General features: G+C 34.7%; 2 protein-coding genes and 1 long non-coding RNA gene across 4 annotated transcripts; 1 reads left to right on the top strand and 2 right to left on the bottom strand.

The window, feature by feature from the left end:
- Positions 1-46,503: 46,503 nt before the first annotated feature.
- LOC141484825 (uncharacterized) lies at positions 46,504-54,794 on the top strand. Its single transcript, XR_012466824.1, has 4 exons — positions 46,504-50,949; positions 51,170-51,275; positions 51,347-51,527; positions 51,583-54,794. It is a non-coding gene; the product is annotated as an uncharacterized lncRNA (long non-coding RNA).
- On the bottom strand, positions 52,844-54,864 carry LOC141484824 (uncharacterized). 2 transcript variants are annotated; one of them, XM_074180264.1, is made up of 3 exons: positions 54,459-54,864; positions 53,946-54,121; positions 52,844-53,882 (listed from the first exon to the last, which is right to left on the bottom strand). In XM_074180264.1, exons 2-3 carry the CDS (start codon positions 53,964-53,966, stop codon positions 53,223-53,225), a joined length of 681 nt encoding a protein of 226 aa, XP_074036365.1. In that variant the 5' UTR covers positions 53,967-54,121; positions 54,459-54,864; the 3' UTR covers positions 52,844-53,222. The 2 variants fall into 2 exon arrangements, with proteins under 2 accessions (XP_074036365.1, XP_074036366.1); XM_074180265.1 differs by lacking the exon at positions 54,459-54,864 and adding an exon at positions 54,290-54,381.
- A 4,622-nt stretch (positions 54,865-59,486) lies between these two features.
- On the bottom strand, positions 59,487-66,202 carry LOC141484823 (uncharacterized). Its single transcript, XM_074180263.1, has 10 exons — positions 65,944-66,202; positions 64,330-64,467; positions 63,671-63,805; positions 63,305-63,517; positions 61,398-62,894; positions 61,280-61,333; positions 60,590-60,685; positions 60,237-60,470; positions 59,831-60,048; positions 59,487-59,748 (listed from the first exon to the last, which is right to left on the bottom strand). The coding sequence occupies exons 1-9, from the start codon at positions 66,200-66,202 to the stop codon at positions 59,852-59,854; spliced, it is 2,823 nt and encodes a 940-aa protein (XP_074036364.1). The 3' UTR covers positions 59,487-59,748; positions 59,831-59,851.
- Positions 66,203-67,864: the final 1,662 nt, after the last annotated feature.

Genomic DNA, 67,864 nt, shown 5'->3' with positions numbered 1-67,864 from the left:
GAGGCTATGTGAGCGGTACATAGGAGATGAAGTACTTGTTCACAACCCACTTCATCCAAATCAGCATGCATATACTCCGGGAAGGTCTACTGATTCGGCCCTTCACCATGTGATTGACAGAATCGAGAGATCAATGGACAACAAAGAATCCACCCTGGGTATATTCATAGATATCGAGGGAGCGTTTGATAAAACAACCTTTCCAACAATTACCCAGCAACTACACTCCAGAAATGTACCCCTGGTAGTAGGAGAATGGATACTCCAGATGCTCTCTAGTAGAGCAATAAGTATTAATGTAGAAGACATCACAGTGTCACCCCTTCTCTGGAAATAATTCTGGATACCCTAATTAATCACCTCAACAAAAATGGATTCTACACAATTGCATACGCAGATGACATAGTTATCTTGCAGACCGGCAAATTTGTAAACACACTGTGCGATAGAGCGCAGGATGGGCTCAAATTAATAGAAACATGGTGTAAGGAACACTCACTATCGATCAATCCCAAGAAGACTGAGATGGTCCTTTTCACCAGGAAAAGAAGTTTAACAGGCTTAAAACCTCCCTAAATCTTCAAAAGCAAACTAAACTTCTCTGAAGAGGTGAAATACCTTGGTACTATCCTCGACAAGAAGCTAACATGGAACTCTCATCTACGGAGTAGAGCAAAAAGAGCAAAAAGAGCATACGTGGCTTATGAGGCAATGTCGGAGGACAGTGGGACGCGCATGGGGTCTTTCACCCTGTATGGTCGCCTGAATCTAAACTGCAATAATAAGACCTATGTTAACGTATGGAGCCATTGCATGAGGACCAAAAATTCTACAAGCAACGGCCATCCAAAAATTATATCAAATACAGCGACTGGCTTGTTTAAACATCACAGGAGCCATGAGAACAACACCAACCGCGGCAATGCATTGAAATTACGGGTCTGACCCCTCTGGACCCGTACGTCAAGGAGGTTGCTTTAATGGCCATGGTACGATTGCGCACGGCTGGTGTAAATCTCAAAGTAGGAATGGGTCAGTTGAGGCTGGGCCTATGGCTATGTCTTGAAAGACACGCCAGATGAAGCCATTGTATGGCGAAACACGTGTTGCGTTTTTGTAAAACAATTTAGTGAAAACCTCACAATAAAGTGTTTTTGGAATACGTCAACCACATTTTGATTACTATGCTTCTATTATTTTCTTGTTTAATCTGAATCAAACATCTCAATTACAAAAACTTCAAAATCGCGGTATGCGAATTGTTTTAAAAGTGAATAGATTCACTGAAATCGTAATCCTGTTACAAACTTTGCGGTGGCTACCAGTTTCTTTACGGTTGTATTACTTAACTATGACAGTTAGGTATATATACAATTCTGAATAACTTATCAACTTCATATTTTTCTGAATTTGTTACTCTAAATTTAGAAGTGCACAAATATGCCACAAGAATTCATACTAATTTGCATTTATGCAGAACAAATAGGAGAAGTGCCATGAATTCTTTATTTTTCAAAGGGATTGATGCATACAGTTATTAAAATCCATGCATAATGCTAGATAGAATAATACTTGGTATGGTTGATAAATACAATATTTGTATGTTGTTTTCTTCTATTTATTATTGTATTGAGCTGCACCTATATTACAATGTATTTTCAACAACATATGTCGGTATTTTACAAACTAGAAATTTTCCTTTTTTTATTTTCAATTTTGAACTGTATCTACATTTCATGTATGTTGTATGTTGTTTTCTTCTATTTATCATTGTATTGGAGCTGCACTTATATGGCAATGTATTTTTAATAGCATATGTCGTTATTTTTCAAACTAGATTTTTTTATCAATTTTGAACTATATCTACATTTTGTGTTTTTTATAATTATTTTCAATTTATATAATGTTAGTAATATATTTTATATAATATTGTATATTAGGGTTACCTATTTCAATAAATAATATAATATTCTTCTTCTTCTTCTTCTTCTGAGTTCCATAATATCATAAAATTCAATTCATTTGAAGGAAACACCACAACGACAGTTTTTTTTTTTTCGTTAATGAACAGAATATATCGAGATTTTCAAACACATATTCACGGTTGGTATTGGAATGTTTATCATTAGATAACACGAACTGAGAGAAGAGCAATTAAAGGAAGAGGTGGTTGTTACCTTAGATGTAATAACTACATTTCAAGAAAACCCGAGTAATTGCCGAGGAATAGTTTAGGAAAGCGGGGACAGTGATTGGACGTGCCATCGATGCAATGGTTCCATGAAATCATGTCTTTAGCTGATAATGGGTCTAATTAGTTGTATCTGAGATTGTCGCAATGGGCGCTGTTTTCCATATACACACGACGGCGTGTCTTCACGCACCAATTAAACGATATATTCCTGATTAGGTACGCCACCGAGAACCGATGAAGGACTTTGATATCGCCACTATAGCCGACACGGAATATTCTTCTGCTTCTTCTTCAAGGTATCGGCGACTGACGGACTAGGACGTGACGCTTTCGGATGAGTCGGATTCCCTTTGGTGGTCACATCTTACGGAGAAACAGCTAAAAACCAACTTTAATGTCCTGATACCATTCAGCTACGAAAATTCCGAAGGATCGAAATTTTTCAGCTCAATTCAGTGGAATTGACTATCCACTGAATTTATATTAGCTCCTCCGACTGATCATGTTCTAATAACGAATATAATTATCATCGTCCCTATTATCTTCAACTGTCCCTGTGAATTTAATAAAATATTCTGTACAGAGCGTTCCAACGAAAAGTTGACCCCCCCTGTAATTCCGAAACGGACGAAAATTTTGAAGAATACCTCAATTTTGATTTCTCAAGAGGCTAATTTTGATATGGAAATCATACCCGAAACATCACCCCCGTACGGTCAGCAACTACCCCCCAATTTTTTTCAATGGCATGGGGCGTCGAGTTATACATCATTTGAAAGGTTTTCTGACCCTATATCACTCCATATTGGTTCATTCTCTATTGAGAAATTAAATGTTGAAGGTTTTATTTAAAAAAAAAAACAGAAAATTCGCTATCGTTCATTTTATTGAGGAAATCATCAAAAGTAATATCAATGGCAATATAATCAACGAATAAAGTGTTCAAAATGACCTCCATCTGGTTCCATACAATAATACAGTCTACTTTCGAAAGCGTTCCTTACACTATTGAAGATGTCCGGAGTCAGAAATCGGCATTCCCGAACAATTCTCTGTGGCAAGTCATCTAGATTTCTAGAATTTATTTTATTAGTAGTATCAATCAATTAATATATGTTTTATTGTCGGAAGATTAGTATCTTATTGACAAAGTCAAGAAAATTAAATGAATATCGTAAAATATAAAAATACAAAATACAATTAATGACTTAAAATATAAAAAATTACAAACATAGCAATTTCACAAATAAAACATCAGTAAGAGAGATGAGTTTAGGTGAACATTGAAAAATCAAGTAGAATTTACAAGTTATCATGGTGGAATTCATAGATCGAATAATAAGCTTTTTTGATTAAAAAGTATTCAACTGTACTTCGGAACTTTTTGATATCTGTGCCATTTTTGAGAATGGTAGGAAGGTGATTATATATTTTAATACTTTCAGTGCAAAGTAAGCCATTCCAGCTCTAGTGAATTTAGTGAGCTGTTTATTTTTTATGTAGTGGTTATCCAAATCTAAATCGTCTAGTATACATTTGAAAGTAACTAGTTTTTTTTGTTTAGGTTGAAGCACAAGGAGTTCGCGTTACAACAGGCTTGAATTTGTTGAATATCTATTTTTATCAAATTTGATAGCTGATTAATTTCTTTATTATCTACTCCATATAATATTGATAACATCGGCAAATACAGTAAATTGTCCTGCGATGTTAATGGACATTAGGTCATTTAAGTATATTAAAAACAACATTGGTGCTAAAACAGACCCCTGAGGTACTCCATGTTTTATGTCACTGGGATCAAACTGTCCACTTGATGTTTTCACGACCTGTCGATGTCCTGTCAAAAATGAACCAAACCAGGTCAAATTTGTCCCTCTTATCCCATAATGGCTGAGCTTCCACAGCAGTGTCCTATGATCAACGCAATCGAAAGCTTTCGATTGAAATGGAAGACACTGTAAGTTTTTTCTGCACTGGTAGTTTTTGTTGAATCTAATTGTCGCGGCACTAAAAGTAGTAGTTGACCAGTGTCACTTCTTCACGAATTATTATTCAGTCATCCTTGTTTCCTGTGTTCCAACATGGTTTGTTCTACTGTTTGTTCTACTATTATCAAAATAATAATGTGCTAAAGCTACTGCAAGAATTTATAATACGAATCATCCAGACCACAACGTGAGCCATCAATACGTTAAACAGTTAATGGATAAGTTTCGAATTTCAGGTTCTGTTCACAACAGAAAACATGAAGTATCCCGTCCTGTCTGAAATGACGCAGTTGAAGTTGCAGTTTTAGGACATCTACAAATGGATAATCGACAATCTATCAGACAAGTAGTTAGAGCGTCTGGTGAATCAGCTACTAGTGGTTTTCCGATTTTGATGCCTACACATTCCATCCTTTCAAAATATAGCTAGTTCAGGAATCAAACGAAGATGATCCTGATCGTCGACTTCAGTTTTGTTAGGTGTTCAGAGAGAAATTGATCAGTAACCCAACCTATTATACAATACATGTTTTTCAGACGAAAGTTCTCCATGTTGAATGGTGAAGTGAATATACATAATTGTCATTACTTGAGCGATGTGAATCCTCATTTGGTGATGGAAACACATTCACAAACTCCACAAAAATTAAATGTCTGGGCCGGCATTCTTGGTAATCGTATTGTTGGACCATTTTTCATTGAAGGTAATCTCGAAGGAGACACATACTTAAATATATTACAAAACTGTGTAGACCATCGGGTGAGACAGTTTTTGGACGAACGTTTTCCAATGAGTTGGATTGGCAGAAAGGGTCCAATGGAGTGGCCAGCTAGATCACCTGAGCTCACTCCGATAGAGTTCTCTCCGTGGGGACATCTGAAATAGAAAGTGCACTCTATTACGCCTACAAATCTAGAAGATAGAGAATTGTTCGGAAATACCGATTGCTAACTCCGGACATATTGAATAATGACCGGAACGCTTTCGAGAGTAAACTGTATAATGTATTTGAACAATTTATCCGTTGATTGTGCTGCCATTGATATTACTTTTGTTGATTTCCTCAATAAAATGAGCGACAGCAAATTTACTGTTTTTTCTTAAATAAAACGTTCAATAACGAATGAACCAATATCGAAAAAAAACAAAAGTAATATAATGACAAAAGACCTTCTACCGCATTTCCATTTGCTAATCCATAAATAAAATGCATGTCAGCCATTTCAGCGTTAGTAAAATTATTCATGATGGAATCCTTGCTGACAACTTTGACTTTCTCTTCTCAATCTAGTTAGTGCTAAATAAACGACCTAACGAATCACCCTCTGAAGACATCAAAATATGAAAAGAAAATCTAAATTTAATTTATATGTAAAATGTATATACATGTATGAGTTACAATATAAAAATAACTATCAAAATTCCAATCGAAAAATGTATAATGAAGAGAGAAATGAAAATTTCTATGTTTTTAGAAATTAGAAATTTTCATTTCTCTTTTCATTATGATCTCCTACATTCATCAATTTATTGGAAAATGTATATATAAATTCTAGGGGTGGTAGAGAATTTAGTATTTATTGAAGCATATTTGAAGTTGATGATAACAGAGCTTATATATACAATATGGCTAGTGAAGGATGAAGAACGAATATAAAAGAATTTATGATATTATTATGCTTAAATAAATGTGTACATGTAAGAATAGCATCAGTATGTATTGAAAATGTGAGTATTTCATCATGGGAAATTATGGTGGAGAATCAATATAGTAGTTAATAAAATGATGGTTTTTCTATTTGATTTTTTTTTTTATTTTATTTATTTTATTTCTTCAGTTTTCAATTAGTGCACGAGTCTCATATCGATCATATTGTTTCGTGAAGAGTTTTATTCCTTTCTTAAATCTGAATTTCGAAGTCTCGTTTTTCAATTCATTAGGAATGCCTTTGGAGCTAGGACTCCAGTTTTGACCAATTGATTTGGATGCGAAGGGTATTGAGAAATTATCAATTTGCCTCGTTGAATAAGCATTAGAAGGTTTCTGGAGTTCATTTTTATTTAAGAACTGTATTGTAGTTATGCTAATAAAAAATAATTCTCTCAGATCAAACATATTAGACTCTTCATAAAGAGCGACACTTGAATATCTATTATTTCTGCCTAGAAACATTCTCAATAAACGTTTTTGTGCCACTTCAAGATGTTTGAGATGACTTTTAGAGACTTCTCCCCATCCTATAATCCCGTAGTTCAAATGAGATTCTACTAAACTCATATATATAATTTTAAGTTGTTTTTTATCGAATATTCCTGAAAGTTTTTTGACTCTGTACGAAATGCAACAGATATTCTACCTGTGAGTTCCATTTTGAATGTCTATCAATTATGATTCCAAGGTATTTAATTTCATCTGCTAAGAGTATAGTGAAGTTATCATCCAGTGGATTTTGATTGAAATGCGGAAGACCCGTTTTGTTGCTGCAAAAAGGTAGGTAAACGGTTCTTTTAGGTTTATCGAAAGCAGTCTATGATTCAACCATTTTATAGCGTGAGGAAAGTCATTTTCAATTTTTTTCTTCAGTTTTTGCCAGGTTTTGCCTTCGTATATAATGACAGTATCATCTGCGAAACTTATTATTTCACAATCTGCTTTTGTGAAGAAAAGATTGTTCATATATATTATGAAGAGAATTGGCTCCAACACCGTGCCTTGAGGTAATAGATTTTTCTTTACTGATGTGGTTTCGTACTCGTTCGAACTCGTTGTGTTCTGCCAGTCAAGTATGACGTCATTAGACTATGCGCTGTACCACGTACACCCACATCTTCCTAGACTTCTAGAAGAACTGAGTGATCGACAGTGTCGAAGGCTTTTGCCAAGTCTAGAAAAACTCCTATTGTTGGTTTTTTTTGTATCAATTGCACAGTAAATTTTTGTTGTTAATGCCCTAATAGCTTCTTGTGTCGATTTTCCTTCTCTAAAACCAAATTATGATGCTGATAGAATATTGTGTTTTTCAATAAATGAATGTAATCTTTTCTTTATTATTTTCTCAATTATTTTGCTGAAGTTAGATATTAGCGCAACAGGGCGATAATTAGACATTTCGGTTTTATTGCCAATTTTGTATATTGATATGACTGTAGATATCTCGAGTATAGAAGGAAATATGCCAGTATCAAATGAATTATTGATGATATGGACAAGAGGAGGAGTGATGTAGTCTGCAATAATTTTCAGTTTTTCTGCTTTGAAGCCATCGGGTCCCGGCGATTGTTTATTCTTTAGTGGCGAAATCATGTATTTGACTTCACCATCAGTTGGAAATATAAAAAGTGATGCATTATTGGTTATTTCATTTTCTTTATATCCATCAATTTTTTTGGTTAATTCTGGTCTGACATTGGTGTAATGATCATTAAAGTTATTTGCTATGTCCAATGAATTTTATTTTTGTAAAAGTCTATTTTTGTTTTTTTAATCAGTTTGTCTAGATGAAGAAAGGAGAAATGAAACTTTATATGTTTTTTATCACTTTACCATGAATAAAAGTGGTAAAAAACATAGAAAGTTCCATTTCCCTTTTCTTCATTATGATTTCCTACCACGTAGTAACGGCTACATTTATCAATTTATAGTTTGTCTAGACTTTTTTATATTCTGTGTACTCCAACTGAAGTACTTATGATGTACTGTTTGGAACCTTTGGTGTAGTAATGAATATTACTGGAGTTTTTTCCCAACACCAAATCATTATTTTCAACACATCGACACGTGTTTCGATCACCAAGTGATCATCTTCAAGAGGAAGATTAAACTGGAAACTTCGCGAAACTAAAGCTATTTATGCTATACAGATATATGGGTGGTATACCTGTATGGTTTATCTGTATGATATATCTGTATAGCATAAATAGTTTTAATTTCGCGAAGTTTCCAGTTTTATCTTCCTCTTGAAGGTGATCACTTGGTGACCGAAACACGTGTCGAGGTGTTAAAAATAACGATTTGGTGTTGATATTCTAACTAAAATGTTTGATTATTTGGATCTTTTTTTTAATTTGTGATACATTGTATTTTTTTTTTATTCATCGATTTTACTAGTGATTTCATTATCCAATTTTTACGCTTTCTCTCTTTTCCTTTGATTTTTATATATCTAGTAGACATTTCCACTGCATCCTGTACAAAACCAATGAACTTTTCGGTCGCCTCTTGAAGTTCTATTGCTTCGAAGACTTCTTCCCATTTTACTTTTTCCATATTTTATATTAATATTTTATCATCTACAATATTATCGTATTCTGAATGATCCACTGAGACGAATATAAATCTGGCCGTGAATAACAATGGGAATATTAGTAACTGAATAACAATGATATACAGGTGTTGGAGAACGTAGTTCATGGGTTCCAATAATTTTATTTACATCCTGAACGAAATCTTCGAAACACAAAAAAGTATTGTTCTATTGAACTGCTTTTACCACTGAACCAAAATTGATTTGTGGAAGTAATTTTATTTTCTGTCCGTCGCAGGTGCCAATTACAACCAGTAATTTTTTGTACGGTAATTTGTTCTCCAAGCAATTAACTGAAAGAGTTATTTCAAAACTCCTCCGTATCCGCAATGTAACGGCTGCTGTAAAATCACATCTGCACTATAATCTTGGAAATTTGTTTAAATATTTTGGTGTTTTACAGCACTTAGATGAGCGTAAAAAATTTGCCGAGAGCAAAGCTTTTAAAAACGATTTTGAAATCTCTTTTAAGTAGGTTACACTCATTTTACAACTTGCACATTTAAGCACCTGGCTTTCGCAATTATTAATACTTTATTTAGAGCGAGTTTGGTTTTTACCACTTATCACTGAGGTGGTCTCTATTGCTTTTAATTTCATATTTTCATTCAAACTAATTAGTATTATAGACAGTATGATAGTCATGAACATATTAAGTTTTGCTAATGTAAATTTATTCGCATCTGTGTTAGGTTGTTTCGAAAGTTTTATTCGTTCGAGAAAGTTATCGACTACATTTCATCGATTTCCTTACAATAGGATTCTGCAGTAATGGTTTGGCCCGGTTACATTGCCAAATACCTGGTTGATTTCTCGGGCTGTTTCGGCAGCGCTTTGGATCAATTTGAATTCGTAGAGAAAAATAGGCCGAAATCGCTTAACAACATCAAATAATAATGAAGTGCAAAGAGGCAACAAATTAAGATGTAGAAAAAATGAACAGCACCAATGTATAGAGACTATTATTATAATGTTCATACAGTCATTGTTCACTGTGGTTCTGGCGTTGAATCTGGTCATTATTATGCCTTGGTCAATGAAGAAACGGACTGGTTTAAGTTTGACGATAGTCGTATCACTAAGCGATGTCTTAATTTATTGGAGCCTCTGGAGACACTCTACATTTTCTTTTATGAAAGAGAAAACACTGACAGATCAAGATCTTCAGATAATGTGGTGCTGCAGGTTTTTCCGGGTTTTCCTGCAGCTGAAAAAGCAAATGCGCCACTGGAATCAATGAAGTCGCCCCGGAGCGCCAATTAATTTTTATTGTTGTTTCATAATTTCATGATTTGTATTACTTTTTTTTATGTAACCAATGTCTTCAAATATAAAGTAGAAAACTCTCTATCGATCAGTGTATACCACGGCACAGAGGACTAATATATACAGGGCTTTTCATGATGAGCGTTAATTAGCCGTTTCTGGCAAACTATTCAACGGATCAACCTGAAAATTCCACAGTGTGCATAAGTCAATATGACCTACATGCCTAAAATATTTTAGACAAAACGGCGTTGTCGCTTCTACTATAAAGTAGCGGCTTCTTTGATTTTTCAAATGGAACACCCCGTATATAATATCATATTATGATTCATTATCATTTTGTCAAAAAATTCATATACTATTTCCCTATACCTATCTATCACTGTTTAGAAGATATAAATTAATTTCGATATTTTTTTTACCAAACATGAACTTTTATAAATGCTGATGATCTTGAACTCTCTTGCACTAAAACGATCAAATTTGAAATGGAGTGGAGTGATACTATGAGGATCTTCACTCCATATTTTCATTTGCCTCATACAGGGTCGTCAAAAAATGCAGATACTTTGATCTCATGAAAAAATTAGTGAAACTGAATTTTTTCAAATGGAATACCCTGTATATTTCAACATTTTTGAGCTCTACATCCAATTTTAGATTAACTTTGTTCAGATAATACTATTTCTATTTTGAACCGTTTTCGAGATAAACTGTTTCAAACGGAAATTGACATGGTTTCCTTGTTCATCACTCATTTTTGTAAAACAGATTTCGTTTGATGTTTCTCAATTAGTCACAGATAATACAATGAAAAAATAATTATTAAAATACTTCTCAACCATCGAATGAAACTTCTCTTCAACAACTTATTAACGCTGAAACACGAACTGAAAATAATAATACCATAAATTAATGAGTTAATTCAATCGTCAATGTATTTCAGAATATGTTGAAACACATCTCCACCTCTACTTAAACAAACATGTAATCTCTTCAAAAGATTGTCATGTGTAGCGCTTCTGATCAAGTCTGGAGTCAAACTATTGAAAGCAGTTGTAACTCTGGATTTCATATCTTCCATTGTTATTATTGGAGTAGAGAAAACCATATTTTTAATGAAACCCCACACGAAATAATCTAATGGATTGCCATCTGGTGTTCTAGGAGGCCAACGAAAAGGTCCATTATTACCAATCCATCTGTCTTCGAAGATTTCGGTTAAAGCTTCGCTGACTGAATGAGAATTATGGAGTGGAGCACCATCCATTTGGTACCATACACGTTCTCTTCCTGGTCTATTATTTAAAATCTTTTGAATTCCATTCCTTAGTAAATCTTCATATTTTGATGCATTCAAATTATCATCATAAAACTCGATATAAAAAATTGACTCATTCTTTATGGCACAAAATACATTAAATTGCCATCTTTCTTGACAACCCCTTTGGCGGAAAACATGGGGATTTTCTGGTGCCCAATAATGACTGTGGTGTCTATTGAAAACTCCATTTTTTGTGAACTTGGCCTAATCTGTCCATATGATATTGTCAAGGAAATGTTCATCCTCTTGAGTCTTGACAAGTAACCATTCAAAGAATTCCACTCTACGAAGTAAATCAGTCTCTTTCAAATGTTGGACACAGTAGAACTTATAGGGATGCCATTTATGCTTATTAAGAATTCGACAAATTGTCGAATCTTAATCTCCCTTTCAGCCTCGTGCAGAGAAGCATTTGGAAATGCATGAAAGTATCCCAAAACTGTTATACCATTGTCATCATCATCCACTTTAGTCTTCTTACGAATGATTTTTGGACGGAAGTTTCCATTCAACCTACAGTTTTTTAGTAGTTGATTCATCACATTATTATTCGGCTTCAGAAGTTGTGGATATCTTTCATGAAATACTAGGCATGTTCTACTTGCAATTCTATTGCACTCACCATAAATTATTAATTAATTCAAGAAATCTTCATTACTGTAACCTAATCTTGACATTATTCTATTATAATTGGTATCTATCACAATCAGTCAAAATCACCAACGAAAGTCTGACGTTAAATAATTGGTTTATTCATTTTTCCAAATCACACTATTGAAAAATATTAATGTGTACTGTTGTACGTTAGAGACCAATACATCAATGTATACAAATTGTAACTTTTTCTAACGAATTGACTGATCTGAGACAGTTAAAAAACTGGATCAGAAAGAAATATCACTGAGTATCAAAAAAAAAGTTGAATATCCAAAATAAGTGATGAATTCAAAAAAACGAGCAGGAAAACCACGTCAATTTTCGTTTGAAACAGTTTATCTCGAAAACGGTTCAAAATAGAAATAGTATCATCTGAACAAAGTTGATCTGAAATTGGATGTAGAGCTCAAAATTGTTGAAATATACAGGATGTTCCATTTGAAAAAATTGAGTTCCACTCATTTTTTCATGAGATCAAAGTATCTGCATTTTTTGAAGACCCTGTATGAGGCAAATGAAAATATGACTCGGAGTGAAGATCCTCATAGTATCACTCCATTCCATTTCAAATTTGATCGTTTTAATGCAAGGGAGTTCAAGATTATCAGCATTTATAAAAGTTCATGTTTGGTAAAATAAATATCGAAATTAATTTATATCTTCTAAACGGTGATAGATAGGTATAGGAAAATAGTATATGAATTTTTTGACAAAGTGATAATGAATCATAATATGATATTATATACGGGGTGTTCCATTTGAAAAATCAAAGAAGCCGCTACTTTATAGTAGAAGCGACAACGCCGCTTCGTCTGAAATATTTTAGGCGTGTAGGTCATATTGATTTATGCATACTGTGAAATTTTCAGGTTGATCCGTTAAATAGTTTGTCAGAAACGGCTAATTAAGGCTCATCATGAAAAGCCCTGTATTCATAGTAAATAAAAATAGCGAGAAACCCATAGAAAACAAGATATTTGCAAAAAAAAAATAAAAAAATTGATTTTTGTGAACTTTGACGTTAGATTTCAATAGTAGCGTACACCCTACCATATGTTGGTCTTGAGACAACTTTTAGGATGTCAAAATATAAGTTTAAACTAATTTATAGCTGGTTATCTCAAATTCCAAGGTACTTACCTAATTTTCATTAAGTTGACTGGACCATTACACATTTCAAATTTGTAACATGCCACTTGTTCTTGCATTCAGTAACTATCTCTAGCTTTGCCTACCTTTTATTTTATCTGGGATGTTATCGTCTTAATGAGTTTTCGTTACTCTTAAGTTTTATAGACATTATTTCAGCAGAAACGTATACCGAAACCTTCTTGGGGGTGTGTCTACCTGTATGAGGTGAATAAAAGGATTATATCCAGCTGGACGTGTGCCACGGTTTCCACATGGTGTGTCTGTTATACAGCTCATTAAGTTCACCCTAATATGAATACTTTCAATCTCTGAGCTCTCGAGAATATTATCGCCATAAGGATATGTTCGGTGAGTAATTTCTTATAGAACATTTTGGCTTCCATACATTGGCATTCGGTTAAATATTAAATTGATGTTCAAATAATTCTTGTATGCTTCCTTTGTTGTCAAAGATATACTTTTCAGTTGATTCAGTCCTTTAATTTTGTGAAAATTAACTGATCAATTATTCGAATTTGAAGCAGCTTGTTTCAGAATGTGTTGTTTTCCAACTTTGGCGACGTTATTCAGGATACATTATCAATTTTCATTACCGATGTTATGTTCTGTAATGGATATGATAAACTCAAAACACAGAATACATTAAATAATAACTCAGTGATGGTTAAATAAACCCAGGATTGAGACTTACCCCTTTCTCGTTTTTTGCTGTTGGGTCCAACTGCTTCAGGGAAACTATTATGGCAAAGTAGGGATGGATCAAGGAGTTTTAGGAGAAGCAGTGTTGAAGAAAACTTATTTGAACAAAAGAACAATGCACACATTAGTCTATACAATAGAATCACCAGCGCGTATCTTATTTCTTTTCCGATCCAGCCGTTCCGAATATTTCTAATTTCAAAACTAAACTACTCAACCGAGTAGATTTATTCTATCAAAACCGAGAGCGGTGTTGCCGAAACTTAAATTAATTTTCCCTAAATATACATGCCAAAACAACCGACAATGTCAAATTCTTCGGATTAAATGGATCCTATTTTTTCGCTAGTCCAAAAATGGTATTTACAGTTTTCAAATCATTGAAAATCGAATTTTGACTGCTTGGATAAGATGTTATAGCAGAGTGCACATAGAAACGCCACTTGATCGAAGTTGTTCTGATGCGATTGGCTCTTTTAATTTCGTGGTGATTTTTTTCACAAATTATGTGTCTAATTGACTTCATCGATTTATTTCAAGGCAAACGGGAATCATTTTTGTATACTTATATAACATTTTCTTGAAGAACTCTTTCTGCTGTTTCACGGGGAAAATCAGTTCTTCTGCTGAATAAACGCAGACCCTGTATTTCAGTATCGCAGTATCCCATGCGATACTGAAATACAGGGTCTTCCATTAGGCGTTACCTATCTTTGAATTTAAATGAAACAAATTGTGTATTAGGTTAGGTTAGGTTAGGTCCAAAGTGAGTGGGTCTATTCAACCCTCCACCGCAACCCGCAAGGGTTTATTGTGGCTCATACCTATTCACACTCGGCCAAATAAACCCAGCTTCTCAACGAAGCCGATTAGTTTGTGAGTGGTCTTTCAGGTCAGATGGTAAGAGTACGGCTCTGTACGGCTCTGCCGTACTCTAAAGATCCCAGAGGTGCAGGCACAAGGTATATGCTCTGCTGTTTCATCGTTAATGAGGTAGTCCGATAGCTAAGGTGCACCTTGATACCCGCGACAACCTTCCCATATGAGGGTTTTTGCACGTCAGCTACACCAGACGATGCCTTAGATTCAACCGTGCAGGACTTTTTCGCCTCTGGTTTTGGTAAATCATCACTTGAGCGCAAACGTTTGCTAACCTGCTCATGGGGGGTTTGTTTCCCCACCTGAGATAGATTATGCGTACCTATACCGCTCAAGAATTTGGTGCAAGGCGGTTTTATAAAGTACCCCGCTCTTGAGGAGATGACTCGTCATTTCCTGGCTGCACCACCAAACCTGTTTTTCAAGGTTCTGTTCTTGGATCAGGAGTTGGGGAGTTGAGGAGCTCTCGCTCCTCAACTCCCCAACTCCATGTAAACTGTCCATTTTCAGCAAATTGCTTGAAAGCTTCAATTATGACTCTCTGTTTTACTGAATCAAGTCATCGATCATAAAATGCCAGCATGGTTTTTCCTCCAGAGGGCCATAAAAACAAATTTAGTAGTATATGCCGACTACATTTCAACTAATTTGGACAATCCAGCACAGGTGGTCTCACTGTATACTGATTTCAGTAAGGCATTTGATAAAGTCGACCATAACCTTCAGATATAATCCAACGCCCTTTGTGGTATTAGCCAGGAAAGTAGTTGTTTTTTTGATAGGTGTTAGATCATTAACCTTCAGTGTAGGTAATTTGAGACTTGCTTGAACGAATCGTTCTTTTAGATAATTTGCTTGACATTTGATCTAACTTGGCGTGCTTTTTTGATCTTGGCTCTCGCTACCACACGCTTCATGCCCAAAATTTCCGAAAAAGTTGCATGGTATAAGCCAACCGACATGCCATCATACTCGGCAACTTCTTTAATAGTCATTTGATGATTTTCCATAAGAATTTTCCTCACTTTCTCAACATTTATAACGGTTGTTATACTCGACCTTCTGTTAAAAGTTTTTGGGCACTTAATTCCATTTTTTATACAATTTCTAATATAAATTTTTTAATTCATTTTTTCGATAGCTGAAAATTGCTGAACACGCAGAACAATATTCAAATAAGCGAACGAATGTCATTACGGTGTCATCGATGACATGAGTAGATCAAGGTCATTCCATGACATAAAATCGTAATTTTATGAATGAATTGTGTGGTGGTACTGAAGAGCCCTGAGGCAAGTGTCTTACGACGAAACATCGGATGTTTACCGGTGAGAATGTCAGTGTTCCATTTAAGTGAAATTTTCACTCTTCCATTGAGTATATTGTGTAGCAATCCTGTGAATGATATCTGATTCATGACGAATAGGGTAAATGTGGGATAGATGCCTAAGTAAACGCGTAGCGACTTCTGCGAGTAGGATATTCAAAGTATTTTGTTTTAATACAAGCGTACCCCCTTCCTCCCACTAGTCGACGCCAAGCGTTTCACTTGGATGGACGTATCGAGAGTTTTGGCGCGAAACACTTTGTCGAAGGCGAAAAATTGACGAATTTATGTTACGTATAACCTTTACGTGCCCGGTTTTTTTAAATTTATAGGGTAAGTGATAATATTTTATTATTTGTGGTCTATGGATATATAAAATATATCAATTTTAATGTAACTTAGTTATGTTTTGATATTTTTTATTTGGTAAGCCTGAAAGCATCTATCCCTAAGACAAAGGATAGATGCCTCACTGTTTGTGAGTATAGATGCCCTTAGGGGCATCTATCCCATTAAATTTTTTAAAGTATTTATTTATTTTCTTTTTTTTAAAGCCATGCCACGCAAGTACGTACGCAAAGCAGGTACACAGCCCCGAGCCGTATGGACTGAAGATGCTCTTAAAGCTGCCTTTGAAGAGATGAGCCAAAAGCAATGTTCTGGGATTCCTTCCAGAACTTTAAGAAGACGATTTGAAAAACAAGATACGCAAAAAAACATTAGGTACTTACTTACTAAGTAATTTCTATAATTGTAAATTGAATATAGGTTATATTTAACATATAGTATGTAACGGGAATTAACGCGAATCATGCATTTCATTACCTTATTTTTGCTTGACATTTTTTTTTATTTTTAGGGAAACACCTAATTTTGGACTTGGACAATGAAAAGCGGCTCGTCACTCACATTCGAAAGTTAGAGGCAGCGAGGTTTCCAGTAACACGTGACATGTTACGAAGACTAGCTTTTTAATTTGATGAAAAACTTGGCGTTAAACATAATTTTGACCAAGAAAGTCGCAGAGCTGGACATCATTGGCTATGCTCTTTTATGGAACGACTCACAGAACTAAGCGTTCGACAAGCTGTACTCAATCGTGAAGAAGTAAACAAGATGTTTGAGCTTCTGCTCCATATTTTGACAGAACATGATTTGTTGGATAAACCAGAACGTATATTTAATATAGATGAGACTCGTGTCTAGTTAAATAATAACCCTGGAAAAGTCATTGCTACAAAAGGTGCAAAATCAGTTCACTGTGTAACGTCTCGAGAAAAGGGTGAGACGATGTCGGTAATAACTTGTTGTAATGCCGCTGGAAATTTCTTTTCTCCGGTTATTATAAAAGTAGTAATTAGAAAGCCAGAATTCCAAGATGGACTTCCTCCTGGATCAGATGTTTACATGAACAAAAAGTCTGCTTATGTTAACGCGGAGCTATTCCAGAAATGGCTGATGCATCATTTTGTTCCTCGAAAGCCTCAAGGTAAAGTCCTTTTGCTTCTTGATGGACATTCTTCTCACACAAATTCTGCAGATATGTTAGAGACTGCAGACAAGAATGATATAATTCTTTTTTGTCTGCCAAGTCACAGGCCTTACAGCCTTTGGACCGCAGCTTTTTCAAACCCTCCAAAACATTTTTCGCCGCAGGGACTCGAAACTGGATGCTTGCAACTAAAGACAAAAAAATAAATAGTGCAGTTGCTGGGTAAACTGATTGGTAATGCATGGATACGAGCGGCAACACCCTCTAATGCTGTTTCTGGGTTTGGAGCTTGCGGAATTTATCCGTTTAATCCTTCGGCTGTTCCAGACAGCTTCTTTGCGATTTCTGATTTGTCTTCAAATTCCCAACCCTATAATGATCAGGAAAATGATTCAACTGTTGGGCGTGACATATTACAATTGCCTGGTCCTTCATATAGTAATCAAGCTTTGCCTGCTTCCTCACGTACTAATGAACCTTTGCATGTTCTCTCATGTAATAATTAGCCTTCGGCATGTTTGGATGCCGAAATTCGTATGAGCCCAACATTGTCTCAAATGCGAAGTTCCACGCCACCAGGTCAAGTTATAAATAATGAGACTACTGTTAGCCTGACAAAGAATCAAGATTTACCAATTCGCCATCTTTGCTTGATCAAATGTCTAGCGCAGAATTACATATGGAGACGCCAAGCAAGTTTTTACAAGAATTTTCTCCCGTGCCTATAATTCCAGTACCTTTATACAAAAGAGGAAAGCAATCAGCTGCAATATTGACTACCAAGGAGAATATTATTTCTGAAAAAAGTAAAATTCAAGCTTCTCCTAATATCCCACGCAAAATCATCAAACCACCTAAACAATTGTCAAAAAAGAGGACTAGAACAGATTCAGAGGACAGAGGACAGTTTGATCTGTGCTTTGTATGATTCGTTAGAAGAAAAAGAAACTGATCCTATCAACAAAAAAACTAAAGGAAAAGCTACTCCAAACATACCATGCAAAAGTAGCAAAAAACTAGGCAAGTTACGGAAAAAAGGGATAAAGCAGCTTCAGATGATATATACAGAAGTTTGGATGATTCAGTCAAAGAAAATGAGCCTAATGTTGACCAAAGAGCTAAAATAAATAGAAATAAAGAAAGAGATCTGACTAAGCGGAGTAGCAGAACTCAGCGTCCTGTTAGCAAAGCTCAAAAACAAATTTATAAAGATTTCAACACAAGCAGTCTTGCATCAGATTCTTCTTCGGGTGCGTCAAATGAATGTGTGGAGTGTTTTGAAGATTTTGAGAAGACAAAGTCAAAGGTAGACTGGATACAGTGTGTCATGTGTCAAAAGTGGTTGCACGAAACCTGCACCATGTACGGAGATTATTGTAATCAATGTCAGCGTTTGAAATTGCCGCATGAAAAAAAATATTAATAAACAATAAGTATTTTTAGTAGCTCGAAGTGCTAAGAAACACGCTCAAAGATAAAAAATATTTTTAAAGTTTTAATACCTAAAACGATTGTACCATTGATTAAAATTAAGAAAATGTAGAATTATTATACTTAAAGAACACCATTTTAATTTAGTACTTACCAAAGATGATTGTGCCATTTAATTGAAATTGATTAAAGTTTTAAAAAATAAATTATACTTTCATTACTTCCTTAGGGCAACTATCCCCCAGGCCATATTCTCGTTGCGGCATCTAACCCACACATTAGGCATCTATCCTCATTCATGAGACTTTTTTTTTCTTTTATTACAAAACCATTAAAGGAGATAATATGAAATAATCTCATTTCTATAAATACACTAACCACTAACTATTTTTAAATAGTTAGTGGTTATCAGATTCATAGAGGTTGGGCATCTATCCCACATTTACCCTATTTGGAGTACAAACTGAGTAGAGAAATGTGTTTGTTTTATAATTCAGTGTTCATATAAAAGTATTCGTTTCGAAAGTATTTTGCTTTCGTGTGATTCAATGTTTATATAAACGTAACTGTTCAAGGAGGGTTTTTTCTTTCAGTTTGTGTTCTGTAAGTTACCTCTTTGCATGATCTACACATCTATGTATGGAGTTACTACTTTTGAAATTGATTGCTTCCTTCCTTTCTTTGGAAAATTCCCAAGATGGTGTAGTAGAAAGCCAAACATTTTTTTTCCAAAACATGTATCTATTGTGAATTCTCTACATTTTGAACTCATTCAGTAAAATTCATTCAATAACTTCTTGTTCTCTGAATTATCATCCAGTGATCAAAATGAGAGAATCCTAGAGAGGATCACGTTATTCTTCAACAAAATGTTATTTCGATGAGATCCATTAAAAACTAATTTGCATCGAAGAAAATTGGTGTTTTTTATCCAAAATCTAGTTTTTGTTCTATATTAATCCATATCGAACATCTGCGTACAACAGAAGTGACAAAAATATATCAAGTGGCTAACGAACATAACGTGTTGTTCGTGAAGCTCAACAGATGTTTCACCAACCAACTTTGCGGAAGGCTACCTTGTTTGCGGAAACCCAAAATTTCCGTTATATCATCGACAATTACCATATATTCATTTAATTTCTGTTAAAAAATATAGTTGGAATTGAGCGAACAATTTTAACGAGCCAACTCGGAAACTGTGATAAATCCTTTAAAGCTTTTTATTGACTGATATTCAACATTTTCGGGTACCAAATAAAGGAACCACCGACATTGATCAGTGATTTTGTATTCATCACGCCATATAAGGTAATCCAGACCTGAATAACTGAATTGAAGACAGACGCGTGCCGCTGCAGCCAACTGCTTTAGAAAGAGAAAGCAAAACTGCAACACATGATCGCAGGTTAGGGTATCACCTGCGATCATGTGTTGCACACCGCTCCGCCTCGGGCCAAGAGGGTTTTAACCTCTCAGTTTTTGACGTTCTTGATAATATAAAAGAAGAATCATGTGGCATTGTTGTCAGACGTTCTGAAATGACTAAGATAACCGGATTCGGTCCTGTAGCCGTGTCTAACCAGAGCCGGATTTAGGGGATATTAGGCTGGGCTACTGCCCCGGGGCCTCCACAAGAAGGATCCCCCACAAAAAGGGGTTTCTCCAATAGGGGAAGGTGAAAAGAAATATCCCAATTTTGGTAATATAAAAGAATTATTATGTGACATTGTTGTGGGACGCTCTGAAATGACTAAGATAACCGGATTCGGTCCTGTCTAACCAGAGCCGGATTTAGGGGAGATTAGGCGGGGCTGCAGCCCCGGGGTCTTTCACAAGAGAGGTGCTCCCACAGGAAAGTTGTTGAAAAAATATCCAAATTTCGATAATATAAAAGAATAATCATGTGGCATTGTTGTCAGATGCTCTGAAATGACCAAGATAACCAGATTCGGTCCTGTAGGCTGGCGAAACCGTATCTAACCAGAGCCGGATTTAGGGGAGATTAGGCGGGGCTACTGCCCAGGGCCTCCACAAAAAGGAGCCCCCACACGAAAGGGGATTCTCCAATAAGGGAAGGTGAAAAAAATATCCAAATTTTGATAATATAAAAGAAGAATCATGTGGCATTGTTGTCAGACTCTCTGAAATGACTAAGATATTCCAGAAATGGCTGATGCATCATTTTGTTCCTCGAAAGCCTCAAGGTAAAGTCATTTTGCTTCTAGATGGACATTCTTCTCACACAAATTCTGCAGATACGTTAGAGACTGCAGACAAGAATGATATAATTCTTTTTTGTCTGCCAAGTCACAGGCCTTACAGCCTTTGGACCGCAGCTTTTTCAAACCCTTCAAAACATTTTTCGCAGCAGAGACTCGAAACTGGATGCTTGCAAATAAAGACAAAAAAATAAATCGTGCAGTTGCTGGTAAACTGATTGGTAATGCATGGATACGAGCGGCAACACCCTCTAATGCTGTTTCTGGATTTAGAGCTTGCGGAATTTATCCAGATAACCGGATTCGGTCCTGTAGGCAGGCAAAACCGTGTCTAACCAGAGCCGGGTTTATTTTGATAATATAAAAGAATGATCTTGTGGCATTTTTATCAGACGCTCTGAAATGATTAAGATAACCGGATTCGGTCCTGTAGGCTGGCGAAAACGTGTCTAACCAGAGCCAGATTTAGGGGAGATTAGGCGGGGCTACTGCCCCGGGGCTTTCACAAGAGAGGTGCCCCTACAGGAAAGGGGTTTCCGCAATAAGAGAAGGTGAAAAAAAATATCCAAATTTTGAGTGGTCAGCTAGTTTTCAGCGAAATCGTCAACGACTTCTCGTCAAAAGAAGCTCGCGAAATCTACATACTTTGTTGTGTAGGGTTCACTGTAGGGTTCTTCCTAGAACTACTTAGTTTGAAAACATTTCTTTATTGGTTTTTATTTTGCATTATTAATTTTTGTTAGGAAATTAACTTTTCATCATCGAGCCGTCGTCCAAAATATCCACCTGCTTGGGTTTTTATGTTAATTCTTTTATTTTAATTTTCACTTATCATTTTTGAATTTTCTCATCGCATATCATCGAAATGCTCTCTTCTCTCGCAATGAAAGTTTGCTGTCGAAAAACAGGTGAATATTTAGAACGACACCACTTGGGTTAACACTCTTATGGAATAAGACAAGGAATTCGGGCCCAGGTGGTTGACCCTTCTTGACTATATTCATGACCCCGAACATTGTCAGTGATGATTTTTCAATAGTTACTTCGAACACATTTTTTAGCCGGGGTAATTCATTCTGTTCTGGGATTTCGGCCGGGAACTATTTCTTAATCTGGGGTTTCCACCAAGAACTAAACCCGCTCTATAGTCTCCTCGCTGATCGAAAAAAGACTTAGCGCTAGCTGTAATTTTCTGTTTCGTGTTATGTTTGTCGTTGTGTCGTTGATAAATGCTGTGTTTGTCTAAATAATATTTCACCTATCACCAGTTCCGATAGTAGAAATAATTTAATTTGTTGACATTAAATATTTGAAAGACTCGACAGAAAAAAATATTTTTTTCACATGTTTGAAAACTAATTAATATTATGGGCCTACACACCTTCGTTGCCCCAAGGTCTCCAGACTGTGTCTGGACTGAGTTTTTTTAAGAATAATCTGGAGACAACTATGATGGAGGGGTTGTCGAACAGCGCGAATACTATGGAAGTAGAGAAAGTCCCAAAGACAGGTTAGATTATTGAAGTACATAAAGTTACCGAGAGTAATCCACTGAAATATCTACAACAAAAGCGCAGACGAAAGCCCGACTAAGAGAAACGAAAAACTCCAACGTGAAACTGAAAGAGAACAGTGAAGGTCATTGGAGAAAAATTAGAGAGAAAGTTTCACGAGTGGAATATTCGAAATTGAAGAAAAATTCGAGGAAAAAATGGAAATATTTTTAAATATAGTGAAAACGAGTTATAGAAGTGGTCATAGACAAGATGAAAAATATATTGACGGCTTAGGCTCCAAAGAACAATTAGAGTGTACCCACGTAGCCTGACGACTAGTTCCTCTTTGATGTATTAAACAACAGTCATAACAACACCATCGCTAGTAGAAATCAATTTAACCTATCCTCAAATCATTCGTTTCTAACAAGGAAGCTAGGCTGTTAGCGACACGAGTGTAGAAAAAAAAAGTTTATGAAAATTGTTCAATTATTATCATGGATAGTGTTATTAATTTGCTATTTATTGAAGAGTATCTAGAGGTAGAAATTTGAAAACAAAATTTTCTTAGAGAGCTGAAAAATATGGAATCGAATGACGTATTCATATACTGTGTGTTCAATTCAAAAAAATATACCTTCGGTTGGTCACGTTCGGCTGAATCAGCAAGTATGCGAGAAAATAATTCTGAAAGATAGTATTTATCGATATGACTGCAAAAAAAATTTGCAGTTCGAAAAATTGTTCCCTCTAATAGCAATGGACCGAGGAAATCTTGTTGACTCACCCTGTATGTAACAAAATGTATCAGCATCATATTTCCACTTTCTAGACGACATTTTAACTTCCTCCAGGCTGTTGCAAAGCACATAAATGTTTTTCACCCCCGCACGGAAGCCATCTGATGACACTGTGTGAATGTAAAAACCCCATTTTCATTTGGCGGTATATTTGAAAGTAGGTATTAGATTTAATTGAAATTGAAACTTTCTATGTTTTACCACTTTTATTTGAAACTAACGTTACTGCAGTTTCGTCCTATAAACATTTTCAGTTTCAATTCTCTTGTCGTTGTTGTGCACAATTAACCGAAAAATCGTAAAATACACTTTAGGACAAGGAACGATTTTTTTTGTAGAGCCATCATCTATTTTGAAATCTCAAAACCGAGAAATTAAATTTCATCATTCGTTTTCCACGTTTACAGTTCGTTTTCGATCGTATCGAAATTCTTTCATGCGTATCCAAGCAATAACTTTGGCTTTCAACAACTGGCAACATGGCGATCGTAGGAAAACGCAAATCGAATTCTTGGCGAATCGGTATCTCGTGTAAGTTCCGTTAGGTCCTGCCTGTTAAGAAGTTGAACAACCCTTTGAAACACATCATTATCATTTTTTGCTTTTTTGAGGATGGTCCTTCCGGGGTTATTAGTTTTTTCAAATAGCTTTCCCTGATAGCTAACTGTAATTTTAATGGGACCGCAGACTAGGAGTTGCAGATGTTTATAATTAATACCTCTTCAGTCACATAAAAAACATAAAAGGGAAAGGGACAGTAAAACTTATCTTGCGTCTATCAGTGAGCATCGTGCATTAGCCTTGGAGCTGAGGGGAGCCGATTCCTAGATCTTGGCACGCGACACATATCATTCAAATAACGTTTTTAACTCTTCAAAAAATATGACTGATTTTTGTATTTATAATAATTTATGTTGATAGGCATATTCCTACAGAAAAGTGGGAAATTCACACAGGCAGATCCATATTACGTATTAATGGAGATACGAAATCATTTACTTATGATGCACTATTTGGAACCTATGGTGTAGTAATGAACATTACTAGAGTTTTTTCCTAACACCAAACCGTTATTCTTCCGTTATATCTTAAGGAAGAAGATTAAACTAAATATACTTACAATGTTATCCTCATTTATTCCATAGATACCTCTTCTAAAGCAAATTCAAATCCAAGATAGAGTGGATATAAACATTGACAGGTCCTACGCACGTGATATTGAAAATCACAAGAATTGGCCAGGGTCGTATTCAGAACCAACATCTTGTTGATCGCAAATGCTATATCATACTTAAGAAAACTTTTTTATAATAACGAGTGAAATGCGCAAGGTTTGTAGTTTAACGGGAATAATGCAGATAATATGTGTAATATACAAAGATTTTCATTGGATTTTTCACAGCGCACTCAAGTATTATATGAAAAGAGACGTATTTATTTCTTTATTGATAATTTTTATTTTATGTAAAATCAAAAGGAATATTAATCAAAATTATTCAACTGGATGCATTTGTCTCTTCATCAGTAGTGTCATCCTCACCAATCTGAATTATCAGTGGCTATTATGTTATCAAGCTTCCACATCTTCGTCCCGACTTCCGATATCACATGCCGAACACACTTCTCCCATTTCTCCGCTGTGACTCTTTTCAAAGCCTCATCAAAAAGTACTTTGAAATCTGCAAATTTGAACGTGGTGTTATGCTGAGCTACAAAATTCTTCACATCCGCCCATATTAACTGGATGGGATTGAGCTCGCAGTGGTATGGAGGCAGGCGAAGGACAATTTTGTTTTGGCCTGCTGCCATCTCATCGACTATATATTTTTGGTATTCAAGCTTGCGCTCCTTGACAATTTTTAGTAGCTGTACTCTTAGCATTGAGTCTTCAAAGCTAATATTCTTTGATCGCAGCCAATTTTGGATTTCAACCTTCTTTGAAGACGTTGTCGGAATCTTCTCTAACCGTCGCGAATGATAAGGTGCATTGTCCATTACAATCACAGCATTATCCTCCAGATGGGGTAGAACTTTGGAAAACCACTGTTCGAAAGATTCACCATTCATTTCTTCGTGATAATTTCCAGTTTTCTTCGACTCGAAACACCACAGCCCTTCAGCCACAAATCCATTCTCATTGCCGATGTGACAAATAATAAGCCGTTTTCTTTTACCTGAAATTATGAAGAGGTATGTGAGTAAATAAAACAAAGTAAAAAATTCAAAGTGAAATTGAGTTAAGTAACGACAGATGATCCTTAATGACTTTATTACCTGGATTGTGTAAGTATTTAGTAAGTGACATCCGCAATGCTTATGTTTATGAATTTCCATGGATTTCCAATAATTGATTTTCCAACCCTTGCCTTCATAGTGCAAAGTTTCCGTATTGTTCACATTCGGGTTGTAATTGCATTCCAAGGAATAGTTTGAAAACGCCAAGCTTCAAGGACCTTTCATGTTAAGCATACCGTTTTGAGAAATTCCGGCCACATTGTCCAACATAAACACTATCACACTCCGAACACTTAAGCTTATACACTCCAGATCTTATCCACTTCATGTTTGGCATAAAAAGGAAACTTCCGCAATAGTCTCTGTCCTTTTACCAAATGATGTAACTCTAATAATGGTTTCAACGCAGATATAATCCAGACATAATGAAAGCAAAGAACTTCACAATCAGGGAATTAGGGATGAACTGCCAATTCAAACGGGTCTAGAGCCTTCTGGTCGGTAGCTAAAGCTGTTAATCAGAACTTTACAAAATCCACAATTCCACCACTAACACGAGCTATAGAAAACACAAAACTACTGACTGAACAATTTGCGTCCCACTCCACGGTCGAGTTTCTGGGAAAGGCACCACCCACTATTCCCACAATAGAATCCACAATACCTGAAATTACTTTCCAACAGCGTCTAGTCAGGCGAATTTTGAAACAGCTCAATACCAACAAGGCATCTGGCCCTGATTAAGAGCCCACCATCGTACTTAAAAAGTGCGCAAATGAACTCACACAAGCATTTTGCAGACTTTTCAACCTGTCTTACAAGAAAGGGGTTTTCCCTCCTTGGAAGATTGCTCGTGTTCAACCTATTCACAAAAAGCAAGAAAAATCTTCCAGATAACTATAGACCAGTCGCTTTGCTCTCAGTGATATCAAAAATCATAGAGAAACTCGTAAACCACCATATCCTCAAATATTTGGAAGGCTTCAACATCTTAAGCGATCATCAATATTGCTTTCGGTAACAAAGATCAACAGGCGACCACCCATATTTTGGAATAACACAATCGAGAAACATGGAGAATCAAGAGCTGTTACACTTGATATTCCTAAGGCCTTTGACCGTGTGTGTCATGCTAGTTTGCTGGCCAAACTTCGATGCTATGGCTTGTTGGATCATTTCTGTGTACGGATACTTTCACCATCAACGCTGGTGTTCCCCAGGGATACGTATTGCCTCCAACCTTCTTTTTATTGATTATCAACGACTTATTGGAAAAAAACAAGAATCCAAAATATTGCGTTGCTGGCGACAGCACACTCGTCTCGTCATTCCATTTGGATTCCAAGACATCGGCTACGGAGGCACATCTTCACCGGTAGCAGGAGGTTGCATATCTTAATGAGGATCTAGAAGTGATTTCGAACTGGGGTGGAAGTAACCAGGTTCAATTCAATGCCACAAAAGATCAGACATCGGTTTTCTCCAAGAACATAAATGTCTCTGAACCGGATACGATAATGTCAGGTCAAACAATTCCGATTTCTGCTTCAATAAGTTTGTTGGAAGTTGATATAGACACCAATATGTCTTGGCACAATCATGCCAGTAAGCTTAACATGAAAGGTTCTTCAGGTTACGTTAAAATGATTGGACGTTTTCAAACCATTCCTTGGAATGCAACCACAAGTTCCCGAATCTAAACGATACGGAAATTTTGCACTATGCACGCAAGGGTTGGAAACTCAATTAATTGGAATCCTTGAAAATTCATAAACATAAGCATTGCGGATGTAACCTACTAAATGACCAAACTGACCTTGTCTGCTCGCTGGTTTTCAAATTAGCATATCCACATTGTTACAGTGTGAACAAAATACAGGTAAACAAATTTCAGGTGATAAAGTCATTGAGGACCGTCTGTTATTACCGACTGTGGTGGTATAGGGTGTGAATTGTTAAGTATTTCAGTTTATTGTGTTCGTTTGAAAATATCCCTATAGGACGAAACTGTAGTAACGTCAGTTACAAATAAAAGAGGTGATAACATTTTTCAGAAAATCATTTAAATTCTCAATTTTACTCATTAGAGTGCAAAAAAAAATAACATAAACCATTGGACTTATTGCTCTTGGGTGAATTATCTTGACATTGATGCCTCTCTTCAGCTTATTACTATATGATGCCGTTGAGCGATTTTTAGCCAAATTTGTGGACAGACCACTCAAAAAATGGAAGCAAACCGCGGATACGTGTTTCTGGCTATTGGCCTCATCAGCGCGGTGCAGCCAATTGCAAAGATGGACAACAACTGGTTACCAAAAATGAAAAACTTCACATATGCACGGTGTCACCAACAGGAGCTAACCGCACATTTGTGGTTTCAATTAAAAGACCTAGCATTCCCCGGCATCATATAACATCACCACGTAGGCAGCTACAGCTGCGTGACTTCCGGGTCCAGGATATAAATACAAAGGTAAAGATGTTATTGAGTGTGTATGATATAAATCAAAAGGGAAAATTTGTGGACAGAACACTCAAAAAATGGAGACAAACCGCGGACACGTGTTTCTGGCTATTGGCCTTATCAGCGCGGTGCAGCCAATTGCAAAGATGGACAACAACTGGTTACCAAAAATGAAAAACTTCACATATGCACGGTGTCACCAACAGGAGCTAACCGCACATTTGTGGTTTCAATTTGAAGACCTAGCATTCCCAGGCATCATCTAACATCACCAATTGGTGATCATATTTCAGTAGGTACGTGTGAATTTTACTAAGACTATCAATATCAGTTCGTTTATTCATTGAATGTTCTTCGTTATTAATATGTATCATTTCCAAAAATATTCTTTGAGTTGTATTGGTTTCACTATCTAAAATATTTGAATTTTCAAAATTCATTTTATAATCCTCCGAATTAACATGTTCTGTTATTGCACAAGAATTAACATTTCGTCTACAGTCGCTCTTATGTGAAGTGATACGACTACTTAGAGGTCTAGATGTTTGTCCTATATATGTTTCAGAGCAATCCATACAAGAAATTTTGTACACTAAATTGGATTTTGTTTATTTGAAATTGGAGCTTTTAGTTTACTGTATAATTTAGATATAGAAGTGACATTTGTTTTAGATATTTTGAGGTTATTATTTCGGAATACATTAATTAATTTTGGTGTCAATTTTTGAATATATGGGAGTGATTTATATATAAATGAAGGTATAACGTTGTTATGTTCAACTTCTTCATTATTATTTTGAAAGTTTGTTCTTTCACAAAATAAAATTCTGTTTACTAAAGATTTAGGATGAGAATTTTGGATCAGAATTTTACTGAAATTAGACAAACTTTGGTTTCGTAAATCGGGATGGGTAATTTTGATGATTCTGTTTTTTAATGATTTTATTAAATTGATTTTCATTTTATTTGAATGATAGGAATGGTAATTAATAAATCTATTACTTGATGTTGGTTTTCTGTACCGTTCAGTGATGATAACATTTTGTTCTGATCTCAATAACTTCATATCGAGGAAAGGAATAGAGTTGTTTATTTCCTCTTCAATAGTGAATTGGATATTGAGATCATATGAATTAAATACATTCAAAATTTCTTCTTTTCCATCTGCAGGTATGGTCAGAATCAAATCATCTACAAAACGTTTGATGAAAGGAATACGGAAAGATAATTTTTGAATACATTCATCAATAAGCTCATCTAAAACAAAACTCGATAAAATTGGTGAAATGGTGGAACCCATAGGTGTGCCAAATATTTGTTTATAAAATTTGTCTTCAAATATAAAATATGTTGAATCAAAAATAAAATATAAAATATTCATGAATGTAATTTTGTCTAATTCACAATGTTCTTCAATGTTAGACCAATTTTTGTTCAAAGTTTGTTTCACTACTGCACTTTGAGGAGTGCCAGAAGATGACAGTACTACCAACTGTCGAAAGCGCTCGCAGATAATTAATAGAAGATATAAAGCTTCAAATCCTTTTTGTATAATTTAATATTGAAATATATATATATATATATATATATATATATATATATATATATATATATATATATATAATTCTAAGTGAACCAAAGCGCTGCCGAAACAGCTCGAAAAATGAACCAGACAGTTGGCAAGGAAGAGCATTTGAGGACTCTGATGGAAAGTTACACATCACAAACCTTGCGTAGAATGGCGAAAGAACTGGGTGTCAGCTCATATGCGATTTTTTATAGTTTTAAAAATGTATTGGAAAGGTCAAAAAGCTTGTTAAGTGGGTTCCCCACGATTTGAAGGATCGACAGCAATTGTCACGTTTCTAAGTCTATTCTCCTTTGTTTTTGTGCAACCAATACGATCCTTTTTTGATTTGATAGTAACGTGTGATGAGAAGAGTAACCTCTACGAAAACAGGAGACGGCCCAAACGATCCAAACCATCATAACAGAGTCATATTGTGAGGAAATCGACAAAACGTACCGAAAATTGTATCAGCAGCAACCAGCCCTGGTTGCTCGACGACAACGCCCGTCCTCACGTTTCACGAATCACCGTCCGAAAATTCAATGAATCAAGTGTCGAAGTTCTGCCTCACCCATCATACTCCCCAGACCTCTTACCAACCGACTACTATCTTCTCAAGCACTTCGATTACTTTCTCACCGGTAGAACCTTTGCCAATCAGGACCAGTCATAAATGTCCTTCGTCTACTTCATCGAATCCCGAGCACAACATTTTTATGCTGGCGGAATTTTTCGACTTGTGTTACGTTGATAAAATGACTGAAATGGCGGTCATTTCTCTGAGATATTACAGTTCAAAGCAGACTCATAAAAACGGACGAAACTTTTGAAATAACCTAGCCATCTTTACTAGCCCAGAGTTCACTCACACAACAATGAGTCAAGTATTTGTATTTAGGCTTTTTCAGAAAGTGTGTCGATTTTTTCCCTAATTACATAATGTATGTTTGAAGGTGATTGACAATGTTTCATGATGGATTTCACTAGTTCGGACTTCCATTGTCTACTTTATAAAATGATTTGAAATCCCTGAAACAACTAAAAAAGAAGAATTGAAAATGAATAGCTGAAAATAACAATTATATTAACCAAAATAAACATGAAATGAAATAATAGTGAAATAAAATAGAAGTAAAAATAGAACAATTGAATAAATAAAAATAAAGAAATGAAAGAAGAAAATAAAAATAAAAAGTGGAGAGATTCCAAGTCACGTTAGTTAACGACGTTTCGATTGTTAGTATCTACAATCGTCTTCGGGTGATGACTGGACTGATTGCTCCCAAAGATGACTATTTACAGGTCATTCGAACGCTTTCACCTATCCCCTCTACCCTCACTCCGCTTCATCGGTTTTAGCGGAAGCTGGCTGTTTGGCGGGAGTTGGTCGTGTTCCGATTAATTAGAGGTTTCCATATGTTGCGTATCTCTAGATACGCATTGGCTAAATGCATTGTTGGACAACATATATGCGGCTTCTTCGAATTTTCTCCTAAACCAGTGTTCCTCCTTGTGGATAATTTCAGCTTAAGCCCACTTGATGTTAGGTTGATGAGTCCAAACATGCTCTGCTATTCCTGATTTGCTGGTTTCCCCTCGCTGTGTGTGTTTCTTGTGCTCGGCAATGCGAAGTTTCAATGGCCTCTTAGTTACACCGATGTATGATTCTCCGCACTCGCAGGGTATCCGGTAAATGCAATTCTTGGAATCGCAGTCCGCGTTTGGTGGCCTGGTTTTCGTGAGGCTGCTACGGATAGTGTTCCCAGATCTAAAGCAGGTTCTGATGTTATATTTGGACCCAATCCTCCTTTTCCTTTCCGACAATCCTCTGATGTAGGGAAGTACAAGTACTGGTTGTGGCGGCATGTCATCCTTGTGGAGCTCTTGCTGTCTTCTAGCTGAAGCCTGTTCCACCATCACCTTGGTGTAGCCATTCCGTTGAAGGTCATTTGAATAGAAGTCCGAACTAATGAAATGCACAACGAAACATTGTCAACCACCTTCAAACAAAAAGATTGGATTCTCACATCCGAGCAGGGGTTAGTAATTTTCAACAGTTCTTGTAGACTTAAAAATATCAAATGTAATTTGTTATTGTGGACATTATTTTTCGCTCCGTATCTTCTAAACAAAGGGCCTTATCAAAAATCATCAAATGACAAAATATCCTGAAAATAGTCCAAAGAATAGTCACTCAAATTTTTGCCGCATATTCAATAAACACCCTGTATACGATAATGTTAATTGATAGAGCAATTGAAATTCTTGAAGTGCGCCATACATAAATCTCATTAGATTCCACTGATATGTTATAAAATATCGATTGAATATATATCGGAAAATTGCAGCTAGTTATGAGTATAAAAACACGACTATTATCCCGAGATAGAGTAAAAACCGAGGGAGAATGCTTCATATGTCAATTCATGACTTACTTGATGTCGAAATGACATCAATATATTGAGAGATATGCTTCAAAAAACGACCACCAGTCGTGACGCTAACGACAATAAAATAATAAGCAATAAATGGTAGCGATTGCCGTGATAAGGCATGAATGAAAAAGTTGTCTGGAAATATGCTTGTAAAGCGCATACAAACGTTGAATATATATGGAGTATAATGCGTTGAATTTGTAAAACTAAACTGCAAGAAGGGCATCAAGCCTTGGGAAAACTCATACGTGGAATACGTTCTTCAGATTGTTTCCATTTTCTGATTTATTGATGATGAATTATGATGTACGTACTTCTTTGCATCAAATGATAGCAAGACCGGATCTACATCATAAGGTGGTTTGGTTTTTGCTGATTTTCAACAGGTTCATTTTTTAAATTGTTCTCATCGGTTATTTATTGTGATAATTGTTGACGAGATATTGTCCTTAATTCAAGGGCGGATTTATGGGGGAGTAGTAGGCGGTAATCAACCCCGTGAAATAAAAAGTAAAACTGGAACCTCTGGCGTAGCATTATAGTCCATTGAACAGTTACATTTAGGGTTGCGGTTTTCAGAGGCTCAATTTTATTTTTTGATATACAGGGTGTAACATAAGCACGTTAAAATATTCAAGTAACGTATTCCTGAGACAATTTTAAGAAAAAAATTCTATATGAACTTGTGTCCAAAAATGCTTCGTTTCGGAGATACGGAGTGTTGAAAATGAATTTTTTTGTTCGCTTTTTAAAAATAACTCTTGCAAAAAATAAGTTATTTGCACGAAATTCGATACCTGGGGTTTTTTGACGTGGGAAATCATAATTTTGTATTAATTTATTTTCATGCAACATCTAAAGGGCGCTGCGTCATTATTTATTTCAAATTGCCCTAACTGTTTTGACAGTAAACTGTTGGTACTTTTCATGAAAAAACATAATTCCCACACCTTTTCCAAGTAAAAAAGGTACACCTCCTCAACAAAGCTGGAGGTGATCGTTTTCGAGATATTTTAAATTTTCTATATCGATGCATATCACTTTATAGCCAAATTTGATTTCAATATTTTTTGTCACTCTCCGCTTGCAAATTAAGTTAAGTTTTAATCTTCCTCTTTGAAAATGATCACTTGGTGATCGAAACACGTGTCGAAATGTTAAAAATAACGATTTGGTGTTGGAAAACAACTCCAGCAATATTCATTACTACACCAAAGGTTCCAAACAGTGCATCATAAGTATGAAAGTTTGTTTATAAAAATAGAAGTTCGCTGTCACATTTTCAACTATTAATTGACAAATTCACAGTTCGAAGTTTATAAAGTGATTTTTTGGTACCATGCCCGACTTTACGAATGGTGAAATGACTGATATGGTTTTTGCATACGGTTTGACTGACGGAAATTCAAGCGAGGCCAGACGCATCTATCAGGAAAGGTATCCCCAACCCGTGACTCCTTGTGCAGCGACATTTGCGAATCTTTTTCGGCAACTTTCCGAATCTGGAAGCTTTGAAATAAAGTCTGCAGTAGGACGGCCACGGACTACATGAACTGTAGAATTAAAGGAGGCGGTTCTCGAAGAAATTAGTGAACATCCAGAGACAAGTACAAGAAAAATTAGTCAAACTTTAAATGTGAGTCACATGAGAGTTTACAGAGTTTTAAAGGAACAGCAGAACAGCGAAAATATTGAATTTGATGACAGAGTTTTATATTTCAACTTCAAGTATTCTCCACAGAAAGTATTATCTGGAGTTAATCCTGTTACTGAAAGTATGAAACAAAGTTAATTGAATTTTATCATATGATTAATGGTATTAATACCTCAGAAGCTTTTGTTGGATCAGTTCGAGAACAATCAATGCTGTCTATACTTGACCTCATTCAACCTTCCTCGCAGGTTTTGGAAGATTCAACAGATTACCCAAGCGAGCCTATAACGCTTGAATTTAGTAGCTATATTAGAAAGAGGTATGTATGTAGGAACCGTTTTTTTTTTATAATAAATTGCAGTTGTACAGATTGGGGATTGTAGAATAAATTGAATATTTGAAATGATTCTTTGATCCAGTTTGCTATATTTTTTGATTTTCATAACTGTATATTATTAAATAATGCATAAAATCATAGTTTAGGAGCATATTTTGTGATCTATCGACTTTGTGTAATGATTTTAGATATAGAACTTATTTGTGAACATGATTTTTTGTGTACATTTCATTCCATGTAGATAAGTTTTCATTAATTGAAACGTTAACGGGTTCATATACACTTCCATAATTAAATTGATAATTATAGGCTTCGTAAATTTTACGATTTGACAATGTTGATTATTTCTATTGTTCCTATTGGTCAATCGAACAAGAAGCGGGAATAGGGGCGTGACGTCATCATCCTACCACATTCGATTTTTAATAATTAATTACGGGAAAACTACGATACTCAGAGAGATGAAACAAAGTGCACTGTTTTTAATTTGGAATTTCTATCAAGTGAACTATAAACAAAAAATTATAAAACAAGCCCATTCTAGCGACATGATTGTGCCAAGACATATTGGGGTCTATTTCAACCCCTAAAACACGTATCAAAGTAGAAAGCGGAATTGTCTGACCTGACATTATTATATCCGGTTCTTCTTGGAGAAAACCGATGCCTGGGTTTTTGTAGCATTGAATTGAACCTGGTTACTTTCACCCCACTTCGAAATCACTTTTAAATCCTCATTAAGATATGCAACCTCCTGCTGCCGGTAAAGATGTGCCTCCGTAACCGATGTCCTGTAAGCCAAATGGAACAATCTAGGCCGCGCAAAGTTTGGCATTATCTTGGCATCTTGTGAGTGGGAGAATCTTCAAGACCATTTCCGAAATTTCCCCTGGCTAGATGTTTGTTTCAGCTCTAATGATCCATCATCTCGTGCTTTCGATGTCAAGGCAGTTATTCTATCATCCTATATGAGTATTCCTTTTTCAATGAAACAAACTTCTAACGGCAACGGCTGGCCAAACTTCGATGCTATGGCTTGTCGGATCATTTATGTGTAACGCTCTTCGGCTCCTCCGGCTTTACCATCAACGAAGGTATTTCCCAGGGATCCATATTGTCTACCACCATCTTTTTATTGTATATCAACAACTTATTGGAATAAAACAATAATTCAATACATTGCTTTGCTGACGACAACATATTTATTTCGTCATTCCATTTGAATTCCAAAACATCGGCTGCGGATGCACATCTTCACTGGCAGCAGGAGGTTGCATGTCTTAATGAGAATCTAGAAGTGATTTCGAATTTGGGTGAAAGTAACCAGGTTCAATTCAATGCTACGAAAATCCAAGCATCGGTTTTCTCCAAAAAGATAAATATCTCCGAACTGGATATAATAAACTGAATATAATAACGAACATCACTTGCAAACTTGATAGTCTGGAACATCGAAGAAAGGTTGGAGATTTGTCTCTCTTCTATGGCACATTTGATTCTACTAAAAGCAGTACATATTTGCTACACACGAGCTTGCTCTGTAGTAATTTGTATCATTGTATTATTACACACATCGTGGTGCGTTGTATTTACTGTAATAACGGCCATTGCGAGAGTAACATAAAATATTATTTTATTCATTGAGATCGAGGTCGATCACCCGTTTCTTCGGTGTCGATATTTTTCCAGTTGAAAAAGCGCTGAATTACTTTATGACTGTCGAACCTGCGAGCGTCGTTGTGGTCATGTCAAAATTTACTTAGACTAAACAACTAAATGTATTGCATCCTGCCGATGATCATACACTTGGGAAGGTTGAAAAAACGCTGATATGAGGTTTTTGTGGATAGCGTAGCTGACGCGAGGGCTTGGCAGTTGCTTGGGAGAGACAGAAAAGGTCGGTCACCGGATCTCGTCGAGACGAGATCGGGGGTCTCATCCCTCAGCCTTTGAGGCTGAGGGAGGTGGCCTAAATAGGGGAGATATTTTGTTTGTAAGCGCGTGGGGCGAAATTTAGGTGAAAACGATAGTGAAATCTTAAGCCGGTACGGGGTACAGGGGAGTTTAAATTAAAAGTGTTGGTGTAGAAGACACACCGGGTCAACGAAACCTATGGTTGACCACAAACCACACAAAGAGGCGTTATGTAAGTGTTTGTTATTTTTTTTTCTACTAACCAGTTGATATTTAGAGAGAGTTCACATAATATTTTATCTGAGTCCACTTCCTATTTGCAGAAAGTTGCATATTGTGGGGTTCCTAGCGCTGATTGTTGTTGTTAAAGATAAAGTTGTTAATACAATTACAAAAGGGGTGAAAATTTAAAGTTATACACCACTCTCCCTGAAGTAAAAGTAAAACTAAGAGTATTTTTGTATCGAGTTGGCGCATTTGTAATTATTAAATAGGTTAGATTAATAGTAAATAGTATGGTAAAATTGGCGGCATTTCTTTTGTTCTAATTCTTTCATTTTATAGAAATTAACATTTTCCTTTTATATAATATTTTACACGTTGTTTTTATTTTATCCATGGAGTCATTTTTCTACTATTATACTTTATATTTGAAACCTTTGGACTTTCATTTTCTCTTGGACTAAGAAAAATACCATCCTAGTAGAGTAATATGAAGTTAAGAGAACACAAACAAATAAGAGACCTTTTGTCAATCTACCGAGAAGAGAATAGTGAGTGAGAAGCATTTCAATTAAGATTAAAATTCAGTTCTGGAACCACACAATGAGAGAGAATATAAGTAAGTATACCAAATGATCAGATTTAAAAAAGACCGGCCTTCGTGCGATCGGCACGAACTCTACAGCTTTTTCGGACCTGCCTTGATATTCAAAATTTGATGTGGAGAAATCTGCATCTGGTGACAGCGCTGCTAAAATTCATTTCAGAAAATAAATGAAGGAGAAACGAGCTAGAAAGCTCCTATACTCGAAACTTTGAAACCTCCAGTTTCTTCTTTCCCCTTTCATTGTCTTCAGAAACAGACCATATTTTTACATTACTGTACACATAAATTATATCTATATACGTAAATTAAACTATATCACATATATCATTAATCCAAAATATCATAACGAACTATAATTGTGGTGCGCTATACTCTCTGTGCTCATTTATTATATCTACAGTGTGACACATTTTTAATGGAAACACCCCCCTAAAATTTGAAGTTGTGAATCGATTTTAATAATTTTTTTTTAAATGTCAAGTACTGAAAGGTCTACCTTGGGACAAAATTTGAAATGTTTATTAAAGTTTCAGGGCATACTACGATATTTTTTCTTAGTCGAAAATCGGGATTTTTTATTAGCGATTTTTTATTGAAAAAATCACTACGCCACTGGATTCAGAGTGCCTCTAAATAGGTGTGACCAAAATTTCATGAAAAAATATTCATTATCAACAAAGTTATGACAACTCAAAAATTCGAAAACTCACAGTCTAACAGTCACAATATATAATTTTTTTTCATGATTTCAACAATGAAGTGCCGCCAGATGAAAAAAAAAAACAAATAGCGTAAATATTTTTAATGAAAATAACGGAATTACATTCACACAATTCAACTAAGAATGAAGCAAAAAATTTTAATAAACGTAACTAATTATTGAAATGTTTCGATTCAGTGCAACAAATAATTCTAACTCATATTCTAGTAGCCTCTACTAATCCACCACGTATTTCGATACATGTGTCGTAGCGCTTACGAATGTTTCTGATTACGTTCCTTAGTTCTTGAGGGCTAATATCTGCACATACCTGTCGAATTCTTGCACAAAGTTCATTCCTATCTCTTGAGCGGTTTTTGTAAACCTTTTGTGTGAGAAGTCCCCAGAGAAAAAAGTCCGAAACTGAGAGGTCTGGAGATCTGGGTGGCCACTCTATAAACGGACTACCACGGCCTATTCATCGGTTTGGAAAATGTTCGTTAAGCCATTGCCTCACAGCTCTGGCATAATGAACTGAACACCCATCTAACTGGACAATTAAATTTGATCGTTCATTGATTGGCAGCTCGTGAATAGCACCCCAAAACTCTGTGTTTAAAAATTCTAGAAACCTCTGCGCATTAATGTTATTGGTCCTTTCAAAAAAGAAAGGACCAATAATTCGTTCGTTCAATATCCCACACCAGACGTTGATTTTTTGGAATACTGGCTTTTACAGTTTATTACCCAGTTAGGATTATCCGCTGCCCAATAGCGACAATTCTGTGATGACACTACTCCATTTGTAGTGAGAGTGGCTTATATTTTTTAGTAAATTTCTATTGTTTAAATATTCCCCTTGGGCTCATACACAATATTCCAGGCGTCTTGCTTCGTCGCCTTCTTGAAGTGCGTGTAAAAATTTTGGCTTGAAAGGTTTAATATTCTTCGCCTCGAGACATCTCCGAATAGTTTCTCGTGGAATATTCAAATCTAAAGTGGCATTCCTCATACTGGCATTAGGATTATTTCCGAAATAATCTAAAATGATTTGATCATTCCTGTCATTCCTGTTTCGTCTTTGTACAGGATTATTTTATTTTTCAATAAAAAAATCACTAATAAAAAATCCCGATTTTCGACAAAGAAAAAATATCGTAGTATGCCCTGAAACTTTAATAAACATTTCAAATTTTGTCCCAAGGTAGACCCTTCAGTACCTGACATTTCAGAAAAACATCATCAAAATCGGTTTACAACTTCAAATTTTAGGGGGGTGTTTCCATTAAAATTGGTTCACACTGTATGCATTTTAATGAAGCAATAAATTCTATTCCATTCCATTCCATTCCATTCCATTCCATTCCATTCCATTCCATTCCATTCCATTCCATTCCATTCCATTCCATTCCATTCCATTCCATTCCATTCCATTCCATTCCATTCCATTCCATTCCATTCCATTCCATTCCATTCCATTCCATTCCATTCCATTCCATTCCATTCCATTCCATTCCATTCCATTCCATTCCATTCCATTCCATTCCATTCCATTCCATTCCATTCCATTCCATTCCATTCCATTCCATTCCATTCCATTCCATTCCATTCCATTCCATTCCATTCCATTCCATTCCATTCCATTCCATTCCATTCCATTCCATTCCATTCCATTCCATTCCATTCCATTCCATTCCATTCCATTCCATTCCATTCCATTCCATTCCATTCCATTCCATTCCATTCCATTCCATTCCATTCCATTCCATTCCATTCCATTCCATTCCATTCCATTCTATTCTATTCTATTCTATTCTATTCTATTCTATTCTATTCTATTCCATTCTATTCTATTCTATATCAGAAATACGCGACGGACTGTGGCTGCTCATCCTTCTGAGGTTCAATACTCGTCAAAGTTCACTGGAGAACTGCGTTTATGTAGAATAAACTTCCTAAGAACGTTTTTCAGAATGGATTTGATCTCCAGCGATTCAAATCCAATGTGAATCGCACAGGCACCGCTTTTACAGCACCTTAAGGATTTTTCTGTAGTGTTTATGTTTCGTGCTTGAAAAAGGGAGGGCTACTTTGAAGGGGACAAAATAGAAATTGATGAATAAATAAATATTTTTTGAGAAAACTGAAAATATTTCGTTGCGCTCTGAGTCTATCAACCTAACAAGTTTTTCATAAGTTATTATTCGTCTCAAAACCTGTGGGAATTGATATTAGGTAGAAGATTGCTAGAAAGATTGAGGATCTGCCAGCTCCGAAATTGTATAACAGTATTATCATTTTTTCCATCTCACCACACCGACTACGAGCATTTGAAATCGAGCACGAGCCCGGATGGGATTTATAGTATGGAGTAGGACCATCATGGTTCGATACCGCAGCTTGACTTGGTGCACAGCCCAGACTACTACACCTGTACCTGTATATGAATGCATCAGGCAGGTGCGAATGCCGACTTCTTGTTGCCGCTTCGGAGAGGGCTGCATCGCCATGACTATAAAAATTCTCGCTTGCGGTCGTACATATCGATTCGTAACAGTTCCTGTCTTCTTGTTTTCATTTTGGATTAAGTGAATCGTATTGATTTATCGCGCACTGATTCACCATCACAATCAATTTGCCTCTTCGAATTAGGTACCTGGACAATTTTTTAGTTTTATAATCAGTAATAATACACACATCGGAAAAGTCTAGGGATATTTTTATAACATACTAAATATCATAAAAATAAATGCATGAGGTCGTTTAATTTCGATTAAATTGGTACACTCGACCACCCTGTAGATTTCTATGGGTTGAACAAAGCCTGCAAAAACGGTAACTAATCTTTTATCAAGTTTTTTTACAAACTGTAGGTTTTCGGCTTAAATGAATAATCTGAAAGTGTCGAGTTTGTACATTCTATGCAGTTCTTGCTCAGCAATTAAACTGGAAATATTGTGCTTTAACATGGAACGCCATCACTTACCATTGGCTGAGATGAATAGAGCTGTAGGGCTTCTTCAAGGTGGCATGCGACAAAATGATGTAGCTCTTCGTTTGGGAGTCTCCCAAAGTGTTATCAGTCGATTGTGGCGGCGTTTCCGTGAAACTGGCAGTCCAGCCGAACAACATCCAGGGCGAGGACGCGCTACAACTGCAGTTCAAGACCGATTTTTGGTCTTAACCGCAAGAAGACAACCGATAATCACAGCACCTGAGTTGGTTAACGTGTTGCAGCAGACGCACCAGGTAACCATTGGTCGTGATACTGTCAGAAATCGACTGATGAAGCAGATCTCCACAACAGAAGGCCACTTAGATGCCCACCTTTGTCGAGAGGCAATCGCGGTAGAAGATTAGAGTGGTGTCAAGAACATCAAAACTGGGATGCAAAAGATTGGGTCACAGTTTTGTTTACAAACGAATCCAGATTTGGATTTCATCCAGATTCTCGTCGAGTAAGACTGTGGAGACGACCTGGAAATAATGAACGTTTGAGACACGTCCAGGAAGTCCACACATACAGAGGTGGTACAGTAATGCTATGGGGCGGAATCATGATCGGCGGCAGAACCGATCTCGTTTTTCCAAATCGCTCCCTCACAGCTCGACAGTACTTCGACACCATTCTACTACCTATCGTCCGTCCGTTTGCTGGGGCTGTTGGTGAAAACTTCCACCTAATGCACGATAATGCTCGTCCACATGTCGCGCGTCTAGTGACTGACTGGCTCACCAACGAAGGAGTTGATGTATTGCCATGGCCAGCACAATCACCGGACCTGAATCCCATCGAGCATGTGTGGGACATGCTTTAACGAAGAATTACTCCGCATATGGGGAACATTCACACAACGTTTCAATTGAGAGAGCTTTTAATCGCTGAATGGGCAAATGTACCTCAACAAGACATTGACAATCTCATTTTGTCGATGCACGATAGATGTAGGGCCGTAATAAACCAGCGTGGAGGCCATACTTTGTACTGATTCCAATTTTTTTTGTATTATGATTTTTTTCGGGGTGCCAAAAAAGAGCCATATTTTTTTTAGTTTTGCTTATATGCGCACTCAGTATTTTTGACCATTTAATAAATTTTGTTGTAAGTTACATTCGTTTAATAATCACCCGTCAACTTTTTTTTCCCTAAAGCGATCTAAAAAAAAATTATTGATATTTTAAAAATATCCCTAGACTTTTCCGATGTGTGTACTTAGAATAAGTACTTCGTATAGTCGTGCTACATGTCAACAACTTGTTGCACAACAGTTTGAATAGTCTATCCGCGAAAAGGGAGGATTATTCTGTCAGTCAGTTTGGTACATATCAAAACGAACCATTGTACAAGATGGATTGCAAAGGTCGTAGGCTAACACACAGATGCCGCTACTAGTATTAAATTCATATGATTTTCAGTTAACCCTAACCTTTAAAGGACACGTGTACAAATTTCACAGCTTTCGGAATATTAGTTTGTGTGATAGACCATTTTTGAGTGAAGCAACTTTCATTCGTTTGAAGAAAATGGACAGAAATGTAACGAGTACAAAGAATCAAACTAGACTAAAGCTTTCTAAAGCTTTTGATTCGGTGGACAGGAACATTCTTTTTAAAAAATTATATAATATCGATATAAGAGGATGTCTCCTAAGCTATATCAATTCCTACATGGAAAATAGGAAACTAATTGTAAAATGTAACGAATTCCAATCGGACATGCATGACGTAACTCTCGGTGTTCCACAAGGCTCTATGTTAGGCGCACTACTATTTTTAAAGGAATGTTAATGATTTACCAAATCATATTCTATATGGTGCCACCACTCTGTATGCTGACGATACCACTGTTACTGTGTCGGGTGATACTGAGGAGGAACTTTACCACAAAACTCAGGTGACGCTTGACGAAGTATATGCGTGGTGTCAAAGAAATGAACTTATTTCAAAACATGGGAAAACGGTTTTTATGAATTTTTACGTTAGGAGACCATTAACATTCGGCTGTAATTTTGTTTTATCTGAAACAACTAAGTTCCTTGGCACCTTGGCAAGTTAACATGGGAACCACACATTGACCACATCTGCAAGCAGCTTAATAAAGCTTATTTTGCCATTTTACAGCTTAAAGACACAATTGCCAAACAGGGTCTTTTTAGTGTGTACTATGCTTTAGCTTATTCACATATTTCATTGAATAGTATATTAACCTGGGGACGATCGAGTCATTTACAGCGCGTCTTTGTTGCTCAGACAAGATTACTGAGACTAATTTTGAATATAAATCGCTTAGATAGCTGTAAAGAAATTTTTATATAAATAATAATATCACCTAGTACTTATACCTAGTATTTACATCTATAAATGTCTAGTGAACGCGAAAACTAATATACTTTCCTTTAATACTTCTGCGGAAAGGCACATGTACGATACACGACATAAAAAATTATTGTCGATACCTGGGCATAAAACAGCTGCATTTAAAAATTCTCTATACAATAACTGTATCATTTTATTTAACTGTGTTCTTTTGCCTATCAAAGAAATGAAGTTATCTTCATGTAAAAATGAAATAAAAAAATATTTGATGCTGAATGCTTTTTATAGTATAGATGAGTTTATAAGTAGAAATAAATGACCTGTCGAAGTGAACATAGAAGAAATGAGGAATCTAAATTATTTCCTCATTGTGTAAACTTTTTGTGCGGTGTAAATATTTTGTTTTGTCCCAAATATACATTTGTGAATTTGACAGGTATAAGTTATATTATACAATCATATTTTTAAAATATTTTTATGTGTAAAAATGTGATCAATCAGTTTTTAATCTGTCTATTTATTTTGTTACATGACTCTATAGTATTTTAGTGACATGCCAAATGTACACTATTGTATCAAATATTGGTAAATACATATTCTATTATATTCTATTCTAGACAATATAGTATCCAGTTCATTGAAGATAATTCACGGTGTTCCACAATGCTCAGTTTTAGGTCCTCTTTTATTTATATAATATTCCTCAAACTCTGTAAACGTAGTTAAATACTATACGTATAAACCTATACGCCGATGATACACAAATACAACTTTCATTCCACCCATAGAACATGAATACAGCAATGCAGATACTAAATGAAGACATAGCCTCATCGATTTCTACCTCTGCGCAGCATTGTCTTCAAATCAATCCTCGTAAAAGTTCAGTTTTGGTCTTTGGGGCTAAGAGAGAACTGAACGACTGATCGGGATGGGTTTAATTGCCCTTTCTCGAACACGGGGGAGTTATAATCAACTTCGATATTAGTGGACTGGATTCCTTGTAGGTTGCTGGCTTTGAATAAATTGACGCTGAATCAGTTCGTTAACTAAATATATTTACAATCCTTAGCAGCTACCATCTCACAAAATCGTAGGACATACAAGTAACATTGGGCGTTGGCAAAATGCTTCTCATAAGATAGTCTGTGTTTAAATTACTTACAAAACGTTTCCTTCTTCAAGACACACTATGCACAATGTACCACTAATATATGCAAATTCACCTTCATTTACTTATTAACTTGGAAAAAATACAAACGCCGAAATTATTCGAGCGTCGTGGATAAATTGAAAAATGAAGAGACTAAATCTCAGTAGGAGAAAGAAAAGTCAGTTAGGTTTCACTACCTCGGAGGACAATCTCGGAATGCGTTGTACCTCTCTCGGTTCTTTTTTGGGAATTTTTAATCGCCACATGTCGACCGATAAGGGAAAGGGGCGATGTTTCTGGAATTCTGGGAATTCGTTGAAGGAACCTAAAGGTTTACAGATGTAGGAGTTGGAAAGCAATAAATGAATTGACAGAGCGCGTTCAGGGATGGATTAAGCACAATTTAAGTTGGAACTGAATAACTAATAAAGGATCAGAAGAAGCTTGTTGGAAACTGTGTTTCCAACAACGACTTTCAATTAACTGTAGACAAGGATGTGGTTGCACCGACTGAACATGCAAAAAATTTAGGTATCATTCTTGATTCAAACTTGAAATTCAAACATCACATCAATAAATGTATCAGTATTGGCTATATGAACATCAAACAAATTTATACCAACAGACAATGTCTCAACAAAAAAGTAAAAACCATACTCTGTAAATCTTTTATATAATCCAGATTCAATTTTGGAAGCGCATTATATGGGCCATGCATTGATTATGAAGATAAACGAACAATTCAGGTTGTCTACATCAATTGTCTACGTCTAATACACGATACACGGCATCAAACGTGGCCAACATATATCACATAAACTCAAAGATACCAACTGGCTCATCATTACATCCTGCTTGTCTATATAATAAAATTATCACTGAAAAAGCTCCCAAATATTTATACAAGAAATTGTCATACCGTTCAGATGTTCACAATATCAACATTCGTTACAGGGGAACACTAACATCCCCTATACACCGTACAGAATTATTTAAAAAATATTTTTCATACAGATCACACAGGTGTACAACTCAATCTCTTATGAATTTAAACTGATGTCTTTGAAAAAATTTGTCAAAAAGAATGGTGGTTCATAACATTACCACCTTCTTTTTCTGACCTTTTATATTTATGTCTAATATACTATTTCGTATATATATACTATACTATTATATAATTAGTACATTCATTCACCAATTTGTAATTAGTTTTGGATATTTTTCTCTGTTTTTTTTCTTCCTATTTTTCTTTTTTGCATTATATATGTATATATTTGTGTATATGTATAATGTATACATGTGTATATACGTATATATAGTATATCTTTTTTTTTGCTTAAGATGAAAAACAGAGGTTGCATTTTTTGATGCAACCAACTAATCTTCAGCCTTTCCCGTTTCATTAAATGTTCACACTTATTTATTGTTTCATTCTGGGAATAAAGCGCTGGTCAGGCCATCCCCCGAAGCCCCGATACATTCGGGAGGGCGCGCCAGCATTATCAACCAACTTACCCCACACCGTGGGGGCTGAGCAAGCGCAGGGCACATGATTATTATTACTAAGTTTGTGTATTAATAAAGCATTGCTTTTTGGCGGAAAAAATACTATTGGAGCCAGGGCTTGGCTTGATAAACATTATTCGAACTTTGCACCAAAAAAATCAACCTTTGAGAAGTGGTTTGCTGAGTTCAAACTAAGTGAAATGAGCACCAAGGACGGTGCACTCTGTGGCCTTCCCAAAGAGAATGTTATCGAGGAAAGCGTCAAAATAGTCCACAAAATAATTTTGGATGACCGCAAAGTGAAGTTGATCGCGATAGCTGAAACTCTGAAGATATCAAAGGAACGTGTTAACATATCGTGCATGAATATTTGAGTATGCGAAAGCTCTGTTCAAAGTGGGAACCGCGCGAGATCAGAATCGACCAAAAGCATTAACGAATTGATGATTCTGAGTAGTGTTTCAAGCTGTTCCATCATAAAAAACCCAAATTTATGCATCGATATGTGACAATGGATAAAACATGGCTCCATCATTTTACATCAGAATCAAAACGATCGTCATCTGAGTGGACTGCACTTGGTGAAACTACTCCAAAGTGTGCAAAAACGCAACAGTCGGCTGGCCAGGTTATGGTATAATATAATATGGTATAATTTGAAGGACAAAATCGCGGAAAAACGACCACATTTGAAGAAAGAGAAGTGCTGTTTGATCAAGACAATGCACCATGTCACTAATTAATATAAACGAGGACAAAATTGCATGAATTCGAATCACTTCCGCATCCGCCGTATTCTTCAGATCTGGCCCCCAGCAACTTTATCCTGTTCTCAGACCTCAAGACAATGCTCGTTGGAAATAAAATTAACGCCGATGAAGAGGTATAGTTCAAGTAAACGAAATAGTGCAACCTACCTTGCGAAAGTTCCCCTTCAATAATATAGTTAGGGAGCTGAATATTTTCCTTATTCAACAATCATTTCTGATTATATATGAATCACAACAACTGAAAATATATATATATATATATATATATATATATATATATATATATATATATATATATATATATATATATATATATATATATATATATATATATATATATATATATATATGTCCATCGATCATTTTGAGGATAGTATAAGTATAAATATACCGGTATAACTTTTCTCAAATTAACCACTTCTTACCGAAAAACGTTATAATTATACAGATATATGTTTTCTCAAAATACACTGTATAAAACATTTCAATGAATACTCATATACCAGTCATTTAGAGAAATGCAACTGTATAAATATACAATGTTTTGAATAACCATTATATGCACATTTCAAATATTTTTTTGTGATATGAAGGCTTAATTTTTATTTTCACTTTCCTTTTCTCTATTGGTGCTGGATGGAGCCTGTAAAGTCATCAGGATTTGATTCCCTTTCTCTATTTTACCGGCGACGTGAGAAAGCAGGAATTGGATCATTTCTTTCTAAGGCATCTGTTCGAGTGGCAGATGAATTACCATCGATTTAATCCTGATGTAGCAAAATATTACAATATTTGTCATGCAATTCTCAGCTCCGAGTGAGGCGAATATCGTCCGAAAAAAGACGAAAAACGAATGAAATATCGAGATCCTCTCTTCGAACTCTTGAGGCTCTATCCATACCACTCTGGTAAAATGGTTGGAATAATTGGTGAAATGAAGCCCTCTCTACTCTTAAACCTTGAAATCATACCGGCTTGCCACAATATGGCAGTAAAAATATGGTTGGACAAATGCTGATGGCTGTCCTTCTTGGCTCATTACGGTTACTCAGGGCCCAAGATTCTCGGACCCAATGATTAATTATCTCACGTTGTGGGGAGTGGTCATTGGTTAATGATGTCGGCGCGCCCTCAGAAAGTATCGGAGAAAGAACCGAATGAGCAACACCTTTTTGTTTATATATAATAATGATAATAATAATAATTACGGGTGCTGTATTATGATCTTTGTCACTTTTACGGTATTGGAACTAGTCATTTCTCGCCCTTAGGCAAACACCAGTCAATAGCCTAATATTCCCCTTATTGAAAATCAAAATAAGTCGATATTCTTTGTTAAGGTTTCAGCTCTTGATAAAACGAATATTGTCTGGAAAGAAAAGGGGAAACAGATGAAATATCGAGATTTATTTGTCGAACTCCGCAAACTTCACCCACACCACTCTGTTGAAATGGTTGTTCTGATCATAGGAGTTCTTGATGGAATAATGCCATTTCTACTCTAGAATTTCAAGATCATACCGGCTTGCCTTAAAACGGCAGATATATGGGCCGCACAAATATAGGGGCTATCATTCTTGGTTCGCTTCTGCTTCTCAGGGCACACGATTCTCGGAGCCAATGATCACTTACCTCACGGTGTGGGGAGTTCTCATTGGTTGATAATGCTGGCGCGCCTTCCGAATGGGACGGAAGTTCGAGCACAGGGCTTGAGCCTCAACCATTTTACGTTAAAATAATAATAATATGAAAATCAAAAATATTTTGAAACTATCTCAAGCGAGACACTGGCATTCAATAGTCCCAGAAGCTACAATGTCCATTTGGAGTAGCTTTTTTTTCAGGATCATCACGTCCCAGGTATCCAACAGCTCGTTCAAATACTCCAATTGTTAACCTCCGTTCATCTATCTCATGATAGTCATTAATATAGTTAGGTTCGTTCAAAATTTCATACGTCCGCAAATTGTAAAAACCCTCGATAACATTTTAATAATGAAATGCATACAAAAACAAACAAAAATGACATTTTACTAGATTTTCTCGTTGAAATAATTTTCTCGATGACGTCACATCTGTCAAATATTGAAATAATTTCAGAAATATCTCTAATAAATGTTTCAAAAAAATAAGTAGCTCAAATTTAAAGAATGCCTTCTTCCTCATCTGAGATTTTCTCTTTAAAAATTTCTCCGAAATCGACATCATATGTGAATTATCTAGATTACTCACGATTTTTTCGAATATGAGTAGCTAACTCAAGTGATAATTCTGAACATCCGTGGTTATATATGAAGCACGATTTTCTGGGCTGCGTTCATAAACTTAAGGGTACGATTATCTTACTCCGAATCATTCATAAACTTATTTTAGGTTAAGTACTCAGAGTATTAGTTATCAACGTGTTTTCTAATCACGTGGTTATACTTTGCTTATTCGCCGGAAGTGAGTAAATTAACAGAATCCCTCAAAACTGGCGAAACATACGTCAAAATATCTACCAATTAGTGTTTCTAATTGGCGGGAAGTTTCCCATAGGACGGACACCTTATAGAAGTAAACACAAGTGAGTTCACTCTCCGCTATATTTGTGTCGAAATTCCCCACCTTGAATTTTATGCGTGGTTGACCTACAGCGCAACCGACTGAATCTGTTGTGGTAGTTCCAAAAAATCCCTGTAAACCTTTGAGAGTAGAGACAAATGATTATAGAACTCTAGCCACTCCAGAAGGCAACAGCTTGGGCTCTGTGCGTGGATATCTTTTGAGAAAATGTACCACACTGAATGAAACACATGTATATAGTTATTTCAAGTCATATAGAAATACATAAGCCAAACAATTTGGAAGTTTATATATGCCTCCAGATTCATTTTTACAAAGTATAATTTATCTAGAGACAAAATTTCTTAATCACTTCAACAATTCATGTTCCAATGATTTCATAGGCAACCAGCTCAAAACAATGTTTTCAAAAATCAACATTTCTCACCCTTGTAATAATTTTCCTTTGGATTATTTATTTTCTCTTTTCACAAGGGTAAGAATTTATTATACTTTGAAATTTGCCAATAGAAATTTGAAAACAAATGTTGAAAAAAAAAATTCAAAAAATCATCATTCTGAAAAACCTTTAGATTAGATCAGCATAAGTTTTTGACCTAAATTGTATAATCTTACTATACAAAATATACGTTTATTTCGACACCTTGTCTTATTTTTTATCAATTCCTAAACAGTCCATAATCATGTGAGACATTTATTAGGAACTCCTCGTAGCAATGATGAAGTCAGATCATGGTCACATATTCTTTTATCGAACCCCGTGCAGAGGTGCACGATAGCTCTTGGCCGACACCCTCCTGTCCCGCCACACGCCAGCAAAAAATGAAATCTGAACCCGACATATTAAAGAAGCCGACCGAAAGTGAATTTATTTGTGTTTACTTCTATACGGTGGTATGGGATATTTTAATATTGTTGGACGAGTCAATTGTCGAAATAATTCAGTACTTACTGGAACAAAAAAACGGAATGTGCGCAGCTTTTTCACATACTTTCATATTTACATGAAACACTTCATACAAATAGGATTTTTCATAATTTTTTGTAGTTTTATTCAGACCAACGTTAAAATATCCAAATAATATAAAGGGGTGGTAAATGGTTTCGGCGTTGGCGAGAAGAGTCACTGAATGGCGGCTCGCAAGTAAGCCAGTTCTTCAGACAACTCAATTCGGCAAAGGCAATCACTTTGATTGTCAATGAAACAATTGATGAATAGCACAGTGTAACAAAAGCACTGGTAACGGAAAAGGAACAAAACTTTACTAACAATAATTAAAACAAGAAGTTTTCAACGCTCTTCTCACACTCTCTGTCATCTGGCGGAAATCAGAAATCAGGGCTCTGATGTCTAATGGAAGTGACTAGATCCCGGTGGGTAGTCGTTGGAATTGACTAGGATGTCACGTTACATTAGGTACTAAATTATAAAAAATATGAAATGAATCACATTTAATTCAAATGAGCTGGAAAAAGTTAAATTGTAAGTGCTGTAGTTGCCAAAAAAATATAAATTATTCTTATAATGTTTTGAATCATTTGAAACCTAAATCTAATTGGGATATTTTATAAACTTCACAAACTCTTGTTTTGAATATCGTGAATAAATAATGCAATAGTCAAGTGAAATTTATAATAAAACATGTTCGACAGCCGAAAATATTAATTATTGGTGAAAAGAATGTGCTCGAAATGAAGGCTAGAGGTTTTCGATCGATTGACAATGTTATGAAAGATACTTATACCTATATGCTCTCTGCAATTCCATGGATAAAATAGGTAGCCCAATCAATGAGGTAGTTTATAATCATAGGTACATTTTTTTGTATCAAGATGGAGTAGTAGAAAGCCAAAAACTTTCTGTCCCAAAAAAAAACAATAATGATATTCTTGAAAATATAATAACTTCGAACTCAGCCTCAGGTTTTTAAGTCCCTCATAATATTAATAATATTTCGGTGATCAATTTCCACTTTAATTTGAACGTTCGTACTAGTGGTAACAATGAATTATTCTTATGATTTATTAAAATTAAATGTTTAATGAATCATTACTTCATTTTGAATCTGTATATCATTTCATTTATAACCAACCTTTCGACTAGCTTACTTTCAATAACTTTTATGATTATTCAAAATACGCCACGTTAGTGTTGACGTCACATGTTATGAAAGGTTATGGTCCTTTATCTAAACAAAGCATTCTGTCATCTGAGTTTGTTAGTCTTATAGAGATTTTAGTGTTTTTTAAGAGGAAATTTAAGGTATGTATTAATCTGTAATATAGAGTACACAATCATTTTGTACAAATTTTAACTAAACTGAACCATACCATTTCAAATAATTGATTAATGATCATTCTTAATGATAGATCTAAACCAAGAGCATTTCAAATCTAAACTTTTCTGATTTGAATTTGTTTATATTTTGAATGTATTGTGCAACGAAATCAATAATAATTGATATTAAATATTTTTTTTACAGACAATGGTACAGTGTTGGGCACCCGACTGCAAGCATTATAATGTTCGAGGAACATTAGCTTTCCCAAGGATTCAAAAACTAGAAACTGCTGGATTAAGTTAACAAGGTTAGTAGTTAGGCTTGAAATGATTATATATTATTTTTTTAACTTGGCTAACAATCTAAAATTTACCATAGACGAACTATACAACCAGGCCCTGGTGCATTTTTGTGCAGTTGCCACTTTGTTGATGGAAACAAAAATAATGGACCCACATTGTTTTCACACAATACTGGAAAACAATTTAAGTTTTCTTCTCCAGAAAAGAGAACAAGAAAAAGGAAGGTTGGACATGGAAGAAACTTCTGAAAATCCTATGTAAGTATTGCCAATAATCAATTTCAAATGTTTTCTTAGAATGTTGTTATTTTAGATATGAAACGGAACTGACTGATCCACAACCGTCCACCTCAAAAGAAACCATACCCCCAGGACCTATGTCTGCAGAAATTGTTGCTGAAAATTATTTTCTCAAGCAAGGTCTGCAGCAAGCATCAGATAAAGTGACCCATTTATCAGAACATTTTTTTTTTGAATACATAAGGGGCAACAACAAATTGATACTATTGTATACAGGCATACCTACAGAAAAAAAATATTTATGTCCTCCTTCAATTTATTAAAAAACATAGAAATAAATTGGTATTATAGTTGGAAAGTACAAAAATTGAACAAAGTGGATCAGTTAAACAAGTAAGTTAGATCAGTAGATCAGTTAGATCAGTAAGACAAAATTTTCCCCATGAGGATTTAGCCGTTCGATTTAATGGGTCACGGTCATCAGTATCGAATGTGGTAACAACATGGCTTCATGTGTTACATGAAATTATTTTCAAACAAATGATGTCAAAAATTCCACCGAGAAGAAAAAATAAACTTTGTTTGCCAAATTGTTTTAGCAGTTTCATGAATTGTAGAATCATTTTATATTGTACCGAAGTGTATACATGTATACTAACATTTAGTTCATACAACCATAGAAACACATGCATGGGTTTGATAGGTGTAGCTCGAAATGGAGTAGTTACTTATGTGTCATGCCTATATCCAGGATCAACATCAGACAAGAAGATAGTGAAAGATTGTGAAATCTTAGATCAATTTGAAGCAGGCGATTTAGTGTTGGCAGACAAAGGTTTTTTGATCAAAGACATTATGCCTGCAGGAGTTCATATTAATATTCCTCCATTTTTCACGACATTTCAGTTTACCCCAGAACAAGTGAGACAAACAGAATGTATTGCAAGAGTGAGAATACATGTGGAAAGAGCTATTTGAAGAATGAAAATCTATATTTTAAAATTTATTCCCAATTCACAATTACCGCATGCTGATGCTGTTTTTCAGGTTATAGGTGCTTTGACCAATTTACAATATCCTTTAATCAAGGAGGTAGAACAGTATTTTACCGAGAGTGAGACAAAATCTTAGTTTCATGTATTATTACCTAATTATAAGCATCTATCAATTATATTATGAATAATATTTAGATTTTTTTCAATCTTTTGTTCTAAAGTCAACATAAAATAATGCAATATACTGAATTATTAGTATGATTTCGTATAATATACAGTTATTTTACTTATAGAAAATGATGTATACATATACAAAATATATGAAATAAAACAAACTGATTACAAAATATAAATATTTTATTCCAAATTAATTTGAAATGTGTGGTAGAAATTGTCTTAAATAAAAAGTCTTCAATATTCCCAGATTTCCTTCCCATTCATCATTTCTTGAAATCCTCTCAATTATACAATCGTTTGGGATCCATATAACAAGATAGCACATATTTTCATTCACCTTGATGATACCCTCGTCATAATAGATAATATATGATTTGTCATTTGACAATGCTTTTTTCAAATCATTCTCTTTGCGATACTTGAAAGGGCACTTCACTTCAATCAGGCACTTCTCACTTACATATCCATCAGGACTTGTATCCAAAAAACCACATTCATCTAGATGAAATCCTGCAGATTCAACAATAAGTCCAGTAGTTTGTTAGAATTTATCTACACCACATTTTTCATTATCCCTGCCCCACTGAATTGCCTGCACACCACTTAAATCATATCCCTCCAGTAAACTTTTAAACAATGATTTTGGATATTTATTTCTTCTACAAGCAGACAAAACAACACCAAATTCACTGCTTGTTATCCTGTGCTTACTTGCAATCAACCAGTTTTCATTGTTCCCCTGTCCTATTGTTAGTTGGTGTACCGACTGTACTATGGCCTTGGTTACACCACATTTCTCAATAAAAAATGCTTCTTTATTCAAGGCATTTGCATATTCTTCCGAAAAGATAATATCTTCAATGCTTGGGATGAGGAGAATCTTTTCTGAAGGAGTAGACATTAGCCACCAAGAAAATCCAGTAGGATTTGAATCTCCCAATTCTTTCTTGAATAGATCAAGTTCGTTCTCATTTGCTGGTGTTTGAACAGCTATGTAATTTGTTCTTTTAGGCTGGAAGATGTCTTTTATCTTCGTAATGACATCAACTTCATCTTGTATGTTTGGTTTGTTCCACACACATGCCTTATCAGTTACACTGATGTTATGATGAGAATATATGCAAAGGTGGTGACATGCAGCTAGACCTCTTGGACAAGAGCATTTACTGTCTACTATGCCATCATCAAAATCAATTGAGATCTGAAATACAAATTTTTGATAATCATTCAAAGTTTTACCATCTATTTAATATCAAGGACATACCTCCACTGTATAGTTTCTCATACTTGCTCTAACTTCGCCTTTCAATAAAGCTGGTACAACGTCACTATCAAAACAACATTCCCACTTTCGTAAGAATTTTCACCTCTGCAGCTGTGATGAATCATTTTTGAAAAATTCTGCCATCACAGAAAATGATATAACATGCTTGGATGCCACTGTAAAAAAGGAATAAATTAGAAATGGTAGGTATTTCAATTTTGATCAAACATGATAGGTATTCTAACATTTTCTTTTCATTGAAAAGATGTGTAAATAGGTATAAAATTATTGCACATGTGTTGAAACCTATTATACTTCAAATATTAGTAAATAATTAGGTATACCTTTAAATTTATTTACAAAAACCAAAAACAGTATCTAATCATCTTAATAAGTTTGTTTGATATCATGACATAACCTATATGAAAATGAAAAACAAAGGATTATGTGAACATCTATTAAAATATAATGAAAGTTTGTGGATTATTCATAAATATAGATTGTATTACTTACTTTTTTGATAGTTTTAATGCTAACAAAGTCTCAAATATTCCAAAATACGTATGACTTCAATAGCTAAACAATGGTAATAAATCTTTGTTTAGATAAAGGACCATAACCTTCCCTAACATATGACGCCACAATAACGTATCGTATTATGTACTTCGACTGAACCATGAACCAGTACATAGTCTTAAAAAATTGTTTGAATGACTGATTCATTTTCGAAGATACCGCTTTCCCAGCCATAAATTTCGATTTGTAATATTCAGATCTTTTGAGAAGCTATTCATTTTACGTAAAATAAGCACTAACGTAACACGCTTTCTTTTCGACACTGATACGTTTAACATTACACGTTTCGTTCACGAATCATATTTTTTGTAACAAAAAAATGTATTGTGAACAAAAGGTGTTTTGTACAACTGATCAGAAGGAAAGTACACAAAGATATTAGACTGGCTCACCGAAGAATATTTATTTTGACTAGACATTATGAAGATGTGACTTTTGTTTAAACTGAAATTACATTGAAACAACTATTATTTGCATGTTATCTCCACGGTTTCTTATGAAAAAAAATCAATTTTATCCTACAATTCAACAGAATTACAAATATAGATGTCGCCCACTCCGTGATTATTTCCAATCATAGATAACTAAAAATTGTTTTTTGTTTTGAAACCAAAGTAGTGAGATTAGGAGGGAAATTTGAATTGTGACCCACAGCCATCTCAAAGTATTCATTTTTCATACTCATAAAAAGCTATTTGTCAATATTATTCTATGGGGTAGGTGTGAAGTTATTCATTGAAATTGAATGTTTTTATTATACGTTGACAGTGAATGGTTCTAACTGGTTCGATTCAATAATAAAACAGTAAAAGCTGACTCTCCATATGTACTTTTTTATATTCTTTATAATCAACTTGATCAGTGAAGACGACTATGTGAAGTTGATGCTATAGGTTTTCCCTGCAGCCTAAAAGAAAATGCATCTGCAGAAATACGACACCCTGGATTACATACTTGCTTTTGCTAATTGAGTACTTAGTGGGCACTAATAAAATCAACTATATCTTACTTAATCAACTGAAATCATGTTTTAGAGCTCTTAATAGCTTGTATGTCTATTTATAATGCAACACTTCCTACTTAGACTTTAGGTAAGTTAGAAACCATTATTACCACTATCATGACTAAAATGCCTATATCCTCACAGCCAAATCAAATTATTTTTTTTATATTTTTACAAAAGCATATTTTGGGTCCAAATTCATTTTTGATTTACATAAATTCTGTTTCAAAATTATTGTTTAAAGGAAATATTAAGTTTTACGTGGATGACACATTATTTTTCTAGTGATACTAAAGAAGCTAACAATAACATGATTAATGACATTATATTGCTAACCTCTTGGTTACATTATCATAAATTAGGTTTGAATTATGAAAAGTCTTCTTTAATGTTGATAACTAAGAACAAAATCACAAAGAGAATTTGGCTTTTAACAACAAAATGATTAAACTAATTTATTGTTACTGAAATTATGAAACAAAAATGAAAAATTATTAAATTATTGACAAAATACAAAATTTTTAGGACTATACATTGATGAAAGTCTCTGTTGGAATACTCATATTGAGATGTTTGGTATATTAAAATCTACAATATTTAACTTCAATTTGGGGAACAGCTTTCATCAATAATAAATTCTCTCAAGAGAATATTCAAATTACCATATCTTGAACCCATGTGAAATTTATATATGCCATGTGATCTTTTAGATATTCAGTCCATTTTTCAATTGAAAATTTGTGGTTTCATTCATTCTGTTAGAAAAAATCACAAACATTCGAATTTGGATTCACTGCTTTTAGACTTGCAACATATGCCAGTACCCATAAAATAGTAATTCAGAGCCATACAAAAAGTGAATTTCTCACAAATATACAAAGTATAATTAAAATTATCGCTTATTTCAATGATTAAAAATTCATCAATCAGACATCTTCAAAAGCGTCAAATGTCAAACATGGATTTCATGTTGTGAAAAGATTACAATGCGACGTTGCCAATCTTTCCAAAATTGTTCATTCTGAGTAATATGAAAAAAAATTGCGATAAATAAGAAAAAGTTATAGTTTTTCGAAACTTACTGACCTGATTAAACCTGACCTGAACTGACCTAACATGACCTATCCTAACCTGACCTAACACAACCTGACCAGACCTAACCTGACTAAACCTAACCCAACCTAACCTAACCTGACCTGACCTGAATCTAACCTGATCTGACCTAACCTAATCTGACCTAACCTGACCTAACCTAACCTGACCTAACCCAGCTTGACCTAACCTAACCTGACCTAACCTAACCTAATCTAACCCCACCGAACCTAACCTAACATGACCTGTTCTACATTTGAATATAATGGGAAACTCTTCCAGTAATTTCAGAACAAAAACAGAGCCAACAAAACGCAAGTAAGCATTGCTAATATTTAGATCATAAAAAAAGCTGCCTTCGATACAGAGAAGGAAAATACGTTAAAAATGGAATTATTTGAAAAAACTAATGAATACATGCAGAACAACGTTATTCCGAAACTGACGTCCCAATATGAAAACAAAAATAGCGGTAAATTGGTAATAAATGGTAAAAAAGAGGAAATTCATCTGAAATCATCTGCTGAATTTACCTAGCCTAACCTAACCTGACCTGACCTAACCTTATCTGATCTGTTCTACATTTGAATATAATAGGAAACTCTGTCAGTAGTTCCAGATCAAAAACAGAGCCCACAAAACGTAAATAAGCAATAATAATTTTTGGATCATAAAAGAAAGTCGCCTTCAACATAGTTCTGAACTTGGCAACATTGCAAAAATCAGATTTAGGGTTTAATCTCATTCGAGCGTGTAATTGAAAACGATTCGTAGTGACGTCATTAATAATAAGATTCGCCAGAATGGAATGATTCAATTTGTGTCAGATGTCAAAATCAATAATAAAAACCTTAGAGTAATAAAAAGACATAGAGTTGCCATGCCTATACCCAGTGACGGCTCGTGCATTGGAGAACAGGGGAGGCTAAAGTCATAAAGACTATATACACACAAGAAAAGCCCGCCGGGAGCGCGAAAATTTTTTGGGGTGCCGCACCTTATTTAAAGCAAAATACGTAATATTTGCATAAATACAAACAAAAATTGAGTATTGCCGAAAATCATACGTATAAAACTGACCATAAAAAAACAAAAACAAGGAAAAAGGGTTGTCTTTGAGTTATTCAATATAAATGAACTCTTCGTAGTCAATAAATAATACTTTTCTCTTGATTTGAAAGGGTTATATTTTTAGGAGTGATTAATTTTTGGGAAAGAAAGTTTTTGGCTTTCTACTACTACATCTGATACAAAAAAATGGACGAGAGAATCTTCCAAAGAAAGGAAGGAAGTAATCAATTTGAAAATAAGTAACTCTATACATGGATGTGTAGATCATGCAAAGAAGTAACTTTCAGACACAAACTGAAAATATAGAGTTACTTATTTTCAAATTGATTACTTCCTTCCTTTTTTTGGAAGATTCTCTCATCCATTTTTTTGTATCAGATGGAGTAGTAGAAAGCCAAAAACTTTTCTCTTCTAATATAACAGTTTTCTTAAAAATTGCTAAAAACGATTGAAAGTTGTGATGTACAGGTAATATCAGTAGTTTCATCAATTTCCCATGCAAAAAATAAATACTTTCAATCTCCTTGCTTATATTTTTCTCAATAATATATGCCACACTGTCTATAAGCTAATTTTGGATGGTTTTTGAGGTGCCCGAAAAAACGTTACCGTTTAAAAAAGTACCAAATTGTGAATTATATTTGCCCCATAACATTAAAATTTCCTTGCAATTGCCGCGATTAATCGAATCTTCGGTTTCATCGTGTCCGCGAAAAGCTAATTCTTGGGAACCCAAATAAATCGTAATATCGATGAGTATTTTTGAATTCGACCGATTTTCCCTAACCTATATTTTGTTTGCTAAACAATTTTAATTTACAAGACAAAAATATATGCTCCTTAGATTTAAAATGTCTTTCTGTAGAACGAGGTAAATTTTTTAAATTGGAGTATCCTGTTTTAAACCACGTTTGGTATTTTGGTTTGTACGGAAAATAAAACACAGGGCCAACAAAAAAGCATTTCTCGTTTAATGAAGCTGGTTAACCAATCACATTTATCGTACCAACTAATATTAAATCCTCGATTTTGTCGATTTTCTGACGCTTTTATTGAAATCAAATTTGGTTGAGACCTCACTAGCGTGAGGTTGTTCATCATGAAAACGTTTCAAATCATAGTTGATGTGACGTTATCGTTTCAACGCCAGAACGAATGTATTTGAATCACAGACAAATACGTTTTGAATACATGAGCGCCAGAAAACGCCTTAGCTAAGAATAATTATAAGCCGCGCAAACTTGTAATATTCGTAGACTCGCTTTTTTATAAGTTTTTGCAAATCTGCATATTCTTTATCGGGTTGGCAGAGAAGGAAAATACGTTAGAAATGGAAATATTTGAAAAAACAGATGAATATATGCAGAACAACGTTATTTCGAAAGTAACGTTCAAATACGGAAAGCGATGAATTGATCTGTTAAATTTGCCTAATCACTAGGCAACACTGTGCGAGCGGTAAAGTTTGACAACTTGTGACATTTGTTTATGTATCTTTGGGTTTATAATGAAAATATCTGTTTTTACAAATTATTCAATGTTATTTGCAATAAACAGTAGTAAATAGGTGAATAAAGGTGCAGTTGGTGTGTTGGCTACAAAAAAGAGAGTTTATAGTGTTGTACAGAATGCTAGAGTGACATTTCCCAAAAACTGTTTTTTTTTTACTAAACAATAGAATATCTCCCAGTTATATTTTTCGCACGAAAATTTCGCTTGCTATAGTGTTTTTTTCATGTTTTGAATCATCTGTGTGTGTTTCATTTCTATTATATAAAAATGTTAGAAAAAGCCAAAGATTTAGAGTAAAAATTTATTTTCTTTTCATTAAAATAAGCAAGATGAGAGTCACAAATTAACATGAGGTAACGAAAGGAAAAATAAACAAGTACGGTATATATTAATGGCGTCAAAAGTGATAAATGGAGCCCTCTCCCATAAAGTATCAAACTCCAAAAAAAAATCAAGTACTTCCTTTATTCTGAAATGTTGCTGTAGTTAACCTCTGGTATTTCAGTTTGCACATCCTGTATATTGGAAACAGCTAGGTTAAAACTGATTCTGAAAATTAAGTGGTTCAAATTATTGGATGTAGAAAATGCTAACATGAATTCAGCCCAATAACAAATATTCTCCAATTTACTTTTCTGTAACTTCAACTACGTTATACATTCTTCGTTTTACTGTTTTTCTTTATAGTATTATTAACCCATGCTCTCAGTGTTACAGCTGTCCTATGCCTTAATTGTGGATATTTGTTTTGAACTTCAGTGCACATTTTCAGACCAGGAAGTATTCCACCTTTCAAATTTCTCTCAAATATTTTAAACATTATTTCTTTTTCTTCCTCTGTCCAGTATGCTGAAAAAAAGGAGTTCAGTATTTAAAGAATTTCACATTTGAGTATTGTATTAAGTATATGTATAACCGATTCTCAAAAAGAGTAAAACAAAAACAAGTATTTCAAGAATAAGATATTGAAATATATAAGTGGGTATTCTGAGAATAAGATAGAGAAATTAACTTTTGTATATACACTAACTACTAACCTCTCATAATTTTACGACATTTTTCATTACTTTTTTTTCTAAACTGGTTAGACATCCAACTTTTTAACTGTGCTGCAGTTCTTCCACTCAAAGAATCATTACTTTCGATGGCAGCAAAACATTCTGGGGTTGTTGGTAAAGTTCTATTTTGTAGGTGTTTTGAGAATAATGTGGTTACAATTTGCACTTCATTTGCACCCCAAGACCTTTTTCTAACTTGACCCATAGGAGAAACTGAAATATGAAATGATTTTTGAAGTTTTAAAAATATTAATGTTGATGATATATGACATTTGGAAATGGCAGCATTCAGTAAGTGGTAAGTATAAGACTTAATAGAAAAACTTTCTTACCACATCGTTGTCTGCCATAAGAAGTTTCTAGAGGATTATCCCATGAATCTCTAGCAGGGTAATTTATCGTGGGCGACTCTCTCGCGGGATTATTAACTAAAATCATTGAAGATATTATAAATTTTACCCACTATGAATACACTCATACTGCAAAGTTTGAACATATAATAACTAGTTTAATACCTCTGATACATTGTTCAGAAAAATTGATAATAAAGGTTCAATTAACAGTAGGTTCAAATATTGAATATACTGAAAATGCATAACTCGTTACTATTAATACAATATATAAACAATGTTTTGATGAAGGTATTAAAATATAAATTCAATGTGCATTGAAAACTATCATGAATATTCCAAGTTTTTTTGTTTGATATAATAGATTATTCCTCAAATTACATTCCTAATTAAATTTTAAACTCTTGGTAATTCTTAATTGATATGGAATTCTCTCAGCACACAAGTCCTGGCCAAGCAGAACATTATCTATCTAAGGAATTTTGATTAATGTCAAGTTACTGAGATCTTCCAAATAGATTCTTATAACAAAGTATAAGATCAAGTAAATATCAAGAAATGTAAAAAAGACAAAAATATGAAACCATATATTATAACTATACAACATCAGATTCACATGTCGGCCAGCTCCAACTGAGGTCCAACAGTTACAAATCGAAGTTTTATACTTACCAGAGAGAACTTTTACAGAATTGATTTCCTGGGTAGTATCAGACGAAAGGTTTCCTGAAATGAAATTTCCAGTGTGACAAATGATTGAAAACTTTCAAATTTTATAAATTACTTTTACCTTTTCCCTTTCCGATACCCATTTCAAGTAGTTGGGATATTCTTCCAACCTCCCTTACTGCAACTGGTAGTCTATAGTGATCACGGTGAATCTTTTCTGCATGTCCCATAAAATTAGCAAGATCTCCAACTTCCACATCATCTAAATCTAGTAATGCAGATTGTGTTGCCAAATGCTTACGTAGTTGAGTTCCTCGCAATAAAGTAGGATTGGAAACTTTACATTTTTCAGAATAATCTCGCATTATCTTGCAGGCATTCAAGTGAGAATTTTCAAGAATATTTCCAGTAATCCCAAAAACATATGGATTAGTATCTGGCACATTAGCTTCCGTTCTGTACCTTAGTATTAACAATATTGACTCCAACATATCTTTTGAGAGCAATACTGTGACTCCTCGTGCTCTTTTTCCACGAATCACAAATCTTGAGTATTCCTTGGGATCCTGGTTGAATTTCTTAACAGTAAAATTGAGTAACTCACAGTCTTTTTCACTGTTAAAGGTCTGATATGCTTTGAAATCATCAATAAGAATTCTTTCAACCTCTCCTGCTCTTCTTCTATTGAAAATTTGAACTAAAATCAGGGTTGAAGCTGCTAAGTTTTTCCAATTGCATAACGAAAATGACTCTTGCAATTTTGAAAAATTTTCTTTCATCAAATCATCAGCATATCTGAATAATACATTTATTTCCTCTGTAGAAGGTAATTCCAGAACTTTTCTTCTTTTTTGATGAAGTTGAGACTCTATAACGGTTCTATTCACAGAAATGGAAAGTTCTTCCTCCAATACTTTCAAAAAGTCTTCCACATATTGCTTTTTCATGAAATTTTTGTTTTTGATAAAAATTGTAATAAGGAGTTTACCACATTTTTTCAAGATGGTGCCTAAATCAGCAGCTGCTGCAGGTGAGTTATACCGCATAGTATCATGATTCAAAGAAGCTACTTTGTGTATAGCTTGTATGCTAGTATCAACTTTTTCTGGATCAAATACAGAGGAGAAATTGTCTATAGTTTCATCTAGTCCTTTGATGGCTAATAGAAATCTTCCAATGAGGCGTAATTTAGCGCGAATCATTTTATACAAGTGTTCCAATCTGTATTTGCAACACAACGAGTTACCAAAAGCAACCACTAATTCATCATATCGGATAATATTTGTTACATCATCTTCTCGCATGACTGGAAATATGTGATCCCTCAGTATAGAAGAAGCAGTTTTATGCACCTTTGCATGAACTCTTTTACTCAATATAGACATTTTTTTGTTCCCTTTTTCATGGGAGGGAATACACTTAGCATAATGTTTTCGGATTGTATTTTTCGAAAACATCCCTTTACAATACGGACAAATTTTGTAATCAGATGATTGTTTGACATACTTTGTTCTTCTTGAAACAATAAGGTGTCCAGTGTTCAAATTTTTGTCTGTATTAAATTCAAAGCATCCTTGTTTTCTTAAACCATCTATAATTCTTTTACGTCCTTCCGTACCTGAAAAATGGAAACTTTTTGAATACCACTGAATCAGAAGTATGAAATGTGAAGCTGCAGAAAATTTGAATTTCAGAAAAACTAAAAAGATTTTTGATATTTAAATAAAATATATATTATAATACATATTTCCTACCCAATTTTTTGCAATCTTGAGTCAATTCTCTATTCAAATTGTTAAAATAGAACAAGTTTGTTTACCAAAAGCGTTTTTGATTGAAAATCCCGTTACTCCCTCAGTTCCATAAACCATCTTCAGTCTTTACCCAGAAAAACTCATATTTTGAAGTTTGTTATGAAATATTGATATGGTTTTTGAAATTGAATGAAGATTTAAAAATATTGGGTAGGAAATGAGTATTATAATATATATTTCATTTAAATGCCAACAATCTTTTCAATTAATTTACCTTTTGGTAATATCAAAAACTTTCGCACTTCTTCCTCTTCTTTGTGTTTTTTTTCAAAATGTGATGGGAGCTTTGTAAACATATTTTTACAATATTTACAAAAATATTTCTTCGAACCTTGCTTTGAATTTGGAATTATGGGATCTAATGGCATTTCATTATTTGGAGGTACATATGACACCATTTTTTCCAGAACTATCGATACAGGAATATCTGAAAATTTTAGTAAAAATGTAAAATACTCGATCAGGAAAAGGGTATCATCAAATGCAAATAAAAAATTTATTTCGTTTTCAAGAGTTAAGAGTACTTATGGACTGAATACCAAATGAAATTATTACATTATAAATAGTTTGTATTATTTACCTGCGGTATATATTTTTTTATTTAGTAAGACATTGTTTGATAGTACATCAGTTGATGTCGCTGCCATTTTATTGAATTGCTCAGGATAACATTTTGAATTATTATTCAAATCATTGCCAAGTGATTCAGAAATACCTGGAAAACACAAAATATTATTTAATTCAACCAATCAGAAAACACATCCTGCCTGAGCTTTGTCATTTTCTATCCAGAAGGATATGGAACTATTTCTCGTAGAATGTAATTTGTTTCTAGAATATGTTTATACTAAACTTTCAAGTCATTTGTTTGATTAATGTGAATTGACTCTAAAACTTTTATAACTTTGTATAATTATTGGGTCACTAATTGACTGCATTGTTTGATTAGCAGATATCTCACCAGAAAAAAATGTATTAAAAGATTTCGAACCTGTTTCATTTTTTCTACATCTACATCAGTCAATGTAGAATAATTTTCAAAGTCAAACTCCATTATATTGAAATTTAGAATATTAGCAATGAAAGTGGTATTCTATATGCATCTAGGTTTAATGAAATATTGATTTTCAAACTAAGGTGGAAATGGTTGTATATGCTACCGCCAGTAGTAGTAGGAATAATTGAAAAAAAAAGAGAATTGGAAAATTGAATATTGTCCAAGGACCCTTCTCCATTTACCTGCGTTAGAACTTTTAGCTTGCTCGTAAACATAAGAATCTTCTGATAATGAATCATTTGATAAAGAACTATCCTCATCACTATTTTCCTTCGGAACAAAATTTGGGTCAACATCAGAATAATCGCTACCATATGGTTCTGGAACATTAAGGAAATAAAATAATCATTTCATTTGAAGTCGCAAAAACACCAATATTTGATTTATCGCTAGCTGGGACTCAATTGCAAGTTACATGAATATACATGAAGGTGAGTCGCTCTCTTGTTCTCGAGTTTCACTTATTTTGGAAGTAGATTAATACTAATAAAAAATATAGCATAGGAATATGAAGAAATTTCCATAGAATAGCAATGGTATATCAGTACCCATAGTTAGACAATCATCCTATCAAATTTTCATTCGTGTACACAATGCCCTGTTCCTGGACAACCACACCAGAAATGAAGACCTCAAGTTTATTATGACACCCAATTATTTTTGTAAATTAAAGATCCCACTCGCAGACAATTATTCCACCTATACCATATTTCATATGGTATTAATTTATGAGTGGGTATGATAAGTGAAATATTAATTGGCCCTTTGTGATACCTGGAAAATTAGAAAGTTTCTTCGATGTTTGCAAAACAATCTACCAGTTTTGCAAATATTGAAAAACAGTTTCAAACCTGCAGAAATGTGTGGTTTCAGATAGACAACAATCCACTACATTTGGCGCGCCAAGTATGGCAATTTTCAACAAATACCTATCAAAGAAGATGGATTGGAAGGGGTGGAAAAATTTCATGGCCAGCAATGTGTCTCGATATGTACCATCTTGATTTCTTCTTAGAGGTTATATGGAAAAAAGCATGTCTATGAATGAGAAGGTAATCATGAACAAGAACTGCAGGAAAGAATTTATCATGTGACACAAGAAATTCGAATCTGCCTGCATTTCGATATTCCCAAAGTGTGGTCTTGAGATACTGTCCATTGAATTATTGAAAATTTGTAAAGAATATAAATTAAAAAATTAGGCTCTCAGATATTCTGAATACTGAAATTTTTATAAACGAACTGCAAATGAAAGTCCCACAATCCTGTTGCTCACTTCTGAGAAAATCATTGAAAATCACAAAAATAAAAATTAATGAAGAAAAGAGAATTGAAACTTTCTATGTTTTTTCCAAAGTGGTAAAAAACATAGAAAGTTTCAATTATCTTTTCTTCATTATGATTTCCTACCACGTAGTAACGACTACATCCATCAATTTATTAAAATAAAAGTCATGTAATTAAAATAAAAATTATATACTTTACAGGATATGCACCTCATATTATTTTTTGCAAAGCAGTCAATAACCAGAAAATAACATTACAAAAAACATAATTTTCTGATACAAAACAAAAATTTAGTGCCACAAGGAACGAAAAATGATGTGAAAGGGTGACATAGTGAATAAAATCATATGTATATAAAATCATATGCATCCTGATTGTTTTTTGGTGCAAAAAGCAAGTGGAAAATGATCTTTGACAAACTCTAACTTTCAAGGAATGTGCACATCAAATATCAAATATTTTTTTATTGTGGGAATATTGAACTTTTACCCACACAGTTCTGAATGTACCTGACAGAGCATTGGAGGAAGCATTCGGTTCATCTTCGTTGCAGAGTTCATTATTATTGGTACATTCTGTTACTTGCTCCTTATGTTTGTTTTTCACAAAACTCTCGCATTGATCTTGTTCGCCAATTAAAATAATAGCCACATGGTACCATGCATTTTTCCAGCGAGCTGAATGCTGACCATTATTACTTCTTAATTTATCGGCTTTTACACAAGAGAGTATTCCATCATCAAACTCCACTACACAATATTGATCCATCCTGTTTTTTCTGAAATAATATATCAAATTATATAAATTGTGCCAATGAAGTTGATGAAACGTGCATCAGGAAATTTGATGGGTAGATTTCCTGTTTGGTCAAATGTGATTTTTACTTCCGATTCAACTACTCTGCAAACGATGCTTATATATTATGTAGTTGAAACGATTTATTCAAATATACCGTGTAGAAAATTGCGTAGTTTAATCGGAATCATGGCAACGGTAAAAATATAACGCAAAAAAAATACTTACCAGTTATGGACACCTACAAATTTTACACACTTTGCATTAGACGGTGGCACAGCAATCACAGCATACGGTGGTTTTTCAACTCCAATAAGTAAAAAACCTACATCGCGCGCTTCGAACTCAGTGAAGTTCTTCTTCTTTTCTTGTTTTTTGGGTTCGAATGTTAGGTGAATTTCCCAAATTCAGTCAAGAAATTTGAGTTTCGTCATTCGTTAACGTTGCTGAGGTGAGGGTTACTGTTTAGGATATTTATACTTTTTTTTTCAAAAGCTTCGAGGACCAGTGGTGGAACCATAACGAATCGACACGACAGTAATTCCCCTACATCTCAAACTCCTTGCCCATATATTTATTGGATTTCCCGATAAGTATATGGGCAAGGGGTTTGAGATGTAGAAAGGGTAATGTGGTTCTACTACTGTTCTTTTCTTTTCCTTAATTTACTCATAAGGCTGGGTTTTCACAGCTCCGTCATCCTACGTCCGAATCGTACTCGTGCCATCGAACAAAAATTACCTCCCGAAGTTTATCGTACGAATTTTCGAATAATATAGTTATATATTTTCAGGACAGGTGATAGACGAAGCTGTTGATTTGTGTCTGTACTGCTGCACCCCTTTTCCAGAATAATGTCAAAAATGTACCACTTCATAGAATATTTTATATATGAACTCTATGGGGTTACAGTACTGGTTGATAGTTATAGTATTAGCGGTCATCCGTAAGCTAAGACACGACAACAATGTTCAATGGGCATTTTTAATCAAAACTAATGATACGAAATATTTTTTTAAATTTACCTATTAGATAATTTTTGGTGAACGTACCCCAAACATCGTTGAATCAGCGCTTCATCCCTTTTATTTAGAGAGTTTATAGAAGCTAGAGAACTATATAATCAATAAAAACGTATAGACTTATATATTTAGATTGAGCATTAGAGAGAGAAAATTGACTCCAAATACAATTTGTTACCATTCATTTAAAGTAGAACTGATGTGAATGATATCTGATCTTATTCCACAACGAATGTTTGAAATACAAACTGAGTAAAGAAAAGTATATTCTGTATAATTCAGTGTTCATATAGGAGTATTTGTTTCGAAAGAATTTTTTTTCTTTCGTGTAATTCAATGTTTATATGAAAGTAGCTGTTTCAGGAGTACTTTCTTTCAGTTTGTGTCTGAAAGTTACTTCTTTGCATGATCTACACATCCATGAATAGAGTTACTTATTTTCAAATAGATTACTTCCTTCCTTTCTTTGGAAGATTCCCTCATCTTTTTTGTATCGAGATAAAGTAGTAGAAAGCCAAAAACTTTCTTTCCCAAAAATTAATCACTTCTAAAAATATAACCCCTTCAATTCAAACAAAGAACCACTTTTTGGTATTACTTCACGCATATACTT

This window comes from Leptinotarsa decemlineata, unplaced genomic scaffold (genome assembly GCF_025532065.1).
Source record: "Leptinotarsa decemlineata unplaced genomic scaffold, Ldec_3_MD MMD2_tig00026294_RagTag_RagTag, whole genome shotgun sequence".
NCBI classification, from domain to species: Eukaryota; Metazoa; Arthropoda; class Insecta; order Coleoptera; family Chrysomelidae; genus Leptinotarsa; species Leptinotarsa decemlineata.
The sequence above is the reverse complement of the archived record's forward strand: the minus strand, read 5'-3'. Positions and strand labels throughout refer to the sequence as shown.

Bases quoted from the DNA above. Each gene is read 5' to 3' on its own strand.
- LOC141484824 (XM_074180264.1), bottom strand. From the start codon at position 53,966: ATGAGAAACTATACAGTGGAG. The intron at 53,883-53,945 runs GTATGTCCTTGA...TTTGTATTTCAG, and splicing joins TGAGAAACTATACAGTGGAG to ATCTCAATTGATTTTGATGA.
- LOC141484823 (XM_074180263.1), bottom strand. From the start codon at position 66,202: ATGGATCAATATTGTGTAGTGGAGTTTGATGATGGAATACTCTCTTGT. The intron at 64,468-65,943 runs GTACATTCAGAA...TTAATGTTCCAG, and splicing joins TTCCTCCAATGCTCTGTCAG to AACCATATGGTAGCGATTAT. The intron at 60,471-60,589 runs GTAAGAAAGTTT...TTCATATTTCAG, and splicing joins TTATGGCAGACAACGATGTG to TTTCTCCTATGGGTCAAGTT.